Below are 63,255 nucleotides of genomic sequence, written 5' to 3'. Positions count from 1 at the left end.
AAGGATCACTTGTAAAGTCTCAAAGGAGTTGAAACCAATACCATGACCAAAAGCCATTCTCCTGTCTTATTCAACAGTGGGCTTCCCCTTATACGCCCAGGGGCTTGCTATCCAAAACTAAATAGATGTTAACATATTAAAAGAGAAGAATTGTGATGTACTGGCTTTCCTTGTGATCCTGTTACTAACTGGTGCGCCTGGGAAAGCAGCAGAAGTTGGCCCAAGTGCTTGGGCCCCTGCCACCCACATAGGAGACCCTGATGGAATTCCAAGCTCCTGGCCTTGGCCTGGCCCAGCCTCTGCTGTTGTGGTCATCTGGGGAGCAAACCAGCAGATGCTGTCTCTCCTTCTCTCTCTATAATTCTGCCTTTCAAGTGAATAAATTAATCTTTAAAAAAAATATTAAAAGAGAAAGAAAGGCAAGAGAATGATTAGATAAATAGAAAATGAAAATACCCAAATGCAAAAATTGAGCTATAACAAAAAGCAATAGTTAATAATATCTGTTGAATTAATGGATTTACAGCATTAGTTAGTATGGTACATCCTAGAGGGATTGGTCATGTTCTTTCTGTACTTTTCTTTAGATTTATTTATTTATTTGAGAGGCAAAGTTACAGTGGGAGATAGAGACAGAGAGAGAGATCTTCCATTTACTCGTTCACTCCCCAAATGGCCTCAATGGCAGGAGCTGGGCCAATCCGAAGCCAGGAGCCAGGAACCTCTTCCAGGTCTCCCATGTGGGTACAGAAGTCCAAGGATTTGGGCCATCTTATTGCTGCTTTCCCAGGTGCATTAGCAGGGAGCTGGATTGGAAGTGGAGCATCTGGGACTCGAACTGGCATCCATTTGAAATGCTGACACTGCAGGTGGCAGCTTAACCTGCTGTGCCACAGCACCAGCCACCTTCCTGTACATTTGGGGCAGAATATTTGCTTGTCAATGTCCTCAGCAATGAAATCCCCATTACAATACCAGTTGTGCTCTGCCAACTGTGAATAACCACTATGAAGCATTTGTGAAAGCAAGTGCGATATATTCTGCTAAGCCTTTCCCCTGGATTTTTCCCCCTCTGAGGTCCTCTGGTTGATTCCATCTAGGAGACTCTTGGTTCATCAAGTATTTCTGTGAGTAACCCACCATTGTACATTGACTTCAATCGCAAGCCACATGCAGCTGAGTAATATGTCTGAGTATCCATTCCCTTGTCCCTGAACTTGTGAAAGTTAGGAAACTTCCCAAGCATTCTAAAATTGTTGACAGAGGCAGGTATTGTGGTGTAGTTGGGTAAACTGCTACTTAAGATTGGATAGAGGGCTTGAGTTAAAGATTTATTTATTTTATTTAAAAGGCAGAGAGAGAGAGAGAAAGGGAGAGAGAGAGAGAGGTATTCCATTGTCAGACCCTCTCCAGCAAGGGTCCAACGCAGTCACGACACGGTCACTGTTCATCGGTTCTCAAGGAACTTTTACTTGTGGGGGCAGAAGGAAAGTGGGGAGAGGAGAAAAGAAGAGGAGGGGCGGTGGCAGCGGCTGCCAGTGCCGGCGGCAGCGCCGGCCCGCCCAGATCCCAATGTCCCTTTATGCTGATATCGTCCAATCAGATGAAAGGACGCGTATAGCCTCAGGTCGAAAGTTCACCTGTTTCACCTGGTTCTTCCTAGTTGTTTATGCAGAGTCCATTCTGTTTCATCTGTTTCACCTGGTTGTTTTCATAGGCCTTGTGGTCGACCGATTGCTGCAAACCGTGTAGAGGAGGTTTCCACAGGTGGCCAGCCTGCGGTTCCCCACATTCCATCCACTGCTGGTTCACTCCCCAAATGGCTGTAACGATTGGAGCTGTGCCGATCCGAAGCCAGGAGCCAGGAGCTTCCTCTGCGTCTCCCACGTGGGTGCAGGGACCCAAGGACTTGGGCCATCTTCTACTGCTTTCCCAGGCCATAGCAGAGAGCTGGATCGGAAGCAGAACAGCCGGGACTTGAACCAGTGCCCCTATGGGATGCTGGCACCGCAGGCGGCAGACCCTGGGAGGTAGCGATGATAACTCAAATACTTGGGTCCCTGTCATCCACATGAGAACCTCAGATAGAGTTCCAGCTTCTGAGCTACAGTCTGGTCCAGTATCAGCTGTTACGGGTATTTAGGGAATAAAGGAGCAGATGAATGATTCTCATCCATATCCTCCCCACCCCCTTCCTTAATGTGCCTTTCAACTACATAGAACTAAGTTTTTGAAGATGAAATAGTTGGGAACTTGGTGAGCCTGGTGCAGCAAGGGGCCACTAGGGGGAGGTGTGATCCTCCAGGTAAGTTTAACACAGGTTTCTGACTAAAGCAAGACTTAGTCTAAATTGTGGTTCAATGGCCAAGATTCCCAGGAGGTGACCAGTACAAGAACTTGAGCTATTTTTACATTTCAAAAATGTTTCAAAAATGCTCACGGTGGTGGTAAGGGCAGGTCTTGGGGAGCAGTGAGTAAAGCCATTACTTGTGATGCCAATATCTCATGCTGAGTCCCAGCTACTCAACTTCTGACACAGATTCCTGCTATGAGGCACTGTAGGGGGCAGCAGGTGCGTCCTGGACCACCCATGCAGGAGACCTGGATGGAATTCTGGGCTCCTGGCTTCAGCCTGGCCCAGCACCTGCTATTGCAGGCATTTGGGGGAGTGAACTAACAAATGGAAGAATTTCTCTATCCCTCTCTCTGTTACTCTGCTTTTTCATAAAAATAAATGTCTTTAAAAATAAAATTAAAATGTTCATGGAAATGTGACTTTTACTGGCAATTATTTATCTTATTTATCTCCATAGAGACTATCCTTGTTCTTCCCAAAAAGAAATATTTATTATTTTTGTCTGATAATACAAGTATATGCTCTTAAAGACTTAAAAAACAGAAAGTGAAAATCCCTCATAATTTTACTTCCCAGAGATACTAATTCTCGGTACATGCTTTACTTATGTCTGTACATGACATAAATGGAATTACTTTTACCTATAAAATAACCTATCGTTCTTACTTTAATAAATGATAGAATTTCCCCATACATTCAAATCCTCTTTTATTTTCTATCACTGTATACATACTACAATATATTAATATATAAGGATATATTTAAGCAAAGTCTTTTTGATGGACATCTCATTAAAAAATTTTAAGGATTTTAAGCATGCTACTTAGGGCCAGCACTGTAGCACAGCGGGTTAACGCCCTGGCCTGAAGTGCTGGCATCCCATATATGGGTGTCGGTTCAAGACCCAGCTGCTCCACTTCTGATCCAGCTCTCTGCTATGGCCTGGGAAAGCAGTAGAAGACGGCCCAAGTCCTTGGGCACCTGCACGCGCGTGGGAGACCTGGAAGAAGCTCCTGGCTCCTGGCTTCGGATTGGCACAGCTCAGGCCATTGCGGCCAATTGAGGAGTGAACCAGCGGATGGAAGACCTCTCTCTCTCTCTCTGCCTCTCCTCTCTCTGTGTAACTCTTGACTTTCAAATAAATAATCTTTTTAAAAAAAAAAAAAGAATGCTACAGTGAGTATCTTTGTATAGTTGTCTGAATAATGCTTTAGCATGCATTCCTGGGGTGGATCCACGCATCTGATATTTTTGCCTATATTCAATGAACTAGAAAAAGCATGCAAACAGATGATTATCTTATTAAATTATGTTTAAATTATTTATTTGTTTGTTTGTTTGTTTCCACTTTATTTGAAAGTCAGGGGGAGACAGGCAGACAGATCTTCTATCTATGGGTCACTCCCCAGGTCTGGCCCAGGCTGAAGCCTCCCACATGGGTGGCAGGGACCAGGTACTTAGGCCATCATTTGCTGCCTCCCAGGATGCAAATTAGTGGGAAGTTGGATCAGAAGCAGAGTAGCCAGGACTTGAAGCAGGCACTCCAGTATGGGATGCGGGAGTCCCAAGTTGAAACTAAGCTGCTATGCCAAACACCATGATTACCTTATTGAATTTGTACAGAACCAACTTTAAACAGGTTCACTTATTATCACCACTCGCATACTTAGCCCCAGAAGGCTACAAAATAACTCACCCAAAATCGCAAATGGTGGGGCTGGGATTTAAATGTGGGCATTTTCCGCCTCCAGAGAACCTGGTGCTCCTTTGATCTGACTATATTTCAGATCATAGACTTGACCTCTTTAGCCAAGGGCTCTCCATCCACAGACTCAGCCAGCTGCAGGTCCTGTACAAAGTAGTTAAACCTTGGATGTTGCAGATGTACTTAATGTGTGCAGACTTTTTTTCCCTTGTCACTGTTTACTATGTCACTAAACAATATAATAAGCAATTTACATAGTATTTACATTGTATTAGGTATCATAAGTCATATAGAGATGACTTAATGTACAGAGGAGGATGGTATAAGTTATATGCAAATACCATTCCTTCTTAAAAAACATTTATTTAGAGAGACAAAGAGAGCTCCCACTAACTACTACTGTAAATACCTACAATGCCCCAGGCAGATCATCCATCATGGAAGCCAGAAACTCAATTCAGGTCTCTCCTGTGGGTGGCAGGAACCCAATCATTTGAGCTGTCACAGCTGTCTGCCAGAGCACGAAGTTAGGAGCAGGATCTGCGTATGGAACCCAGGCAACCTGATAGGGGACGTGGGTGTCTTAACTGTTAGACCAAATGCCTACCCCATAGTTCCACATCCACCGGGGAAGGAGCGAGGATAGGGAGAAGGGCTGAAACCAATGTTCTCAAGATCAAGGGAATAGTGTGCCAATTTACCGTTCCTCCAAGCTTATATAAGAGTGCTCATTTATGGGCTGTTGTCGTGGCTCACTTGGCTAATCCTCCGCCTATGGTGCCAGAATCCCATATGGGCGCTGGGTTCTAGTCCTGGTTGCCCCTCTTCCAGTCCAGCTCTCTGCTGTGGCCCGGGAAGGCAGTGGAAGATGGTCCAAGTGCTTGGGCCCTGCACCCCATGGGAGACCAGGAGAAGCACCTGGCTCCTGCCATCGAATCAGCACGGTGTGCCGGCAGCAGCGCGCCGGCCACGGCGGCCATTGGAGGGTGAACCAACGGCAAAGGAAGACCTTTCTCTCTGTCTCTCTCACTGTCCACTCTGCCTGTCAAAAATTAAAAAAATAAAGAGTGCTCATTTATACACAGCTTCATCAGCCCTAACCATTGCTTACGTCTTTGATATGACTTTGACACTGAGAAACCTGCCTTCCGTTTCACGAGTTTGCTTCTTGGCTTGCAAAGATTATGCAGATAGTTCCTCTCATATCTTTATCATTAGTTTTTCAGTATTTGTATCATTATTGCATTTTATGTCTTTTGGTGTCACATGTAACTATAGGGAGTTTGGAGAACCATAATTTCAGAAGCACAGCATTATTTACAGATGAATTATTTGAATATAGGAATGTGGTTTATGGAAAATATAATCTGAAGGCTTGTAGGAAGCAGAGCAGCCTAAACTCAAACCATCTCTAATATGAGATGCCAGCTTTGCAGGTGGAGACTTCACCTGCTGCCTCACAAGGCTGGCCTCCTCCTTTAATGATTGGAATGTTAATGGTTTGATAGACTATAAAGTTTCTATTAACCTTTTTTTTAATTTTTTTTTTTTATTTTTGATGGGCAGAGTGGACAGTGAGAGAGAGAGAGACAAAGAGAAAGGTCTTCCTTTGCCATTGGTTCACCCTCCAATGGCCGCTGCGGCCGGCGCATTGCGCTGATCCGAAGCCAGGAGCCAGGTGCTTCTCCTGGTCTTCCATGGGGTGCAGGGCCCAAGCACCTGGGCCATCCTCCACTGCCCTCCCTGGCCACAGCAGAGAGCTGGCCTGGAAGAGGGGCAACCAGGACACAATCCGGCGCCCCGACTGGGACTAGAACCCAGTGTGCCGGCGCCGCAAGGCAGAGGATTAGCCTATTGAGCCACAGCGCCAGCCAAGTTTCTATTAACCTTACGACATTCTCCTGGAGTGATGCACCAGTTCCACACTTCAGGTGACACAGATCATGAAGCAGGACTCTACATTCCCCCAACAGCAAATCAGTTGTTTCTAAGTCCTAAATACTTCACTCTTTGGAAATGCAAACTTTGAATATATTATCTCATCTTCCAAGAAAAAGTTTTGTGTACATGTGGCGTGTCTTTTTAAACACAAATGGATTGGCCGGTGCCGTGGCTTAACAGGCTAATCCTCCACCTTGCGGTGCCAGCACACCGGGTTCTAGTCCCGGTTGGGGTGCCGGATTCTATCCCGGTTGCCCCTCTTCCAGACCAGCTCTCTGCTATGGCCCGGGAAGGCAGTGGAGGATGGCCCAAGTCCTTGGGCCCTGCACCCGCATGGGAGACCAGGAGAAGTACCTGGCTCCTGGCTTCAGATCAGCATGATGTGCCGGCCACAGCGGCCATTGGAGGGTGAACCAACGGCAAAAAGGAAGACCTTTCTCTCTGTCTCTCTCTCTCTCACTATCCACTCTGCCTGTCAAAAAACAAAAAAACAAAAAAAACACAAATGGAAAGTCATTCACTGGGGAAAGATGTTGACAGGTATATAGGATAAAGCTGATTAGATTAGTGAGCTGGAAGACCACGCCTTGACCACACCCCTGTGTGATCCCATCTCCCTACCTGACCCCACCTGGATGCCCACCTGCCAATCAGGCAACATAACCTTTGGAACTGGATTAAAGGCCTGGAGTATAGTGGGCCTGGCCTTCTTTTTTCCCTCTCTGCCCTTGATCCCCTAGCTGCCCTGTGCCTCAGGGTGCGTGGCCTTTGGGCCACCTGCTCCATGCTTTCCGGCCTGCATGCTTTTCCACATGGCTGGCTCCTGGCCTGTTTTTTTTTCCCCCACTAATACTATAGGATAGTGATCTAAACTAAAATAAACTTAATCAAATATGCTGTTGCTATACTCCTATTTAGTAGTGTTTCTGCATCTTCTACCTTATAAAATTGATTTAGTTGTGGTGCTTGGTCAGCAGGTATATTGTCTAGTAGGGCATGCTGGTTTTCCATTCACATTCGATTGACTTAACCTCTTGTGAAGGCCATCTCTTTTGATTAGGAGGTGAGTCGTGATTGATCTAAAGCATCTCATCTGCTTGGCCACATTGTTAGTTTAATCATGGACTTAAATAAGTGATGGACAATACAAGAAGTGTCTGCCGAAAGGCTTCTTAGATTGTTCTGCCTTTTTGTCTGCACATAAAGACTGTAACCAGCCTTAACAGTAAGTATCGCCAGTGATCACTTGTAGTCGCTGGATATCTATCAGATTTGCAGATGAAGACAAACATTCCAGAAACAGGTCAGCATGAATGGACACTCCAAGCAGGCAGATACAAAGTCTCAGTAAATCCATGGAAAGTATGTACAGGGCAAAAAAATACACGTGGCTTTTGAAATTTCTTACACTAAAATAAATATCTTGTTTTTTTAACTGAAAGATTTATTTATTTGAAAGGCAGAGTGACAAAGAGAGGTCTCCCACTTGCTGGTTCACTCCTCAAATGCCCTTAACAACTGGCCAAAGCAAGGAGCCAGGAGCTCCATCAGGGTCTCCCAGTTGGGTGGCAGAGAACAAAGTACGTGGGCCATCATCTGCTGCTTCCCAGGCGTCTCAGCGGGAAGCTGAATTGGAAGAGGAGGAGCTGAGACTCAAACAGGAGCTCCATCATGGGCTGTGGGCATCCCAAGCAGGGGCTTAACCCATTGTGCTGCAGCACCCACCCCAAATTTATCTTTTGATTCCATTTTTTGTGTGTGTGTGAACTTTTATAAATGTCTGGAGCCTAAGCACTACAGTAGACTCTGAAACTGCAGGTACAGAATTGGGGCCAATTAGCCTAGAGGTATGGGAAGTGCTAGTGAAAAAACAGAACAAAGCCCAGAGAATGAAAGAAAGAAAAAAAAAGCAGCCAGGTTTGATGACAGCATCCTGGGGAACACCACTGGTGTGAGAGCCCACGGAAAGGCTCCGAGTACAGATGGGAGAAGCACTTACACGCCTAGGGAACGGAAGATTGCTGCCGGCGCCGAAGCTCACTAGGCTAATCCACCGCCTGCGGCGCCAGCACCCCAGGTTCTAGTCCCGGTCGGGGCACTGGATTCTGTCCCAATTGCTCCTCTTCCAGGCCAGCTCTCTGCTGTGACCTGGCTCCTGGCTTCAGATTGGCGCAGCACGCCGGCTGTAGCAGCCATTTGGGGGGTGAACCAACAGAAGGAAAACCTTTCTCTCTGTCTCTCTTTCTCACTGTCTAACTCTGTCTGTCAAAAAAAAAAAAAAAAAAAAGATTGTTTTTTAAAAGGGTGTTCTGTAACTAGAAATGAATGTATATGCCATATGCCCAAAATGGAGTTGTCGGTCACCTCAAGTGTAACACGTGGTATATGGAAGTAGAGCTAGGATTACTGGCTCTGGAATCAGCTCTTCTGAGGTGTGTGCCTGCGGGTGTTACTGCAAGCTCGCTCCTTGCCCTCGGTGGCAAATCAAAACAACGAGGACAAGGTTTTGGGGTGAAGGAAAGAGAACATTGAATTTGTTGGTAGCAGGGCCAGCGCTGTGGTGCAGCAGGTTAACGCCCTGGCTTGAAGTGCTGGCATCCCATATGGGCACCGGTTCTAGTCCTGGCTGCTCCACTTCTGATCCAGCTCTCTGCTGTGGCCTGGGAAAGCAGTAGAAGATGGCCCAAGTGCTTGGGCCCCTGCACCCATGTGGGAGACCCGGAAAAAGCTCCTGGCTTTGGAATGGCACAGCTCCAGCTGTTGCGGCCAATTGGGGAGTGAACCAGCGGATGGAAGACCTCTCTCTCTCTCTCTGCCTCTCCTCTCTCTGTGTAACTCTGACTTTTGAATAAATAAAGAAATCTTTAAAAGAAATTTGTTGGTAGCAGACTTCCTGGTCTCAGGACTGCCGCTCTGCATGATGGGGGTGTTTGGGGGCTTACACAGGGGTTACAAGGAAGGGGGTGCTGGTGTGGCGAAAGCACGAGAAGGAGCTGTGGGTCTCTGGTGTCGGGGCCAAGGCCTGCCGCCGGATCGCTGACAGTGCATCACTCCTCTGTTTCATCACGGCGGGCCTTGAAAAGGTGCTGAGATGAGATCCAGCCTGACCAGGTCCTTTTGTGCCAAAGTCCAGACAAGGAACAAAGCCATCTGTGCCTTAGGACATGGGCAAGCGGGAAGCCAGCAGTCCAACCCTGAAGCATGAGCTTCCCGGCATTACAAAGTAATTACTTCCTTATGTTATTTTATATCTGATTACACTGAGAAGTTATTATGCACGCTCTAACACTCCCAGCCTAGAATCAGATATCTTATTTAATGAAAATTAAAAGATATAATGCTGAGGTCAGCTCTGTGGCGTAGTGGGCAAAGCCTCTGCCTGCAGAGCCGACATCCCATATGTGCACCGGTTCAAGTCTCGGCTGCTCCACTTCCGATCCAGCTCTCTGCTATGGCCTAGAAAAGCTGTAGAAGATGGCCCAAGTCCCTGGGCCCCTGCACCCACGTGGGAGAGAGGTTATCCATCTGCCTGTTTACTCTGCAACTGGCCACAATGGCTGGAGCTGAGCTGAAGCCAGGAGCCAGGAGCCAGGCGCCAGGCGCTTCTTCTGGGTCTCCCACGTGGTGCAGGGGCCCAAGGACTTGAGCCATCTTCTACTGCTTTCCCAGACCACAATAAGAGAGCTGGATTAGAAGTGGAGCAGCTGAGACTTGAACTTGTGCCCCAAAGGGATGCCGGTACTGCAGACGGCAGCTTTACCCTCTAACCCACAGGGCCGGCCCCAGTAAATGTATTCTGGCAGCGGCGGCGGCGGCGGCGGCGGCGGCGGTGGGAAGTAGGGATTCTCTTTCTCATTATTGTTTTGCAAGGTGCAATGATATCTGAGAAGGCAGAGTAAGGAGCCACATTTCTTTTCTCCTGACAGAGACTGAAGTGGCAGAGATACTTAAAGACACCCCCCCCCCCCATAGCAGGTGGTCCCAGGGGATGCAAGGAACCCTACTGATTGACCTAAGGAGATAGGAACTGATCAGGGACCCAGGAGATAGCAGGCCTGTGTAAGGTTTTGTGGGCCACAGAGAAGGAACCTGCACAGCCTGTTGTAGCTTGGGGCAGGTTGAGGATGACCCTAGGGTTACTGAGAAGCCAAGGAAGGAAATGAGACTCCTGGGACCAAGGAGCCTTAGACTGTGAGCTACAGAAAGACCTGGAGCCTTTAGTTAAAAGTTAGAGAGGGAAGACAAGAGAGGAAAAGGGAAAGAAAGATTGAAAAAGAAAATGAGGAGACACTGATTTCTACTTTTCAGTGTTCTATTCGCTTTGGGAAACTATGGAAGTGGCATTTGTTTCCTGCACCTAAGACTGCAGTGAAGGCGAAGGACAGAGACTAATCCAGTCAGCAAGGAACCAAAGAAAGTCTGGAGTTTTTTTTTTTTTTTTTTTAAAGGATTGGGCAGTTTGCAAAACTAAAAGAAATTTGCTACCAAAAAATTAAGCAATAGAGAGATAAATAATGAGGTTAATCTGATAATCACATCAATTCACACATACAGATATGCTACGGGTTGTTTGTATCTGATTTGTTATTGATATCAATTGTAATAGAATCATACTACACATTATCTTGTAAAAGCATTTTTTTTACTTACCATTACTCCTTCAACCTCTTCACACATCAGAAATTTGAAATATCTATTTGCAATAATCTTGGAAATTCAGGATAGCAGTTACATTCAAACAGTAAGATTTATTTTCCTTGAATATATTAGCCAAAGTTGAGACCTTTTCCTTCCTGAATATTCTGTATCAAAACATTTCTGTTATGAAAAAAAGACAAAAAGAGATTCAGGTAAATGATGGGGAGAGATTAAGTTTTTGGGTTCTAAAACTACTGTCTCTGTGTGACTTTGTCATTCAAGGAAAAAAAAAAACTATACATAGAACATTAAAACAAGGTATCCTCACATAAAGTTCAAAGAGACAGTCACTGTTAACTTTGATGTTATCTTTGTTTTTCTATTCAAATGAGATTACATCACTTGCTCTGCCACTTGCTTTTCTACCTGATGTATCATACATAATCTTTTGCCATCAGCAAATTTAGATGTGACTCATTCATTTTACTGACTGTGTAATATCACACATTACATGTGTATCACAATTTGGCTTTTTCTGTTTCTGGTTTGGTTACTTGCCACTGCAGATAATGCTGCCATAAACATCTGACATTCATTTAAGTTAGATAAGCTATTTATTTAAGTCAGATAACTGATGTTTTAAGAAATGGAACAATCCATAAACAGAATAGAAAACTGGCTTGAAATGGCACACTATTTTTGGGTTGGCCAATTCTTTCATTCCTGCTGATTTCACTTTTTTTTTAAAGTTATAGCTTTAATGATGTTTCAGTCTTTTTTTTTTTTTTTAAAGATTTATTTATTGGGGCCAGCACTGTAGTGCAGCGGGTTAAAGCCGTGGCCTGCGGCGCCGGCATCCCCTATGGATGCCAGTTCAAGTCCCACTGCTCCACTTTCATTCCTGCTCTCTGCTATGGCCTGGGAAAGCAGTGGGGGATGGCTCACGCCATGTGAGAGACCCAGAAGACACTCCTGGCTCCTAGCTTCAAATCGCCTCCGCTCCAGACTTTGCGGCCATTTGAGGAGTGAGCCAGTGGATGGAAGACCTCTCTCTCTCTGTAACTCTTTCAAATAAATAAAATAAATCTTTTAAAAAAAGGATTTATTTATTTACTTGAAAGGCAGTTACAGAGAGAGAGATTTTCCATCTACTGACTCACTCCCTTGATAGCTGCAATGGCTAGGGCTGGCCAGGCTGACTACATCTCACAGGCCATTAGCAAGGGAGCTGGATTGAAAGTGGAGCAACCAGGATTCTATGCCAGCATCGCAGGTGGCGGCTTTACCTGCTATGTCACAACACCAACCTCTGCCCCTGCTCATTTCATGGCTAAATGTGAATTCATTACTGGCTACTTTATAAAAGCACTAGTAGGGAACTGACTTAAAAAGACAAATAGTCTTTTTGTTTTGTTTTTGACAGGCAGAGTGGACAGTGAGAGAAAGACAGAGAGAAAGGTCTTCCTTTTGCCGTTAGTTCACCCTCCAATGGCCGCCGCAGTTGGCGCGCTGCGGCCGGCGCACCGCGCTGATCCGATGGCAGGAGCCAGGTGCTTCTCCTGGTCTCCCATGCGGGTGCAGGGCCCAAGTACTTGGGCCATCCTCCACTGCACTCCCAGGCCACAGCAGAGAGCTGGCCTGCAAGAGGGGCAACCGGGACAGGATCGGTGCCCCGACCGACCGGGACTAGAACCCGGTGTGCCGGCGCCGCAATGCGGAGGATTAGCCTAGTGAGCCACGGTGCCGGCCCAAATAGTCTTTATGTTCCAAAGACTTTATAGGTAATACTTAAAAACGACACTCTTTGAGAGGAAAGCTAATACATGTGAAGGCAGCATCTACTCTCTGTATGACTTAAGACGGGAAAATGGCCAAAATCAGGGAAATGGTGCAAATTTAAGGTTTTCTGGCTCATTCTTCTTCTTCTTCTTCTTTTTTTTTTTTTTTTTGGTCACAGGACTACTAAGAATGTAAGCTAACATAATAGATTAGGCAAAAAGAAAATTACAAATTCACCTGTCAGCCTCCTGATGGTTTCATATCCTTTTCCTTAGGGAATCTCCTCACGGGAGGACTTTACTTCCAGAATCACCTACTATATTTTTGTTTTTAAAATCCAGTGTCTGGATCTTTCAGCTTGCATTTCCATACCCATTCCAGTTGTCCCCGCAGGGGGAAAAGCCCGCCAGGTGGCGTGGGCTGGGGTTCCCCAACACAGACACAGCGCTCGGAAGTGGGAGGAGTGCAGGCCTCCCTCAGGGTCCCGGCACTGGGGTAAAGGCCAAGGTTCAAACTGTTGTGAATAATCCTGCTATTCAGAAAACCTGGCGTCTGTCTGCAGGAGAGAAAAAAAAAAAAAAACAGGCCAGGGCTGCATCCCCAAAGGTGAGAGCAGAGGACGGCCAGACAGGCAGAAGAACGCGGGAGGGCCCTTGGTAAACACTGCAGGCCTCCTGGGGCCCAGGGCTTCGCCTCCAGCGGGAGGTCAAGGGAATTTGCTAAAGAAAGAAGTCAATCGGCTCAGACAAAAGCTCCTGGCACAGGAAGTGAGGAGACCCAAAGGTAGGCATTTGAATAGGTTACTCGGCGTGAGGCTGGAGGCCAGAGTCTCTCCGGAAGCCGTGGCCGTTGTCTGCGTGGCTGATCCTGGAAGGGCCCTTGAGAATCTGTTAAAAGTTCAGCAGCTGAAAAATTGCTTCTTCGGTGCAACAGGAGCTCACCTCCTAGTGTACTAGACAATTAGACAAACGGGTTAATGTAAAAAAAAAAAAAAAAAAAAGAGCTCAGATCAAGAATCTTGTTCGGGGACAAGATAGGGCACGTGTGGGGGAGAAAGGTGGCAGTCACCGTTCTGTGCTCCGTCTCTCTGCACCAGCCCCCTCTCCACTGGTGTGGTCTCGGCTAGGAAGGTCTGCGGGTGAGAGGCGAGGGTGGAATCGGAGCCGGGGCTGTGCAGAAGGAAAGTGTCTGGCGCATCCTACGTGAACGTGCTCTCCAGGAGACACCGCGCGGGGGAACGCCCGGCCACGGGCAAGCTAAGCTCTTCGCCCGATGTACAGCTGTGCGATTTGCTCGCTGTCCTTTACTCGGCTGGAATGAGTGTCCAGCAGCTGAGCTTAATCCAAGCTAAAGACAAGCAACAACCGGGACAGTAAGGTGCACACTGAGAGCTACATCTGGGGTCTGTTTCTCCCAAAGCATCCAGGCGCTGGCTCACCACCTCCCATTTACAATCTCCTCTGATTTACTGGCGCTTCACTATATGCTATGTTTAAGACAGAAACAAACAAAAACAAATCTTCCCTTCGTTTATATGTTTAAAAGTCACATTGTGCAAGTATTCCATGTTAATCTAAAATGTTTAACTAAAAAAAAGGTGTCCTACATATTGCATACAGGTATTGAAATATCCCACATTAACTGTGCATACTACAAACACATGGGAGGGGCCAGTACTGTGACACACAGGGCTTTGCCACCACTTGTAATGCTTTTATTCCAAATTGGAGTGCTGGTTTGAGTCCCAGGTGCTCTGCTTCTGAGAAGGCAGCAGATGTCAAGTATCTGGACCTCTGCCACCCATCTGAGGATTGATGGAGTTCCTGGCTCCTGGCTTTGTCTGGCCCAGCCCTGCGTGTTTCGATCTTGTGGGAAGTTAACAGGCAGATGGCAGATCTGTCTTTCCCTCTCTCTGATGCTCTAGGCCTTCCAAATAAGTAAACAAACCTTTTATTAAAAGTACTTTATCACATCCTGGGTACCTGGGTTTGCGTCTTGACTGCACTCTCCATTCTAACCCCTGCTAATGCTCATCCTGGGAGGTAGCAGGTGATGGCTGAAAAGTTGGGATCTTCACCCCCCCACCCGGGAGACTGCATGGGGTTCCTGGTCTGGGGAGTGAACCAGAGGGTGCAAGATGTCTCTCTCTTTCTGTATCTTCCATAAATTTACAATATGTGAAAAAGCCGAGTGACAGACAGCAGTAGAATCCTGTCCCACTTGACTGTGCTTGACTTTGGGGCCAGCACAGTGGATTAAGCTGCCTCTTCAGACTCCAGAATGCCATGTCGAAGTCCAGGTACTCCGCTTCCAAAGAAACTCCCTGCTAATGTACCTGGTAAAGCAGCAAAGATCCAAGTGCTTGGGCCCCAGGCATTTAAGTGGGACAGGAAGATGGAGTTCTGGGTTCTAGGCTTTGGCCTGGTCATTGAAGCCATTTGGGGAGGGCCCTTGGTAAATACTGCAGGCCTCCTGGGGCCCAGGGCTTCGCCTCCAGCGGGAGGTCAAGGGAATTTGAGACAACTGAAGTTCACATGATTCTTTTATTTGTTTGTTCCTAAAGCAGCCAAACTGTTAGTGATATTATCATGTTGTATCCAAATACAAAACATATTTCTACAAATACTAGAGTAATGAGCAGACTAACAAATTAGAGTTTGTCGAAAAATACAGAGGCAGAAACAGAGAAAATTAATGAAGCACACTCTAGCTGAACTTGGATGATTGAAGCTTTTAACGAAGTCTCCCAAACCCCAGAAAATAGTAATTCTTCATTATATATCTTTACTTCCTACTCGAGGTTAGAGTCTAGATCCCAAAGCTATCCGAACTAGAATTGTAGCTACTCATCCATACAGAGACATCCTGTCATCTGCAGCAACCAAGGTTATTGAACTGTCTTTGTTCAGACTCCCATCATGCCGCATCCCTGAGCTGACCTAAGAGACACAATGAGAACCAGGTTATTAAGGCAGATTCACACACAGCTGTAAAATAGCAACAACCCCAAAAGAAAAGGCAGTGACACAGGCAGCCCCTGCCCAGGCTGATGCAGGACAATACAGCTATCTTCACACATCTTCAGGCTGCATGTTCACAGAATAATTTAGGAGCAAATCTAGGGCTTGTGAGGCATTGAAATGCTTGGTGTTTTGCTGTGCTGTGTTCTGGCTTTCCCCAACAGTTTCCAAGATGCTCTCCAAGTCACTGACAGGACAATTCTGCTGGAGCTGCATACAGGACTGTAGCACTTCGTCTCCGCAGTTAAGGAAGGGACTGTTCCAGGCCTGATTGTTCCAGGCTTGGGAGTACCAGGACTGACTGTCCCAGGAATGGCTGCTCCAGGACTGGCTGTTCCAGGTTGAGTTGTTCCAAGCTGAGTTGTTCCAAGACGAGTTGCTCCAAGCTGGGTTGTTCCAAGTCTGGTTGTTCCACATGGGAAGGTTTCCAGGTGTGTTCACCAGGCACCCCTGGTGGTAAGCAGGGTAGAAGCCTGGGTATTCTGCAGGGGCTGAGCCCTTTGGAAAGAGAAGGGTGGATTAACAAAAAAGGCTTCAAGGACAGTTGGAACTGCCTGTGGTTGGAGTGCTGTGGTTTGAGGATAGACAAAACTAAAAGGACATGGAAAAGAGCAGAAAGCTCAAGTGTCTGGGGCTGGCGTTGCTGCCTGCAAGGGCACCATCCCATATCAGAGCACAGGTTCAAGTCTGGCTCAGGTTCAATGCCTTGCTTCCAGTCCAGGTCCCTGCTAATGTGCCTGGGAAAGCAGTGGAAGATGGCCCATGTACTTGTACTATAACACCTACATGGGAGACCCAAATGGAGTTCCCAGCTCCTGAATTTGGCCTGGCCCAGCCCCCAAGCTATTGTAACCACTTGGGGAGCGAACCAGTAGATGGAAGATCTCTCTGTTACTCTGCCTGTCAAATAAGTAAATAAATCTTTAAGAAAAAAAAAAAATCAAGCTAAAGTGTCCCATTACCTGAGTCACACTGTTGCAAATATTTGGCCAATTGTTTCTCTGCCACCTCTTACATTTCATTCTTTGGTTCTGGAACCAGGTTTTAACCTGTAGGGAGAAGTGAAAAACATCATAAAATACTAGTAATGCTGACATGCTTTCGGTCAAAGAATTCTGTTAACTTCTGTTCCTGACAGCTACTGCTGTGGAATGCTCAAGAACTAAATCTGAGGCCGGCGCCGTGGCTCACTAGGCTAATCCTCCGCCTGCGGCACCGGCACACCGGGTTCTAGTCCCGGTTGGGGCGCCAGATTCTGTCCCAGTTGCTCCTCTTCCAGTCCAGCTCTCTGCTGTGGCCTGGGAGTGCAGTGGAGGATGGCCCAGGTCCTTGGGCCCTGCACCCGCGTGGGAGACCAGGAGGAAGCACCTGGCTCCTGATTGGTACAGTGTGCCAGCCACAACGCACTGGCTGTAGCGGCCACTTGGGGGGTGAACCAACGGAAAGGAAGACCTTTCTCTCTGTCTCTCTCTCTCACTGTCTAACTCTGCCTGTCAAAAAAGAAAAAAAGAACTAAATCTGAATTTTAATGCATGCTTTCTCAATCTTTAACCAAGTGAGCTGGCTGCTTGTTTAATAATCTAGCTGGTAGGGTGGGCATTCGGTGCTAAGATGCTTGGGGCTGCTGCTTCCCATGTAAGGGTGCCTGGGTTTGAGTCCCGGCTCGCTCTCTATTCCAGCTTCCGGCTAGGGAGCACCCTGGGAGGCAGCAGGTGATGGATCAAGTACTTGAGTCCCTGACCCCCTGTGGGAGACTCAGAAGAATTTTGGGCTCCTAGCTTCAGTCTGGCCAACCCCCAACCAATGTGGGCACTTGGGGAGTGAATCAGATGTTGGAAGATCTGTCTCTCAAGTAAATAAAACAAATCTTAAAAGATTGCTCAAAAATAAATCTATCCAGTTGTAACTGCAAATCTACTAACCACGAAGTTTACAGTTAAATGTTAACTCATTTAACTTCTCGTAGGGCTTATCCCAAGCCATTGAAGGTAATCTGTTTGCAGTTTAACACCCACCCCCATACAAGAACAATTATATTTAGTGTGATAACAATGGTATCTCAATTCATTAACTGTGGAATATACCATTGGAACAACTATTTAGAAAATATCGAGTTATATGTTTCTAGATATGATAAACTAACATTTCCAGAAGATTTTTTTTTAAATTTTATTTATTTATTTATTTTATTTTTTGACAGGCAGAGTGGACAGTGAGAGAGAGAGACAGAGAGAAAGGTCTTCCTTTGCCGTTGGTTCACCCTCCGATGGCCGCCGCAGTTGGCGCGCTGCGGCCGGCGCACCATGCTGATCCGATGGCAGGAGCCAGGTGCTTCTCCTGGTCTCCCATGGAGTGCAGGGCCCAAGCACCTGGGCCATCCTCCACTGCACTCCCTGGCCACAGCAGAGAGCGGGCCTGGAAGAGGGGCAACCGGGACAGAATCCGGTGCCCCGACCGGGACTAGAACCCAGTGTGCCGGCGCCGCAAGGCGGAGGATTAGCCTAGAGAGCCACGGCGCCGGCCAAAGATTTATACTAGTTATTATTTATTTGAGAGATAGTTACAGACAGAAAGAGGGAGAGACAGAGAAAGGTCTTCCACCCTTTGGTTCACTCACCAAATGGCCACAACGGCCAGAGCTGGGCCAATCCTAAGCCAGGAAGCTGGAGCTTCTGGGTCTCTCACATAGGTGCAAGGCCCCAGGGACTTGAGCCATCATCCATTGCTATCTCAGGCCATTAGCAGGAAACTGGATTGGAACAGGAGTAGGTGGGATACTAACCGGCACCCATATGGGATGCCAGCACTGATGGTGACAGCTTTACTCGCCACAGCACTGGCCCCACCCCTATAAATTTTTTAGCTAGAAAATAGAGACCATAAGACCAGAGATAGAGGTGTTTGTATCTATTAAAAAAAAAATAATGAAGGGGCTGGTGCTGCATCTTGTATGGGCTTATGTCACGGCCTCTTCTAACTCTCTGCTTATGGCCTGGAAAAGCAGTGGAAGTGTTTGGCCCCTGCACCCACGTGAGAGACCCAGAAGAAGCTCCTGACTTTGGATCAGCTCAGCTCAGGCGGATGGGGCCATCTGGGGAGTGATCCAGCAGATGGAAGAAGACCTTTCTCAACGTCTCTCCCTCATTCTGTTTTTAACTCTGCCTCTCAAATAAATAAATAACCTTTTTAAAAAAACCACGGAATAGAGAATTTTTTTCTTTTCTTTTTTTGAAAATTCAGAGTTAGAAGGAAAGAGAAATCTTCTATTTGCTGATTAACTCCCCAAATGGCTACAATGACCGTGGCTGGGCCAGGCCAAAGCCAGGATCCAGGAGCTTCATCTGGATCTCCCACAAGAGTGTCAGGGGCCCAAGGACTTGGGCTATCCTCCACTGCTTCCCAAGGCACATTAGAATGGAGCTGGATCAGAAGTGGAGCAGCTGGGATTCGAACCTATATCCATATGGGATGCTGGTGCTGTAGGCAGCATCTTAACCTGCTGTGCCACAGCAGTGGCCCCAAGAGAATTTTCCAAATATGATACCAGACATAGAAAAGCAGCATAAAAAAATTATACTTTTTTGATGTAAGGATACCAAGCTTTTTTTTTTTTTAAAGATTTATTTATTTATTTGAAAGTCAGAGTTACACAGAGAGAGGAGAGGCAGAGAGAGAGAGAGAGGTCTTCCATCCGCTAGTTCACTCCCCAATTGGCTGCAACAGCCAGAGCTGCGCCGATCTGAAGCCAGGAGCCAGGAGCTCCTTCCTGCGGGTGCAGGGGCCCAAGGAGTTGGGACTTCTACTGCTTTCCCAGGCCATAGCAGAGAGCTGGATCAGAAGTGGAGCAGCCGGGACTAAAACTGGTGCCCATATGGGATACCGGCACTTCAGGCCAGGGCATTAACCCGCTGGGCCACAGTGCCGGCCCTGGGGTGGGGGGGCTTTTTAAATCTATTTCTAAGAACTGAATGTTTGTATGGGAAACAGAGATTAGGAGAGAATAAGGCAGGTGCTGGTGTTGTGGAGCCTTGGGTTAAGTTGCCGCTTGCTGCTTGCAACAGAGGCATCCCTTATCACAGAGCTGGGTCAGGTCCTTGATTTTCCACTTCTGATCCAGCTCCCTACTAATACACCTGGGAAAGCTGTGGATGACTGCCCAAGGACTTTAGGCCCCTGTTACTCACAAGGGAGGCCCAGAGAGAGTTCCAGGCTTCTGGAGTTGGTCATTATGACCATTTGGGAAGAACACAAGCTGATGGAAGATTTCTTTCTGTCTCTCCTCTCTCTCCCTGTCACTCTGCCTTACAAAAAATAAATATTTATTTTTAAAATTTAGGACAGGCATTGTGGCCAGCATCCCACAAGTGCAGATTTAAGTCTGGGCTCCAATCCAGCTCCCTGTTAATGTAATGTGTCTGGGAAAGCAGAAGAAGATGGCCCAACTGCTTGGAGCCCTTCACTCATGTGGGAAACCCAGATGAAGCTCCTGGTTCCTGGCCCCAGCCCAGCCTAGTATCAGCCATTGTGGTCTTTCAGGGAGTAACCAGCAGTAGATGGAGGATCTCTACCGCACCTCTCTCTGTAATTTTTTTTTAGACAGGCAGAGTGGACAGTGAGAGAGAGAGACAGAAAGGTTGGTTCACCCCCCCCCCCAAATGGCCGCCGCGGCTGGTGCGCTGCAGCTGGTGCACCACGCTGATCCGAAGCCAGGAGCCAGGTGCTTCTCCTGGTCTCCCATGCGGGTGCATGGGGTGCAGGGCCCAAGCACTTGGGCCATCCTCTACTGCACTCCCGGACCAGAGCAGAGAGCTGGCCTGGAAGAGGGGCAACCGGGACAGAATCCGGCGCCCTGACCGGGACTAGAACCCGGGGTGCCCGCACCGCAGGCGGAGGATTAGCCTATTGAGCTGCGGCGCCGGCCTGTAATTCTTTTTGAATAAATAAATCTTTATTTTAAAAAAAGTATAAGGCAACTGACAAAAGAAAATGCCTAATATATGAAAATGCTTGTCCTTAATAGTAAGCAAAAGCACACACATAAACAAAAGATGCACCTGTAACTTTAATGTGACCCAGTGCTTGTTAGGGGCTCTTTTAACCTGGAAGGTGGGTGGGACAACTTGGTAACATTTTTAGTTTTGATTTCTGCCAAGGCTCAGTAGCTGACTAAATTAATTCACACAATAGCATAATGGAGCTGGCGCTGTGGCATAGAGGGTAAAGCCACCACCTGCAGCACTAGCATCCCATATGGGCACCGATTCTAGACCCGGCTGCTCCACTTCCTATCCAGCTCTCTGCTATGGCCTGGGAAAGCAGTAGAAGATGGCCCAAGTCCTTTCCTTGGGCCCCTGCGCCCTCGTGGGAGACCCGGAAGAAGCTCCTGGCTCCTGACTTCCGATTGGCTCAGTTCCAGCCATTGTAGCCACTTGGGGAGTGAATTATTAGATGGAAGACCCCTCTCTCTCTTTTTGTCTCTAGTTCTCTCTGTAGCTCTCTCAATAAAATAAAATAAATCTTTAAAAAAATAGAATATGTAATGAAAAGGGGGTGGTAAAGAAGCAAGTCTTATAAGGGATTCCACATGCAAGTTAAAATGAAGTTATTTGTAGACGGGTGCACAGGATACACAGGTGCAAGCCGAGGTTACCCGGTTCTTCTGCAAACCAGCCTTGCTTTGTTTCTGATCGTAATGCAGCAACCAAATGGCCGTACCTGTTTGTAGCTAAGGTTCAGGAGGTTGGAGAGTTCTTGCATCTGCTGAAGACTCAGGTATTTCTGTCTCTGAAATCTGTCATTGAGCACACACAGCTGGGTCTGGGAGAATACGGTCCTGATCTTCTGTTTCTTCACCTTCTCTTCCTTCTTTGTGCTCTTCTCTACAGAGTCGGGAGTTTTCACTACTCTGGGACTGGTGGAAGAATCGGGGCTCTCCTGAATGGGCAAGTCCATGGAGGAAGGAAGAGGAGAGGCTGTTGGGGAAAAAAACAACCACAACAATTCTAAAACTTTTCTCCAAGTATTAAAATATTCTACTTAAAATGCATTGTTTTCAAAGTGCATTTATAAACCTCACACCCCTAGACCTACGTGGCCATTGTCTTTATTAACAAACCCTGAACACTTTGCCAATCTTTGTACAATAGCAATATCTGCATCTTACATAGAATCGCCTTTCTGTAAATAGTGATTCCTGTTTCAGACCTGCATAATTTTGCGATTACAAAGTCAGATTCTGGGTGCTATAAAGCCAGCAGCTCACTGTCCAATCCCAAATCCTAGAACCAGCAGGAATTGTGAATTGATTCACATTCCTTGCTTTGACTAACTCTGTAATCTCATCTCCAAAAATTATTCCCCCAATGGCTGACATGAGGTAGCTGATTAAAAGGGTGTAGCACAGGACCTGGCGTATGTTGACTTGGTAACTAAAAGGTAGGCTCATGGTGTCAAGACTTAGAAGCCACTGCAGCGTTCCCAGGGTTCAATTCCAACTCCGCTGTGTAGTCACGGAATAAACCGACCGGCTTTAAAAAGCAGAAATCCACCATCTCCTGCGTCTCCCACGTAGATGTGATAAAGGAAATCAAGTCCTCATCTAAGGACTAGACGTGGGAGGAGTCTTTAAAATCACCTGCCACTCAAATGTGCACTAGGCGCGCTAAGGACACGCCTCCTTGTGCGTTTCTCAAGTGCGTGCTCAGAAGCCAGGGCTTTACTTCTCAGCATTTGGAATTACAAATGCACAAACTTTACAGAGTTCACAAAAGCAGGGTAACGTTAATGTTGACAGCTCAAACAGGCCAGTCAATAATAATTGTGTTTCTTTGTTCCCTTTCCACAACATATTTTCTAGTGTAGTCATAAGGCAAATGCAGCTTTTAAACTTTTTTTTATGCTACAAATGTGGAAAACAGTAAAAATTGGCCAGTTTTTGAACCTTTAACTATTGATAAATTGATTTCCAAAGGGGTGGCATTGGCTTTCCAAGTATTCCAAGCGTCCCCCGCCCTGCAGCTCACGGGAGGACTAGCACTGGTTTTGAAGCCAAAACAGATTTCAGATCCAAATCCTATCAACCTTCTGCTTGACTGTCAGCCGATTAAACTTTCTGGAATAATCTTTACCGTAACATTGGGTCAACACTTCCCTGGGATGTAAAAGTGCCTATTAAAAGTTGGCTCACAAAGTTAAGCTGCCCAATAACACCCACGTACCCCGAGAGAAGAACCAAGTGCTACGGTGGTAGAAGGAACGCATTTACAGAAAACTATGTATTACTTAGGTAAATCTCACCTTGATTTGCCGTGACATTTTTGGCCACCTTGCACGGTATAATGGTGGTGGTTCTTCTGGCAAATTAGCAGCGATATTTATTTTAACTTAGGTCTTAAGACTTAAGAAATCAACTCATTTAATCATCACAATTCAATTTGTTTCCAAAATGCCTGCACACACAGGTTCTTCAACACACAGCACCATGGCCCAGCTGCCGGTTCCTTGTCCCTCACCTCAGTCCACAGCTCCTGAGACCTGGGACATTATTAAAAGGGCGCATGCCATCAAGTTATGATGGAAAAAAGGGCCTCTGGACATTTGTAGATTACACCCGCCTACAGAATGGGATATCGTTGTTCAAGGAGATGACTCATCATCTCCTTTCCTTCTCTTTCCCCCCTCAAGAACGGCTCGTTGTTAGGCATTGCATTTTTCCTTACCGGTGTCCGTAAGAGGCACCTGGGCAGATGGCAGTTGCAAGGTTGGATGTTTCCCTTCAGGTTCGGGCACCACGGGCATCATTGAAGAGTCCTGATCATCAAGTCCTTCTGAGGCTGGTAGACTTGCTGGACAAGCTGGATCCACACTCATGTTATTGAGAAGGGGGGTAAAAGCAATTCAAGGAGCTGACTGTGAACAAGACTGACTTTAAGAATTAAATAAGCAGGCGAAAGGTCTTGGAGAAAATGGAAGTTTTCCAGAGGTCAAATGATCAGAAAAGGCCAGAACAAAGTACAGGATCCCCCGTCAATAACACAAGGCAGCCAGTCCAACCTGGCAATAGCGTGAAGCTTCAGAGTCTCTAGATTTATATGGAAGGCTCTATCACACCCTGGACCCACCCCTCCAGGCAGCCTCACTCCCACAACCCCCCGGCCCCCCCCCCACCCTCGTGAGTCTTCTGTTAATCTCGTCTGCCAGTCTCACCTAGGCCATTGTGATGCAAAAGGACCGCCCCGACTGGGTGGGGAAGTAGAAAACCGGAGACAAAATAAACCTCGAGACTGCATCCTTGTAGGTCTACCACGTTGCCACGTTTAAACTCAGGAAGCACCCCTGACTTGGGAGAAATTTCAGCTACTTCCTCTTTCCTCCTCTGTTCACCCCAAGGTCATGGGGCTAAGACATCATTGATAAAAAGGCATCCATTTTCCACTCCACCTTAGTTTCTTCGAGCTCTGTAGTTTCCAGACAGAGAAGCCTTTCCAAAAGGACTGCTGGTTTTTAACAAAAGCCAGAGGGAAGGGCCTGCGACCGCTGACCTGAAATCCTCGGGGAACCCTGATGGTACCTTGTGCCTCTATCATTCCATAAATATGGGAGATTTTAAATTAGTGTTTGTGTAACATTACTGCATAGACTCTTGGTACAGCTACTTTAGTAAGTCCCAGTTCCTTTATCCATAAGTAGAGACACAAGTAACTTCTCTGAATTGCTGTAAGAATTTAAAAAGATAGAAATTCTGTCGGGATTCTGTGCCCCAAACCAACCACACCACCAAGTTTGAAGCTACTAATTTTTGTGTAACCTCATCCAGAGAACAATCAGATAGAGCACTTTCTTAGTTCGTGAGGGGCATTCCTGGTTGTAAAACAATGGAATTGATTGGCCTCTAAACCAGCCCAGCTGGAAGAGGGAAGTAGAGAGGAGCACCTCTCTGCAGGTGAAATTCTGAGAAGATGGGCCTGCGCGTCTGAGACTCATTCCCCATCCGGGGCTCATTGCCCGTCCAGATCGGTGCTTGGTCTCTGGTCTGTCCCTCTTCCCCAGGCAGTCAACCTCTTTTGGCTCTTTTCCCTCTGGTTCTTTCTTTAACGAACGCTTCCTTCTCGGGCCTGGCAGTGTTGTCATGGCCCTTAATTTCACCTCATCCCCACTCCACTGACCTGGGGACATGGGGAGTGGCGAGTGTGCCTTTAAGAGCTGGCTCCAGCATTTTCCTCCCCATTCCCTAGTCCAACATTCAAGAAACCCAAGATTTCTTCCTCTTTCCCAATATCTCACTGCTAACAGGAATCCCTGAACAAATCATAATTATGTATTTTGCGTCCTACCTTACATTCTGCTACCCAAGTGTCCACCTAACTAAACTCCCACACCAGCTGGCCTTTGTGTGCTACGCAAAGGAGCTGCCAACCTGTGAGAGGGGTGTATGTCTGGGTCCAAAGCAAAGAGCTCTTGAGGGCAAGAGTAAGAATAGGGAGTGAGGGGAGAGAGTGAGTGGAACTGAATCCGCCAGCTTCAAGGAGATAATCACTATCTGGTTAGAAATAGGATGAGATTCTTGAAAAGGGGGAGAAACTTGACTTCTGGCTTCAGCCAGCCGCCCGGTCAGTGGGGGCTGCCAAAGCCACCAAATAACCCAGTGCTCTCTAAACAGCAGGCCCCAGGAGTTTTGTCCTTTGCTGAAGGGGATCTCTGCATAAGTCTGGGATGGCTTCCCCCATCCCCCCCCCTAGAGAAAGGACCAAAGGGAAGGGGGCTGGTAGCTAGCAGGCAGACTGACTACATTCTTTGCCCAGGAAAGCAATTTGAATAAGGCTGAGAGTGTTTTGGAAGCTGCTGGAGACTTTGGGTTTGTTGGAACCGGCTGCAGGAGTGGAGGAAGGGTATGTGGAAATGAACTCTACTAGACATAGTAGAGTCGCTCAAACCAGACCAAAAATGACAATTTCTACGTTGTGTAATAAGGATGAAAGGGTGAAAAAAAGGAGTTGTGCATTGGATGCTAAGTGGACCCAAGCCAGGAGAGGGTGGGCTGGGGGAGGGGTAGTTAGGTTGCACAGAGAAGGAAAAATGTGGAAAGAATAGGCAAGGAAATACGAAACATTAACAGTTTGGGCAAAGGAACGTCAAGGCACCAGAGAAAATTACGGTTTCCTGAAGCAGCGTTACGTGCAATGGGCTAAGCTTTGCCCTGCCAAGCCAGTATCCTATATGGAGCCCCAGCTATTTCACTATCAGTCCGGCTCCCTGCTAAAGCACCTAGGAATTAGGAGGAGGATGGCCCAAGTGCTTGGACCCCTGCCACCACAGAAGGAGCTTCAGGATCTGGCCTCCGGCCTGGCCCAGCCCCAGCCTTTGTGCCCATTAGGGGAGGGAGCCAGCAGGTGGAAGATCTCTTTATACCTCTCCCTCCTTCTCTCTATAACTCTACCTTTCAAATACACAAAATAAGTCTTTAACAACAACAACAACAATTACGGCTTCCTTTACTGTGGCTTAACAAGGCTTGGTGGCAAAAGAGCAATAGGGGAGAGCAGTGGGCGCTCACACAGCTCCTAAGAGTTAGCTCTCCCTAACACCAGGCACTAGCCTATCCATTTGGGGAGTCACATTCGTTATCATCTAGCCGAGTGCCTGATACTTGTACAGGTGAACCTTGAACATCACAAGGGTAAAGGCCGCCTCCGTGCAATCAAAACTCTGCGTATAACTTTTGGCTTCCACAAAACTTAACTAGCCTGCTGTTGCCTGGAAGCTTTATCGACAACAGAAGCATATTCCATAGGTAGCATGCATCATTTACAGTGGAAAATGACAGCTATGATAGATCACCATCTAGTGTGCTATGTAATTTATTGCATAGAGGAACTGTTTCCATGGAGATGATGGGAGTCACAGGGAGTTTAAAGTGAATAATAGAGACACGTGGGCTCTGATGATAGCAACTGAGGTGACTGCAAAATGATTTCAGTAGTGCAGTGCGTACTGCAGTCCGTTCTATGCAGTTAGTTGGGATGTAGTACTGCAGCTTGATTTTTTTTGGATTCTCTTGACTGTGCCTGGTATCCTGTATTGTATATATTTTCTTATACATTTTGATGAATTTTAATTTTTGTATGATAAATTTGTATTATAGAGTATGGTAATAAAGCATAAAATAGACTGTCATCTACAGATAATTTATGTATTCATGACATAACTTCTTAATTTTTTGATATGTTTGCAAATTTTCAATATCACCTGCAGTTTTTTTTTGAATGGTCACAAATCTCAAAAAAAGAAAATCCACATTTAAATTTACCCACACAGTTCAAACCCATACTCTTCAAGGGTCACCCGCATATGTATACTTGTATAAAACCAAAATTTTTGACACCAAAAGTTTTACTCCATTTCCATGAATTTTTGAAATACCCTTGAAAATTAGATAATTGGAATCTTCATTAAAAAAATAAATAGAGGTATCAGAGAAGTCACTGGGAATTAGGGTCCAGGGTCCTGAGAACTAATGATACGATGGGTAGTAAAAGTACTAAGCTTTGAATTAAATCTCTCCTTATTAGGTCACGCCCCCCTGATACTGTTATTCCTACTCTCCTATTAGTCCCCAAAGCTTAGTTTTCAAACTTTATACTCATTCTGCTGATCCTCTCCTGCCTTAATGAAGGTAAGTACCATCACAGGCTTTTAATTCTCAGACGAATATCTCTGTCCCTGACTTATTTCCCAAACTCAAGTCTCCTTTATCCAATCACCACTGTAGTAGCATTTCTGTCCGGATTTCTGTAGGCAAAGGATGGAACAGAATTCAGATCTCTCACTTGGGTGGCAGGGACCCAGCCATCACCTGCTGCCTCCATGAGTGCACATTAGCTGGAAGGTGGAAATGGGTGTAAGGATCCTGAGTAGAACCCAGGCACTCTGAAATGGGGCAAAATTACCCAAGTCCCAAGTGGTATTTTTTTTTTTTTTTAGAAGATTTATTTATTTACTTCAAAGTCAGAGTTACACAGAGAGAGGAGAGGCAGAGGGAGAGGTCTTCCATCTACTGGTTCACTCTCCAATTGGCTGCAACAGCTGGAACTGCGCCGATCCGAAGCCAGGAGCTTTTTCAGGGTCTTCCCATGTGGATGCAAGGGCCCAAGTAGTTGGGCCATCTCCCACTGCTTTCCCAGGCCATAGCAGAGAGTTGGATCAGAAGCAGAGCAGCCGGGACTCAAACCAGTGGCCAATACGGGATGCCAGCACTGCAGGCAGCAGCTTTACCTGCTATGCCACAGCGCCGGCACCCCCAAGTGGTGTTTTAACTGCTTTGCTAAGCGCTTGGCCCTCGAATAAGTTTCTGATCATCACGTGGTAAATCAACAAACAGTCAGAATGGTTACTCTTTTAAAGGACATGCACTTCTTTCTTTTGCTATTGCCCTGTCCCAGGAGAGCTGACAGTTTGAGATGACCTGTGACTCCTGGGAAAGAGGAAATTCACATGTGGTGCATGTGCCAACCCGAGCTGCACTTGAGGGTTTAAATATCTCCAAGGCCACCACCATGTCCAAACACCTTTTATGATTTGGATTTTTGCAGTAGTTTCCCTGCTGTTCTCCTGTTTGTGCCTTCTTATAATCTAGTCCCATGTATTGACCAGAATGATTTCTGAAAATATGTCACCCAAGTCTTTTGCTCAAAATCTTTCTTTGGTTTTCTCATTCAGAGTAAAAGTCAACTTGTTGAATCACAGAAGCCCTCCCTTGGCCTTGTACTTTAGCTGTCTTCCCCCACCCGCCTGGAGCTGGCCTCCTGGCTGAGCCTGGAGCAAGCCAGGGAAGCTCCAGCCCCAGGGCTTCTGCCTTCTGTCTCTCTCTGTGGTCTGTTCTTTCCTCCAGAATTCTCACCTCCTCTCAGCCTTTAACATTGCCTTTTCGGTGGTGACTCCCACTCCGTACCCCTCTGCCCTCTGTGACAGCACTTCTCTCCATCTCACATAACACATTCCGCCTAATCATCTCCCTCCTGCCGTTAGCATATAAGCTCTGTGAAGGGAATTATTTGGTTTTTCCTGCTTAATGTCTTATCACCACTAGCCCATGTTCTGGGGTCATCATTGTGACCCAACAGCTAGTTAGATACACAGCTGGTAGCTTTCACCATGTTATTGAATGGGAGCCTTTGCTCCCAATCTGTTTTCAAAGTTCTTTGGGTGACTTTCTTTGCATGCTAATGTTTGATTCTAGTCTAAATCTACATACAATAGCTGAAATGTTTGCGGGTATCACATTTTGGTTTAAATATCATTAAATGTTAAGTTGATGGTTCCATGAGCCTTGAGCTAAGAATCTTTACAACAGTCAGTCCTTCCTCTGGGAGACAGGTTAGGTGACCTGAGCTGTGAAGAGGAGCCTTGCAAACTGCTGGTTCAGAGATTACAGGTGGAACTACAGGATAGGCTCTCACCCATTGGCCTGGTATGCCACGAGAGCACAGCACACTTATTTTCTCCCTAAGATGATCTTTATCAGGAAGAGTGTCAAGCTTATGTGTTGAACAATATGATCTTCCTTCACATGTGTATTATCCGCTTGTTTTTTAATCTTTTTGCAGTCTAGAGGTCTTTATTCTGTTTACAGCCATGCTGTGAATTCACAGGGAATGGATTCCAACAGCCCAGACTCCTTCCCATGCGTTCTGACAAAGTGGAATTCGCTGGGTAGAGCAGACTGGGGTTTGAGCTGGACCCAGGTACTTTTCTCTGGGGCTTCCTTCTTTTCCTGACCATTTTCCTTTACGGGTTTTGGGAAGCTATCTTGACTCTTAAGAGTGCTTAACATGCTCAATATGCACGCTGATTCTGCCCTTAACTAGCTGAAAACAGTGCTAACAGTCCACACTGTAGACTCTTCCAGTTCAGCCATGGTAACATTTATGGGGCATTCCTCTTTGAGCAGCACCCATTCCTTTTTTGTAGATACTCACATATATGGCCAAAGGAACAACTCCATGTTTTCTTTTCTTTTTAAGATTAATTTATTTATTTGAAAGTCAGAGTTACACAGAGAGAGAAGGAGGGACACAGAGAGAGAGAGGTCTTCCATCTGCTGGTTCACTCCCCAGATGGCTGCAATGGCTGGAGGTGTGCTGATCCGAAGCCAGGAGCCAGGAGCTTCCTCTGGATGTCCCATGCAGGTGCAGGGGCCTGAGGACTTGGGCAATCTTCCACTGCTTCCCAGGCCGTAACAGAGAGCTGGATCCGCTGGTTCACCCCTCAATGGCCGCTGCGGCTGCCGCTGCAGCTGGCACACCACACTGATCCGAAGCCAGGAGGCAGTTGCCTCTCCTGGTCTCCCATGCGGGTGCAGGGCCCAAGGACTTGGGTCATCCTCCACTGCCCTCCCGGGCCACAGCAGAGAGCTGGACTGGAAGAGGAGCATCCGGGGCAGAATCCAGTGCCCTGACTGGGACTAGAACCTGGGGTGCCGGCGCCGCAGGCGGAGGATTAGCCAAGTGAGCCACGGCGCCGGCCACAATTCCATGTTTTCTAAAAGGCCCAGAGGACATGGATCCATGCCTCTCCTCTCTCCTTTTATGTTTGTCATCTTGGCACATCACTGCACAGTGGTGGTTCTGACCAACTGGATAGGCAGTTCTGGCCCAAAAGGCAGTTTAAGTGGCCAGTATTTTTCTCTTACCATGAGAATAAATCCAATCAAGGATACTCACCCAACAGGCAAACATGAAACACCATTGAATCCTTTTTCTATTATCCCATCCTTTATTTAGTTATTCAATAACCATGAAAAGGTACGTCAAAGACTTTGTGGCAAAATAGAAAAAAGGTAAGTTTAGCCGGCGCCGCGGCTCAATGGGCTAATCCTCCACCTTGCGGCACCGGCACACCGGGTTCTAGTCCCGGTCGGGGCACCGATCCTGTCCCGGTTGCCCCTCTTCCAGGCCAGCTCTCTGCTGTGGCCCGGGAGTGCAGTGGAGGATGGCCCAAGTGCTTGGGCCCTGCACCCCATGGGAGACCAGGAGAAGCACCTGGCTCCTGGCTTCGGATCAGCGCGGTGTGTCGGCTGCAGCGCGCCTACCGCGGCGGCCATTGGAGGGTGAATCAACGGCAAAAAGGAAGACCTGTCTCTCTGTCTCTCTCTACTGTCCACTCTGCCTGTCAAAAAAAAAAATAATAAATAATAAATAAACAAAAAGAAAAAAGGTAAGTTTAGTTTTGGTGCAAAATTTTTTTGAGGGGCCAGCACTGTGGCGTAGTAGGTAAGGCTGCCGCCTGCAGTGCCGGCATCCCATATGGGCTCCAGTTCGAGTCCCGGCTGCTTCACTTCTGATCCAGTTGTTTGCTGTGACCTGGAAAAGCAGTAGAAGATGGCCCAAGTCCTTGGGCCCCTGCATCTGCGTCAGAGACCCAGAGGAACCTGCTGGCTCCCGGCTTTGGATCAGTGCAGCTCCGGCTGTTGTGGCCAATTGGGGAGTGAACCAGTGGATGGAAGACCTCTCTCTCTCTCTGCCTCTTCTCTTTCTGTATAACTCTGACTTTCAAATAAATAAATAAATCTTAATTTTTTTTGAAATTCATGCAGTTCTTTCATAATGCACATTTTCAATGAACTTTTGGAAGACTTCACATCTTGAGAACTTGATTTCCTAGAGCTGCTCCAGTCTGCCCCTTGAATGTTCAACCTTGTTCTCTTTACCCTAGCTCAGGAATCATCTCTCTTTTTAAAAATGTGTATTTATTAATTTATTTGAAAGGCAGTGACAGAACGAGAGGAAGAGGGAAAGAGAGAGAAAACCATCTGCTGGTTTACTCCCCAAATGGTTACAACAGTCAGGTCTGGGCAATCCAAAACCAGGAGCCAGGAACTCCCTCCCTGGTCTCCCACATGGGTGGCAGGGGCCCAGGTACTTAGGCCATCTGTTGCTTTCCCAGGTGAGTAAGCAGAAACTGGCTTAGAAATGGAGCAAGGGCTGGTGGTGTGCCATAAAGAGATAAGCTATTGCCTGTAGGCATCCCAAATGGATGCCTGTGTGAGTCCCAGCTGCTCCACTTCTGATCCAGCTCCCTGCTAATGTGCCTGGGAAAGCAGGAAGATGGCCCAGTCCTTGGGCCCTTGCACTCACATGGGAGACCTGGATGAAGCTCCTGGTTCCTGGCTTCAGCTTGGCCCAACCCCAGTGTTTGTGGCCACCTGGGGGAGTGAACCAGCAGACAGAAGTGCTCTCTCCATGATCTGCTGTCTGCCTGTCTCTCAAGTCAATTCCAAGCCTTGACAGATTGTTTGACCCAAGCCATCCCTTCTGTCCTGAATGCCTTTCTCTTTTACCCCGTGGTTTGTTTCTCTTTATGGATCAAGGCACAGATGAGGAGTTCTCCCAGGGACTTAGGTGTCCTTCTATGCTGTGTTAGCACCCAGTGCCTAACCATTCCTACAGTGCTTGCCACTTTACACTTTAGTGTGAGTGTGTGTATTCCTGGGTAAAACAACCCTTTGAAGACCTCCTATTACTATAACCTAATGCAATACTATTCAGAGGACAGTCCCACTTCCCAGCATTACATGGCATTAGCATCGCCTGGGAGCTTGATAGAAATGCAAATTTTTGGGCTGGGTTTATTCCAGACCTACTGAATCAGAATCTCTGGCTTTGGGGCTCAGAAATTTGTCTTAAGGATCTCTGATTTTCATACATACTAAAATTTAAGAGTCTCTACTCAAGAAAACAGTGCACAACCGTAGAAAAATTTTCAGCATATATTTACTGAATTAATGAATCAACTCCAGTAGCTAGAACACTGTCTTTCATAAAATTGAAGAATTATAAGAAGTCACAATTGAACAGAATAAAAAAAAATTTAAAAACCTGGGTTTCAGACTTGTGGTTCAGTTTTTGATCTGTCAGAACTTACTCTAATAAAAGGCTTTTACTAGTCAGTGATTGACTTATTAAGTGTACTAAACTCTAAGGTCTCCTTGTGGGGTGTTGAGAAGGGAAAACCATCAAACAGGATGGTCAAAAATAGTCCTGTCCCAAGCGCAGTGCTGTTCCCAGGTTACTTACTGTTCCTCCCTCCCACCCTACCCTCAGGGGATCTCTGACCCGGTGAAAAGGGGATTTTTCAGTCAGTTCTAGCCCCCAGGGAAGGGAGGAACACAAAGCAATGCCTGCCTCCTGCAGCCGAGCAAATGTAAAGTTGCCTGGAACAGGGTGGTATCATTGGCCCAGAGAATAGTCCTCTTCACTTCTCTGCTGGTGTTAGAGGAGGAGGATCAGAGGTTTGGCCTTCTAATAAGGAGCTGAGTGAGGAGAAGAGATGCTGGTGGTGGTGTTGGGGAGAGTAAGGGAGAGAGTGTAGCACCTGTTATAATTCTTGTCTTGACCTATTCCGCTAATAAAGTTGTTGACCCTAACAAGACTGCATCTAACTTCTCCCATCAATAAACCCTTTCCCTTTAAAAAAAAAAAAAAAAGTGCATCTAAATAGTATACCTACAGTAGTTCAGGACAGCTGAGCACTGCAGTAAGTTTGGGAAGTTCTGAGACAGGAATTGGAGGTCCCTTGCCCCCAGAAGTAAATGAAAAAAGTTCAACAATGTGGAAGAGCAACCCACCAAGGAACTTAGCTTGTAACGTCAGCTCAACATAGAGGCACTGGGAAAAAACAAGAAGAGAAAATACAAACAAACAAAGTTCCAGATAGAGGGAACTAGGGCTCGTGGTGTTGTGGTGCAGTGGGCTAAGCCACCACCTGCAGGGCTGGCATCCCATATGGGGACTGGTTTGCGTCCCTGCTGCTCCACTTCTGATCTGGCTTCCTGCTAATGCACCTGGGAAAAGCAGTGGAGGATGGCCTAAGTGCTTGGGCCCCTGCTACCCAAGGAACACCCAGAAGCAGCTCCTGGCTCCTGGCTTTGGCCTGGCCCACTCCCAGCATTTTTGGCCATTTGAGGAGTAAACCAGTGGTTGAAAGATCTCTCTCTGCCTCTGCCTCTCTGTAACCGACTTTCAAATGAATAAATAAATATTTCAAATTTTTAAATTTCTTATTCTTTTTTTAAAATTTGACATGGCAGGGGCTGGCGCTGTGGCACAGTAGATAAAGCCGCCTCCTGCAGTGTCAGCATCCCATATAGCTGCCGTTTCAAGTCCCAGCTGCTCCACTTCCGATCCAGCTCTCTGCTGTAGCCTGGGATAGCAGTAGAAGATGGTCCAAGTCCTTGGGCCCCTGCACCCTTGTGGGAGACACAGAAGAAGCTCCTGGCTCTGGCTTTGGATCAGTGCAGCTCCAGCCATTGCGACCAATTGGAGAGTGAACTAGTGGATGGAAGACCTCTCTCTCCCTCTGCTTCTCCTTCTCTCTTCGACATGGCAAAACATTTTTTTAATCTGCAGATTTTTTTTTTTTTTTTTTTTGGAAGGCAGGGTTACAGAGAGGCAGAGGCCGAGAGAGAGAGAGAGAGAGAAGAGAAAATCTTTCATCCGCTGGTTCACTCCCCAAATGGCTGCAAGGCCATAGCTAAGCCGATCTGAAGCCAGAAGCCAGGAGCTTCTTCCAGTCGCGCATGTGGGTGCAGGGGCCCAAGCACTTGGGCCATCTGCCACTGCTTTCCCAGGCCACAGCAGAGAGCTGAATTGGAAGTGGAGCAGCCTGGGCTTGAATTGGCACCCATATAGGATGCTGGCACTACAAGTGGCAGCTTTACCCACTACACCACAGTGCTGTCTCCTTGTATTTATTTTTGATCCTGCAAGTTTGCCAATTTTAAAATTAATTCTAGGGGTGGCTGTTTGCCTAATTGTTAAGATTCCTGTGTCCTGTTTCAGAGTGTCTGAGTTCAATAACAGGTTCTGGTTCCTGAAATAAATACCTGGCTCCCAGGTTGGACCTGGCTCATTTCTCACTGTTTCAGGCATTTGAAGAGTGAACCAGTTAATGGGAGTTCTCTCTCATCTGTCTGTATCTCTGCCTTTCAAATAAATTTTATAAATTTTAAATTAATTTGATTTATCTATAGATTATATTTGTGTATATTGTTATCATAATGATAAATGGCTCTTCCATTCAAAAATTCTTTTTTTCTTTAAGATTTATTTATTTATTTAAAAGGCAGAGTTATAGAGAGGCAGAGACTAAGAGAGAGAGAGGGAGAGGGAGGGAGAAAGAGGTCTTCCATCCACTGGTTCACTCTCCAATTGGCCGCAACGGCCAGAAATGCACCGATATAAAGCCAGGAGCCAGAAGCTTCTTCTGGGTCTCCCAAGCAGGTGTAGGGGCTCAAAGGACTTGGGCCATCTTCTACTGCTTTCCTAGGCCATAGCACAGAGCTGGATTGGAAGCGGAGCAGGGGGGGAACTTGAACCAGCACCCATATGGGATGCCAGCACTGCAGGCTATGGTTTTACCCGTTGCACCACAGCACCGGCCCCTCAAAAATTCTTAGACTCTGTATTTCTTGCATTATCGCACTTCCTAGGATCTTCAGCACAATGTTAAACAGAAGTGGGGATGATGGATAGCTGTGACTTCCTCACAATTTGAAAAAATAAAGCTTTTAATACCAGTAAGTATAGTCTGTCGACCTTTTGTTGACATTCTTTAACAGAGTGAACTCCTTTCTGTTTCTTTTATGGCATGTGCAGTAATAACTGTTAGTAAAATGGCGTCGTCTTATCTGTGGCACCATCTACGCCCCGGATGCCATCTTAGGCTCCGGCTCTTGTAGCCATGTTGCACAGTAGGCTCTGGTCCTAAGCCCCATGGTCCAATCACTGGCGTCCACTCCATCCCTGCCCTAATGGGATTTGCTGCTCCTACTTCCCTGCCCGCCCCAGGCAAAGGTTTCACAGGCCCTGTTCCTGAACAGGCTCTCTCTTGATCTCTCTCTATCACTTTCCTCCTCTCTCTTACCCTCTGCCCTCTAACCTGGGCCGGTGGGCTTCCCCCACCTGACAATACATTTTCCTCTAACTCTGGTGTTTGGTGTGTTTTGTGGCGGCCTACAATAACAATAATGTATGGATCTTGAACTCTTCCTGAAAACTTCTAAAGTTTCCTTTATAAAAATTTTTCATATTGGGGCTGGCGCTGTGGCTCACTTGGTTAATCTTCCGCATGCAGCGCCGGCATCCCGTATGGGTGCTGGGTTCTAGTCCCGGTTGCTCCTCTTCCAGTCCAGCTCTCTGCTGTGGCCCGGGAGGGCAGTGGAGGATGGCCCTGCACCCGCATGGGAGAGTCCATGGGCCATGCACCCACATGGGAGACCAAGAGGAAGCACCTGGCTCCTGGCTTCAGATCGGTGCAGCGCTGGCCGTGGAGGCCATTTGGGGGGTGAACCAATGGAAGGAAGACCTTTCTCTCTGTCTCTCTCACTATCTATATCTTTACCTGTTAAATAAAAAATTTTCATATTTATTTTTTGCACATATGCAAGAGTTTTTTGTTAGGTTTACTTTTTTTTTTTTTTTTTTTTTTGACAGGCAGAGTGGATAGTGAGAGAGAGGGAGAGAGAGAAAGGTCTTCCTTTTTGCCGTTGGTTCACTGCGGCCGGCGCATCACGCTGATCCGAAGGCAGGAGCCAGGTGCTTCTCCTGGTCTCCCATGCGGGTGCAGGGCCCAAGCACTTGGGCCATCCTCCACTGCACTCCCAGCCACAGCAGAGAGCTGGCCTGGAAGAGGGGCAACCGGGACAGGATCGGGACTAGAACCCGGTGTGCCGGCGCCGCAAGGCGGAGGATTAGCCTGTTAAGCCACGGCGCCGGCCTAGGTTTACTTATTAAGCATTTTATTACTTCTTATGTCTTTGAAAATTTTTAAATTAATTTATTATAAATTTATCAGCAAGAGAGAGAGGTCCTATCTATGGCCTCATTCCTCAATTGCTCGGGAGTGAACCAGTGGATGGAAGATCTCTCCCTCTGCGTCTGCCTCTCTGTAACTCTGCCTTTCAAATAAAGAAATAAATCTTAAAAGAAAACTCTATTTATGTGAGTACAAGTATGCTAACAATTGGAGGTAACAGAAAGAAATGAAGTGATTGGGCTCTGGCTTTGCCTCTGTATCATGTGTCTTGCTTGCTGAGTATGGGCAGATGTTCCTTAGTTTGTACAAGCAGCTTTCTTTGAAGTGGAGAAGATAGCACATCAACCCACTTAAATGTTCCAGTAACGTGATGCTTCCAGTCTGTCTTTTCCCTAGAAAATAAGTTCTGTAGTTGCTTCCAAATTAAAAAAAAAAAAAGTTCAAGAATGACGGTAAACTCAGGTGTTAGGTGAGTTAAGTCTGATGGAGGGGCTGACGCTGTGGCATAGTGGGTTAAACCACTGGCATCCCATATGGGAGCTTGTTTGAGTCCTGGCTACTCCACTTTTGATCCAGCTCCTTGATAATGCACCTGGGAAAACAGTGGAGGATGGCCCAGGTACTTGGGTCCCTGCCACCCATGTGGGAGACCTGGAAGAAGCTCCTGGCTCTTGGCTTTGGCCTGGCCCAGCCCTGGCTGTTGTGACCATTTGGGTACTGCATCAGTAGATGGAAGATCTCTCTCTGTAACTCTGCCTTTCAAATCAATAAACAAATCTTTAAAAACAAGAAAATAAATCTGTGATGGAATCTGGGGTGTGCAGAGTAGTGACAGGACTATGATAAGCAGTTTTTTTCCTTATCCTAGTTGTCTTCTAATGTATCATACCTGTCATTCTCATAGCTGTTGATGCCATCCTCTCATTTTTTAAAAAAGAGATTTACTTTATTTATTTGACAGGCAGAGTTACAGAGAGAGAGAGGGAAGGAGAGACAGAGAGAGATCTTTTATCTGTTGGTTCACTCTCCAACTGCCAGAGCTGGGCTGATCTGAAGCCAGAAGCCAGGAACTTCTTTCAGGTCTCCCACATGGTTACAGGGCTCCAAGCACTTGGGCCATCTTTTGCTGCTTTTCCAGGTGCGTCAGCAGGGAGCTGGATCAGAAGTGGAGCAACTGGGACATGAACCAGTGCCCATATGGGATACTGGCATTACAGGCGGTGGCTTTACCTGCTATACCACAAATCCAGCTCCCATCTTCTCATTAAAATAAATTAATTTTAATCTAGCTTTTAACAGATTCAGTACAGTTTGTATATAAAATTCTAAGAATATAATGATATTCCTTCAACTTCCTGCCCCGGCCCGCAGGGTAATCAACTAGGACACGAGGAGGGCAGACCTGAATGGAGAGACAAACCAGACACAAGAAGGGAGACCAAGACAGTATTCTGATCAAGGTCTCACTTTATTGGAAAAGGCGGCAGCTTATATAATACAAGGCAAGGATTGTAACAGTCGAGGGTAAGCAGGGGTCATCTTACAACATAGTTCAAAGGAATAATTTCACAGGAATCAGTACCAATTTGACAAAGGGGGTTACAGTGAGGTCTTACAGCTACTAGACGTGCTTATCAAGGTACAAGAAAGAGAGCACTGAAGCCAGATGGCCAAGTGCTAACCACATCAGTGAGCTGTACAAATGGACTTTTCTAGTGACTCCTCCTTACAGGAACACAGTTGAAGGTTAGTCTAAACAAAGGCCTATACAGGGGAACCAGCACAGTGGCTCACAACACTTCCTATCCAGCCTCTCTTTTATTAAAAAACTGTTGCCTTAATTGTTTTCATCAACTTGGAAGGCAGAATAAGAGGAGAGATCCTCCACCCACAGGTTTATTTTCCAAATGCCTGCAGTAATGAGAGACAGCCTAAGCTAGGAGCCCAGAACTCAACTCAAGTCCACCACATGGGTGGCAGGGGCTCAATTACTGGGCCATCATATACTGCCTCCCAGAATGCTTTAACAGGAAGCTGGATCAGGAGCAGAGCAGCAGGGACCCAAACTAGGCACTTTGGCTTGGCTGTGGGTATCCTAAGAGGTGCCGTCACCTGTTTTGCACCACAGTTCCTGCCCAATCTTGTGTTCAGTTCTCTCCATCGCATGCACAAAATTGATCTTGTAAAAAACACTGAATTACTTTGTTCTTCTTCAATCACAGACATGAGACAAAAATCACACTTCTAGCAGCATAAGCAGGTTTGTAGAGAGAAGACTGGGCTGGGGGTGGGGATTAGAGGGCAGGACAGGCGGCATTTCAAGATAACTCACCAAATTGCAGAATGTACTAAAACCATTGGATTCTGCAGTGGATTTCCCAATGGGCTCTTAATATTCCTGGGGTCAGCAATTTTTAAAATTGACTTTAAAAGATAAATAAATAAAATCAGTAAACACATTGTTATAAAAACTTCAAATAGGGGCAGGTCTTGTGGCACAGCAGGTTAAGCTGCTGCTTGTGATATGGGTGCAGGTTCAAATTCTGGCTGCTCCACTTCTGATCCAACTCCCTGCTAATGCACCCAGGAAAACAGTGAAGATGGTTCAAGTACTTGGGCCCTTGCCACTCGTGTGGAAGACCTGGATAGAGACCCCTGCTCCTGGCTATGGCCTGACCCAGTCCTAGCTGTTGCAGCCATTTGGGGAGTGAACCAGTAGGTAGAAGATCTCTTTCTGTCTCTCCCACTCTGTCACTCTGCCTTTCAAATAAACAAAAAAAAAAATTTTTTTTAAAAGATTTGATTTATTTGAAAGACAGAGTTACAGAGAGAGGCATAGACAGAGAGAGAGAGGTCTTCCATCTGCTGGTTCATTCCCCAGATGACTGCAATGGCCAGAGCTACGCCGACCCAAAGCCAGGAGCCAGGAGCTTCTTCCAGGTCTCCCACATGTGTGCAGGGGCCCAAGGACTTGGGCCATTCTCCACTGCTTTCCCAGGCCATAGCAGAGAGCTGGATTGGAAGAGGAGCAGCCGGGGCTAGAACCGGCACCCATACGGGATGCCGGCGCCTCAGGCCAGGGCTTTAGCCTGCTGTGTCACAGCACCGGCCCCAACACATAAATCTTAAAAACAAAACTTCATATAGAGAGTATGCTAAAAATAAAATGTTTAGATACTCCTTGGAACACCCTTAATCTAGTTCTACACTCCACAGAATTTAAACTATTTTGTCTTAAAAGATTTATTTATTTGAAAGGCATAATTGCAGAGAGATATTACAGAGTTTTTTGTTTGTTTGTTTGTTTTCTTAAGATTTATTTATTTGAAAGGCAGAGCTACAGAGAGGCAGAGGCAGAGAGAGAGATCGATCTTCCATCCTCTGGTTCACTCCCCAAATGGCCACAACGGCCAGAGCTAAGCTGATCCGAAGCCAGGAGCCAGGAGCTTCTTCCAGGTCTCCCATGCAGGTGCAGGGGCCCAAGGACTTGGGCCATCTTCTGCTTTCCCAGGCCATAGCAGAGAGCTGGATTGGAAGTGGAGCAGCCAGTCTCGAACCGGCACCCATATGGGAGGCCAGCACTGCACGAAGTAGCTTTACCTGCTATGCCACAGTGCCAGCCCTGAGAGATTTTTCAACCATTAGTTCACTCCCCAAATGGCTGCAAAGTCCAGGGCAAAAGCCTGGAACCCCATCTGGGTCTCCCACACAGGTGGTAGGACCCAAACACTTGGGATATCTTCCGGTGCTTTCCCAAGCACATTAACAGGGAGCAGGATCAGAAGTAGAGCAGCTGGGACTTGAACAGTGCTCACACAGGTTGCTGGCATTATATGGAGTGGCTTAATCTGCTGCACCACATGTTGGCACTAAGGGTTGGTTTTTATGCTTTTGGTTTCTTTTTTAAGATTTATGCATTTATTTGAAAGGCAGAGTTACAGAGAGAGACAAGAGATCTTCTATCCGCTGGTTCACTCCCCAAATAGCTACAACAGCCAGGGCTGTGCCAGGCCGAAGCCAGGAGCCTGGAGCTTCTTCCAGGTCTCCCACATGGGTGCAGGGGCCCAGGCCCGTGGGCCATCTTCCACTGCTTTCCCAGGAACATTAGCAAGGAGCTTGATCAGAAGTGGAGCAGCCGGGACTGCAACCAGTGCCCATATGGGATGCCAGCACTTCAGGCCGCAGTTTACCCACTGATCTACAGCACCACCCCAACAGTTGGTTTTTTTTTTTAAAAATTATTTATTGATTGATTGATTTATATGAGAAGCAGAGAGAGAGCACGCGAGTGATCGAGCAGGCTGAACCCAGGAGCCAGGAACTCCATCATCAGGTCTCCCACGTGGATGGCAGGGACCCAAGTACTTGGGCCCACTTCTGTTGTCTTCTTGGGCACATTAGCAGAAGCTGGGTCAAAGTGTTGTAGCAGGGACTTGAGCCAGCGCTCCACCAAATGGGACGACAGCATCATAGGTAGCAGCTTAACTCGCTTCTTCCCAACACCAGCCCCAGAATTAACAATTGTTAATTTTTTTGTTTATCTCTAAGAATTCCATTTATACACAAGAATGGTGTCATATCAAATGTTTCAGAACATAGTCCTTATAGTTAACATATTAATATAACTCAATCTGGAACAATTTCCATTGAAATGCAGGATGATCTTCCTAAAACCCATTTAAAATTGTCAAAGAGGTTAGGGAATTATAGAAGTGGAAAAGGTGCAAGAACATTAGAATTACTATCACATCGGCATTTAAATGCAGTATATAACCATTGTACCAATAACAGTATATGAACACTGTGAAAGAAATGCAAGTTCATAGAACCTAGAATATTTCCCAGGGTCACCCTGTGCTATCAGTTTGTGTTTCATGTCTTTCATGTGGCACCTGGGCAACCTCACTGGGCAACCTGTTATACTTTCCTCAGCAGGGATAGGACAGATGTCTCTGCTGCAACACCAGAGGAGTGCATGTAGCTAATGTTCCTGAGTTGGCTGCTGGCAGCAACCTGTTGGCCATTGACTGCTGCAGTCTCTTCTCTTTGTAGGTAAAGCCGTTGCTCCCTCCAGTACTCAACTGAGTTGTGATTTGCATGAATCTCATCCCAAGATGCAATGGGGGGAAATGCCTGGATCTCTGTTCCTGGGTTTTGCCGTGTTCCTTGACATTGCTGTCTTCCTGGTAGAGTGCTCCTCAGGGACTGGGACCGATGCTCATTCTTCTGCTTGCTTCGCATTGACACTGGTTTTCTGCATGACAGTAATCAAGGGAGATAATACGTAAATATCTGTACATAAATGATATAAAAATGTTTTTATGGTCTAGTACCATTAAAAATGTTGATAAGGGGCAGGCATTTAACCTAGCAATTAAGATGTCACACTGGAGTGCAAAGGTTCAATTCCAAGCTCCTGACTCCAGGTTCCTGCTAATGCAGACCCTGGGAGGCAGAAGTGATGGCTCAAGTGATTGGGTTCCTACAAATCGTGGGAGATCTGGATTGAGTTCTTGTTTCTTAGCTTTAACCTATGGGCATTTGGGGAGTGAGCCAATGAAAAGACAGGCTTTCTCTCTCTCTTGGTCCCTCTGCTTCTCAAATAAATGATTACATTTTTAAATGATGCTATTGGAGTGGATGTTAGCACAGCAATTAAGTCACCACTTGGAATGCCTGCATCCCATATTGGAGTGTCTGGATCAAGGCCTGGCTACTCTGCTTCTGATCCAGCTTCCTGCTAATGAGCACCCTGAAGGCTGCTGGTGATAACTCAAGTGCTTGGGTCCCTGCCACTCACATGGGAGACCCAGATTTTTTAGTTCTTGGCTGCTGACTTTGGCCTGGCACAGCCCTGGTCATTGTAGCCAGTTGGGGAGTGAATCAGCGGATAGAAGGTCTCTGTCTGTCTCTGTCTCTTCACCTTTCAAACAGAATGAAAAAATAAAAAATAAAAAACTTTAAAAAGCTGCTTTTGTCCTTAATTAAAAAAAAAAAGATATATTAATTTGGAAGGTGGAGTTAGAGAGAGAAAGATCTTCCATTTGCTGGTTCACTCCCTAGATGGCCCCACTGGCCCGGGCTGGGCCAGGCCCAAGCAGGAGCCAGGAGCCAGATCTCCCACATGGGTGCAGGGGACCAAGCACTTGGGCCATCTTCTGCTGCTTTCCCAGGCCATTAGCAGGGAGCTGGATCAGAAGTAGAGCAGCTGGGACTTGAACCAGCTCCCATAGGTATGCTGGTATTGCAGGCAGTGGCTTAATCCATTACGCCACAATGATGGCCCCTTTATCTTATTTCTTTCCAAAATCATATGAGGTTCTGCTAGCAACTAGAGAGGAAAGACAATCATCAGATATATGTAGCATCTAAGGTCCAAAAAAATTTATTAATTCTACATTGCAACTAATAAAAATCTAGTGTCTGGAAAAAATTAAAAACAAAAAGAAGAGAGAAAAGAAACTAACGTCTGTACATATACATTTTGGAATATACCTACATGTTAAACTGTGGCATTCAAATGTATGTAAATATTTTTTTCTGTTTTGAATAGAGTGGAAAATTAGGCAGTAAATGGTTTTGTGCCACTGGTTGGAACATAAAAAAGTCTATGGGATATCTAATAAATATGGGAATAGCAACTATCTCCAAAAGCCAATATATTCCTTTTATTTCCTTCCAACTTACAAGAATGTTTTATATGCAGAATACTTTTTTACCTCTTAAGTTTTTTGATATGCTTCTGCTTGATCATTTCTTTGTATTTCTTCCTCTTTTCACAAAACCATTTAATTATCTGCAAAAAAAAAAAAAAAAAAAAAAAAAAAGATGTGGAGAGGAATAAGGAACTTGGTCTGTATGAGTGAGAGTCCCCAGGTGACTGTGAAGAAGGGGAAGCGGTCATACCTGCTTATCCGTCATGTTAAATTGGAATGACAGGGACAGAATATCTTGTACTGTGGGGTGCTTGTTTACTTTAAACTTCTCCCAGAGACTGGTCATGAGGGATTTGCTGACGAATCTTGATTTTGGACCTGGTGCCTTATTTTCCCTTTTCTCATCTTTTTCCAGCTCCTCTTGCTCCTTTTCCGCTTTCTCCACTTCTTCCTCTCCGTTTCCTTCTCCTCCTCCTTCCTGGCTCTGTGCTCTCTGACTTTCTTCTTCACGGTGATTCTTGTTTGATTGCTCTGGATTTTGATCCCAAGACGCAACTGGTTGTTTTTGCATGACAGGATCTATAGGATAAAATAAAATAGAAGCAAAATTTGACTTTCTTTAAAAAAAAAAAAAAAAGACTTATTTTATTTACTTGAAAGGCAGAGTTACACAGAGAGAGGGAGAGAGAGAGGTCTTCCATCTGCTGGTTGACTTCCCAACAGCCAGGGCTGTTGCTAGGAGCTAGAAGCTTTTTCTGGGTCTCCCACACAGGTGCGGGGGCCCAAGGACTTGGGCCATCTTCTGCTGCTTTCCCAGGCACATTAGCAGGGAGCTCGATTGGAAGTGGAGCAGTGGGAACTCAAACCAGCAACCTTGTGGGATGCAGGTGCTGCAGGCAGTGCCATAATGCCAGCCCAAATTTGACTTTCAGATCATAGCAAACATTCTTCAGTGGGAGAAAACATTTGACTTTCATAAGATAGCCCTGTTGTACGCTGGTGGAAAGCAGAGAGGAAAAGCCAGGGGATAAAGAAAAATAAAGTTATTGAAATTGATGATTTTCATGAAAGGGACAGATCAAAAATAATTTATTTTTGGATTTAAATATATACTGAGAAAGGAAAAGAGCTATCTATTGAGATAAATAGATCTCATTGTAACATTAACTAGTCAAAAATAAATACCAGAGTATGTGTTGTGCATAGCAAGTTAAGCAGCCACTTGCAATGCCCACATCCCATATTGGAAGGCAGCTTCCTGCTAATGCACCCAGGAAGGCAGCAAATGATGGCCAAAGTACTTGGGTCCGTGCCAACCATGTGGGAGACCCTGATGGAGTTAAAGGTTCTTGGCTTCTGCCTGGCCCAGACCTGGCTGTTATAGGCATTTAGGAAGAGAACCAGTGGATATCAGATCTCTCTCTCTCTTCCTCTGTCACTCTGTCTTTCAGATAAATCAATAATAAAACTTTAAGAAAGTTACATAAAATGTAACCAATATACAATAAAATCTAGACTAAGATGAAATCACCAAAAACAAAAGTTGGTTCTTAGAATAAAATTAGTAAATCATCTGAAAACATTGACCAAGTGAGAACGCACACATAAATATTAGCTATGATGAAGGAATTTAAATTCGTGTTACTTTAAAAAGAAATATTGTAAATGCCTTTGCAGCCATTTATGTGGATCATTTTATTTCTTTGAAAGGTAGAGTTACAGAGAAAGAGAGGGAGAGGCAGAGAGAAAGAGATCCTCCATCTGCCGGTTCACTCTCCAAATGGCTGTAACCCCCGGTGCTGGGCTAGTCCGTAGCCAGGACTCAGGAACTTTATCAGGGTCCCCAGGTTGGTGGCAGGTGTCCAAGCAGTTGGGTCATCCTCTGCTGCTTTTCCAGTCCATTAGCAGGGAGACAGATCAGAAGTGGAGCAGCCAGGACTTGAACCTGCTCCCGTACAGGATACTGGCATCACAGGCAGTGGTTTAACTCACTATACGATAGCGCAGGCCTCGTAAAAATAGGGAGGGAGGGAGGATATAACCAGACCCATGGGGCCAGCACTTAGCGTAATGGTTAAGAGATTGCTGCGATGCCTGCATCCCGTATCAGAGTGCTTGACTCAAGTCCTTGCTCCTCGGCTTCTGACCCAGCTTCCTGCCAATGTGCAACCTCAGAGGCAGCAGATGATGAGGACTCATGTTCTGTGTCCCTGTCACCCACTTGGGAGACCTGAATGGAGTTTCAGGCTCCTGGCTTTAGTCTGGGCCAGCCCGGCTGTTGCCATCATGTGTAGAGTGAGCCAGCGGATGGAAGATCTCTCTGTTTATCATTGCTTCTCTCTTTTTCAAATGAAAGAAAATACAAATTTTAAAAAGAATGAGGTTCCATTTTTATATCCTTTGATTAGTAGAAAATGAGAAGTCTGATAATACCAAGTGTTATTTAGACACTGGTGGGTTGCTAAGAACATATATGTGTGTGTGTGTGTGTATTTGACAGGCAGAGAGAGAGAGAGAGAGGGAGAGACTCTTCCAACCTGTTTCACTCCCCAAATAACTGCAACGAAAAGGCTGAGCTAGGAAGAAGCCAGGAGCCAGGAACTCCACACTGGTTTCCCATATAATTGGCAGGGCCCAAACACTTGTGTCATCTTCTGCTGCCTTCCGTAGCGCATTAACAACAAACTGGATTGCAGTGGAGCAACCGGACAGAAACCAGCGCTCCAATATGCATGCCAGTGCTGGAAATAGTGGCTTAACCTACTGTGCCACAACACCAGCCCCCAAATGCTTAGTTTTAGACATAATTTTAACTATAAAGAACAAGTCTTAGGAATGCAAAATGATGTCATTTTACTAAAGCTCAAAATTCATATATTATTGAAAGAGCTATCAATATGAAACTGTTTCAAAAGTTCACAGAATATGCATATTATGAAAAAATTTGCACATGGATTTCAGATTTCTTTGCAACAAAATAAGCTCATCTACCAATTCCATTTTCCATAAACTTAAAACAATTTTATTATATTTTAAAATTTTAACTGAGAGGCAGACAGCAAAACAGAGACAGACAAAAAAGTCTACTGACTGAGTCATTCCTCAAACACCTGTAAGTGTCTGTCATGGCTGGAGCTGTGCCCAGGGCTGGAGCCAGGATCTGGGAATTCAATTCAGGTCTCCCATGGTGGCCGGAGCAACCCAGGGAGCTTGTAACTGCTGACTCCGGGGGAATTCAGAAAGCTAGAGTCAAAAGCTGGAAACGGAACTGAAGGCAGGTTACACACCTGCCACCTGCTGTTTTTTTAAACTAATGCTCATCAGTTAAAGAATGCTTAACACTTGTTTTATGAAATACTGTGCGAATTACAAAATATTTTAGTGTAATCTCATGTATGTAAAAATTCTGTGCAAGCATGGTCAATCCAGGAATGAGGGCAGTTTGAATAACACTGTATACTCTAAAAGAGGTTACAAAGGGAGGCTGAAATAGCATGGGCTATTAATGAGAAATTTTGACTTTTATGCTGTAGTTTTCCATACTACTTGACGCTTGTGCAATGGCAGTGCATTTACTGTTAGATAAAATGGTGAGAATGCCCATGCTGATTAACTCCACAGCATACCTGAACGCTGAGTAGGATTTGAGTTTTCAAGAAAGCCTTTTCCATGGGCCTCTGTACCCTGGGGTTGCTGCAGAGAGTCCATATACTGGGCATCTTGGGCTAAAAATCGCAGGATGCAACTCATGGTTTCTTCAAAGCTCATGTTACCAATGACATCTTCCAAAGGTGTATTCACATATTGGTTCAGGCCAATCCAGTTATTCCATGCACCAGATGTGCCTGTGTGACCTAAAATTAAAAACTCATTTAGTGTTAGATTTCTATGATTTGACATTTTTAATATTTAAACTTAAATTTTCTTAAGCAATTTATTTATTTATTTGACTGGCAGAGTGACAGAGAGAGATCTTCAAAGCTGGTTCACTCCCCAGATGGAAGGTCTGGGCCAGTCCAGGTCTTCTACATGAGTGGCAGGAGCCCAAGAACTTGGGCCACCTTCTGCTGCTTTCCCAGGCGTATTGGTAGGAAGTTGGACGGGAAGTGGAGCAGCTGGGACTCCAGCATTCTGTCATGGGATGCTGGCAATGCAAGCAGAGAGAGGCTCATCCAATGCTGGCTCCTGATTTGGCATTTGGATGAAGCCCTGAGTTTCAAAAGAATTTGTGATAAAACCCCAAAGGATAGTAAGGAATGGTTATGGATATAAGAATGATTAAGAATAGAGTAAAGGAGGCAATAAATTTGCTTATTACTTGATTTCTAATTAATTGTCACTTAACTCCAACATTTTAATTTTGTGAAGTTATCAGCTTCTAGGCCTTGTTGATATTGGTCATGATGCTTTGCTCTGAGTGTTCTTTTTTATAAAGATTTATTTATTTGAAAGGCAGAGTGAAAGAGAGAGACAAGGAGAGAAAGATCTTCCATCTACCTATATTCACTCCCAAAGTGTCCACAATGGCCAGGGCTGGGACAGGCCAAAGCCAGGAGCCCACGGCTCCCTCAGGGTCTCCCAGATGGGTGGCAGGGGCCCAAGTACTTGGGCCATCTTTCACTGCTTTCCCAGGTGCATTAATAGGGAGGTGGATGGGGAAGTAGAGCAGCTGGGATTCAAACCAGCGCTCTGGTAGGAGATAGCGAAATCAAAACCCACTGTGCCCCAACATCGTCCCTGAGTCTTCTCCAAAGGCTGAGATTTTTAGAGATTAAAACATTCTCAGGGGAGGGCACCATGGTTAAGCTGTGGCTTAGGATGGCCACAAGCCATGTAGGAGTGCCTGCGATAGAGTCCTGCTTCTCCACCCCCCACCCCCCCACCCCCAGGCAGAGTGGACAGTGAGAGAGAGAGACAGAGAGAAAGGTCTTCCTTTTGCCATTGGTTCACCCTCCAATGGCCGCCACGGCCGGCATGCTGCGGCCGGCGCACCGTGCCAATCCGATGGCAGGAGCCAGGTGCCTATCCTGGTCTCCCATGGGGTGCAGGGCCCAAGGACCTGGGCCATCCTCCACTGCACTCCCTGGCCACAGCAGAGAGCTGGCCTGGAAGAGGGGCAACCGGGACAGAATCCGACACCCCGACCGGGACTAGAACCCGGTGTGCCGGCACCGCAAGGCGGAGGATTAGCCTGTTAAGGCACGGCGCCGGCCAACGTCCTGCTTCTTCTTCCAATCTAGCTTCGTACAAACGTGCCTGAGATGCCTCAGAAGACGGCCCAAGTACTTAGGCCCCTGCAACCTACATAGAAGACCTGGATGGAGTTCCTGGCTCTTGCTTTGGGCCTGGCCATTCCTGGCTGTAGTGAGCATTTGGGGAATGAGCCAACAGATGGAAGATTTCTCTGTTTCTCTGCCTTTCAATTAAATCTCTCTCCCTCTCCTTTTGAAGATGTATTTATTTACTTGAAAGGCAGAGTTAGAGAGAGAGGGAGAGATAGAAAGGTCTTCCATCCACTGGTTCACTCCCCAAATGACCACATCTTTTTTTAAAAGATTGATTGATTGATTTGAAAGTCAGAGCTAGAGAGAGAGAGAGAGAAAGAGATCTTCTATTGATTGGTTCACTCCCAATATGGCCACAATGGCCAGGGCTGAGCCAGCCCAAAGCCAGGAACCAGGAGCTTCATCTGGGTCTGCCGAGTGGGTGCAGGGGCCCAAGCACTTGGGCAATCCTCTGCTGCTTTCCTAGGTGCAATAGCAGGGAGAAGAACTGGAGAAGCCAGGATTTGAACTGGCACCCACATGGGATGCTAGCATCACAAGCTGAAGCTTTTCCTGTTATGCCACAATGCTGGCCTCATGGAAACACTGTTTTTTTTAAAGGCGCTTCAATTATAAATATGGAAGGAGAATATCACTGCATCAATCTAGTAATTAACAAAAAAAATTCTGTGAGAATAAGAAATACAAAATATAGTCAGTTCTTAGCTGCTTGAATCCCACAGTAATTGCAAGTGTACCTAAAAGATGCCAACTTGGGGCGGGCACTGTGGTGTAGCAGGTAAAGCTGCTGCCGCCTGCAGTGCCGGCATCCCATATGGGTGCCAGTTCGAGTCCTGGATGCTCCTCTTCCGATCCAGCTCTCTGCTATGGCCTGGGAAAGCAGCAGAAGATGGCCCAAGTGCTTGGGCCGGGCACCCGCATGGGAGACCTGGAAGAAGGTCCTGGCTCTTGGCTTCGGATCGGTGCAGCTCCAAACTTTGCGGCCAATTAGGGAGTGAACCAGCAGATGGAAGACCTCTCTCTCTCTCTCTCTGCCTCTGCCTCTCTGCAACTTTCCCATTCAAATAAATAAGTATTTTTTTTTTTTTTTTAAAAAGATGGCAACTCTTAAAAGTAAGAGAAAGAGAAAAGCCTCCCTTAACTGATGGCAGGAAGCCTTAATTGGATCATTGACAATCTTGTTTACTTAACTGATATGAATTTTAATTAAATCTTAAGAGATTTAGCAGTACCTCCGTTGAGTCTGATTGAGGAACTAGGATCTACCTAGCTTCCCTGAAGTGCCATCAAATGGAACAGACTCTGATAGGAAAAACCATAATATCATCTGGACAGAGGCAGAAACAGCTGTTTCTTTAGAAGTTAACTGGGGAGTTACCATGGGACCCTCCAAGTACCCTCTCAGGTGTTACACCTCCGAGAAATGACGACATGTGTCCACATAAAAGATCGCATGTTCATGTTCATAGCAGCATTACTTACAACAGCCAAAGAGTGGAAACAGCTCTAATGTCCATCAATGGATGGACGGATAAATGAAATGTGGTCTGTCCATAAGTTGATATTATTTAGCCACAAAAAGAGAATATAAGACTGTTCATGCTCCACCTGGATGAATTGTGAAAGTGCTCAGTGGGAGAAGCCAGACAGAATGTATAATACGCTGCATGATTTATTTCATGTATATGAAATGTTCGGGAGAAGCAGATCTATGGAGCAGGGTCAATCAGTGGTCCTCAGGGAGTAGGGTAGGGTGGGACTGGGAGTGTCTGCTGACTGATGAGTTCTGGATTAACTGGTGGTCATGTCCCACACCATTGAGAATACACTAAAAATCACTGACTTGTACGGCTTCAATGGGTGAATTTTAGGACAATAAATCTTATCTAAATTTTGAAAATGCTTACATAGCCCAGGGTTATAGATCATATTATTTAAAAAATGTTGGGGCTGGCACTGTGGTGAAGCGGGTAAAGTCACTGCCTGCAGTGTCGGCATCCCACATGGGCATAGGTTTGAGTCCCGGCTGCTCCACTTACGATCCAGCTCTCTGCTATGGCCTTGGAAGGCAGTAGAAGATGGCCCAATTCCTTGGGCCCCTGCACCCATGTGGGAGACCCAGAAGAAGCTCCTGGCTCCTGGCTTCGGATTGGCGTAGCTCTAGCTGTTGCGGCTACTTGGGGGAGTGAACCAGTAGATGGAAGATTTTCTCTCTCTGCCTCTCCTCTCTATGTGTAACTCTGACTTTCAAATAAATAAATAAATCTTTAAAAAAAAATGTTTAAGTTCAAATACACTGGGGACCAGCATTGTGGCACAGCAGGTTAAGCCAATGCCTGCGATACTGGAATTCTATATTGGAGCACCAGTTTGAATCTCAGGTGCTCCCCTCCCAATCAAGCTCCCTGGTAATGCGCCTGGGAAAGCAGCTGAAGATGACCCAATTGCTTGGGTCCCTGCACTACGTGGAAGACCCAGAGGAAGCTCCTGGCTCCTGACTTCTGCCTGGCCCAGCACTGGCTGTTTCAGCCATCTGGGGCGTGAACTAGCAAATGGAAGTTCTCTCTCCCTTTCTGATTTTCAAAATAAAATAAATCTTGAAAAGTAGATAAATAGATTCAAATATGCTTATTTTTAAAATGTGTAGGCTTCAAATTTCTGGGATCCAAGTCGTTAGTTACATCAGAGATTTCCTGCTCGCTATTTTACTCATCAGCAGTACAAACATCTGTAGTTATTACCATGCAAAAAAAAACAACCAGGACTGACTCTGGCGTAGTGGGTAAAGCTGCTGCCTGCAGTGCCCGCATCCCAGTCAGGCACCGGTTCCAGTCCCGGCTGCTCCCTGCTAAGGACCTGGAAAACAGTGGAGGATGACCCCTGCCACTCATGTGGAGACCTGGAAGAAGTTCCTGGCTCCCGGCTTCCGCCTGATTCAGTCCCGGCCATTGCAGCCATTTGGGGTGTGAACCAGCAGATGGAAGATTCTCTCTCTGCCTTTCCCTCTCTCTCTCTTTCTGTAACTCTGCCTTTCTTTTTTTTTTTTTTAAAATTTATTTATTTTTGACAGGCAGAGTGGATAGTGAGAGAGAGAGACAGAGAGAAAGGTCTTCCTTTTTGCCGTTGGTTCACCTTCCAATGGCCACTGCGGCCGGCGCATCGCGCTGATCCGAAGCCAGGAGCCAGGTGCTTCTCCTGGTCTCCCATGCGGGTGCAGGGCCCAAGGACCTGGGCCATCCTCCACTGCCTTCCCGGGCCATAGCAGAGAGCTGGCCTGGAAGAGGGGCAACCGGGACAGAATCCGGCGCCCCAACCGGGACTAGAACCCGGTGTGCTGGCGCCGCAAGGCGGAAGATTAGCCTGTTAAGCCACGGCGCCAGCCCTGCCTTTCAAATAAATAAATATTTAAAAAAACAAAAAAAAAAAAAAACAAAAAAACCCTCCTTTTCATGAGTTCCTCCCCTGCTGCCCACCCCTCTCCTCATCTTCTTCAAAGAGCTCGCTCCCCAAATGCTGTGTTTGTCAGGCAGTTAAGATGTCACATCCCCTCTCACAGGGTGGGATCCAGGTTGAGTCCTTTTTTTTTTTTTTTTTAAGATTTATTTGTTTATTTGAAAGTCAGAGTTACACAGAGAGAGGAGAGGCAGAGAGAGACAGAGACAGAGACAGAGACAGAGAGGTCTTCCATCCGCTGGTTCACTCCCCAACCGGCCACAATGGCCGGAGCTGCGCCAATCCAAAGCTAGGAGCCAGGAGCCTCTTCCAGGTTTCCCACACGGGTGCAGGAGCCTAAGGACTCGGGCCATCTTCTACTGCCTTCCCAGGCCATAGCAGAGAGCTGGGTTGGAAGAGGAGCAGCTGCGACTCGAACCTGTGTTCACATGGGATGCCGGCACTTCAGGCCAGGGTGTCAATCCACTGTGCCACAGCGCCCCCTTTTTTTGTTTGTTTGTTTGTTTTAAAGATAAGTCTTTAAGTCTTGATTCCACGTTTCATTCAGGCTTTAATGCATATTCATGATTGCAGCAGATAAAAGTTCAAGTACTTGGGTCCCTGCCATCCTTGTGGGCTACAGGGACTGAGTTCCCGGTTCCTGGCTTTGGCCAGTCCTAGCCTTGGCTGTTGTGGGCATTTGGGGGGTGAAATAGTGGACAGGAGCTCTCGCTCCCTTTGTCTCTCTGCTTCTCAAGTGCTTAAATCGAAGCAACAACAACAAAGCGACTTCTCTGTGGCTGCTGTTTGCCTGTTGGGATTTTTCTCCCCTCATACACTCTTGAATTTGCTCCACATTAACCTCCACACTCTTGTCCAAGACACAGATCAGCCACCTTAACACACGCAAAAGTTGAACACAGAATTCCCAGTCCTCACGCCACTTACCTGCATTCCCAGGGGCTTTGCGAGCCTCAGGAGCTCTCTCCATTTTGAAAAAATGGTTTCTCATGGACGCCATGACCCCCGCTCCTCCCCTGTGGATGGCGGCACTGTCAAAGGTTTCTCAGCTCCTTCCTCCTTCCCCGGCCTCTCCTGACCTCTGGCGTTTTTTGATGACTCCAGGCTAACCTTTTATCTCCTCCCATCCAGTTCCACCCTAGATAATCCAATCGCAAGGCTTTAAATTGCTATGACTTCCAGATTGGTTTATTCCACACCCAATTCACGGCAACCGCTCAGATGTCTAACAGGTTACTGAAGTCTCACTGAGTCCTGATTCGCTCTCATGTCAATAATTTTCATTTTCATGTTAGTAATGCCAACCCCATTTTGGAGTGCTTGGGTTTGAGTCCTGGCTCTGCTCCTGATTCTGATTTCCTGCTAAAAAGTACCCTAAGAGGCAGCAGGCTGTGGCTCAAGCCACATATCGTATACGTATATTAAAATATCACACCGTGCTTCATAATAGTTACATGTCAGTCAAGAATAAAATTACATATAGTTTTTAAGGGTATATATATATATTTTAAAAGACACTTCAAATTGGAGAGTACTTTAAATTAGATTTTCTTTTTTTAAAGATAGAGTTTTTTTTTTTTTAAGATTTATTTATTTATTTGAAAGTCAGAGTTACACACAGAGAGAAGGAGAGGCAGAGAGAGAGAGAGAGAGAGAGAGAGAGAAAGGTCTTCCATCTGTTGGGTCACTCCCCAATTAGCTGCACTGGCTGGAGCTGCACCAATTCAAAGCCAAGAGCCAGGAGCTTCTTCCAGGTTTCCCTCTCAGGTACAGGGGTCCAAAGATTGGGCCATCTTCTACTGCTTTCCCAGGCCATAGCAGAGAGCTGGATTGAAAGTAGAGCAGCTGGGACTTGAACCATTGCCCATATGGGATGCCAGCACTGCAGACGGTGGCTTTACCTGCTTTGCCACAGCGTCGGCCCCGTTCCTTTACTATTAAAAGTCAAATCAGGGCTGGCATTGTGGCATAGTGGTTAAAGCTGCCACCTGCAACGCCAGCATCCTTTATGGGTGCTCTTCCAGTCACTGCAGTCCCACTTCCAATCCAACTCCCTGCTAATGTGCCTGGGAAGGCAGATGGCCCCAATTCCTTGGGCCCCTGCCACCCACATGGGAGACCCGGAAGAAGGTCCTGGCTCCTGGTTTTGGACCAGCCCAGCTCTGGCCACTGCGGACATTTGGGGAGTGAACCAGGTCTCATAAGACAGGTTTAAACTTTGCACCAGGTGGTCCTGCCATCCTTCCTTAATCACCTCCTAATGACTCAGCTTCAAACACTTTGTTGATTTTTATAGTCAATTTCCTCCCTTTCATCAATACTCTCCCTAACCTTTTATTAAACACGGAACTAGGAAGCAGCTGCTGGTGTCCCATGTGGCGCTCCGGTTTCTCCACTTCCAATTCAGATTCCTGCTAATGTGTCTGTTAAGTCAGTGGATGATGGCTCAAGTACTTGGGCCTCTGCACCCATGTGGGGGACCCGGATTGAGTTCTTGGTTCATTTCTCTGGTTTGGCTAAGCCCTGGCTGTTGTGGGCATTTTGGGAATGAACCGGTGGATGGAAAATCTCTCTTTTTTCTCTCTGTTTTTATTCCTCTGCCTTCTCTCTCTCTCTTCCACCCCTCTGATGCTCTATCTTTCCAAAAAAAAAAAAAAAAGTCTTAAAAAAAAAAAGCACCAAATTTTAGATGGAACAATTTTTGATGGCCTTCATTTTTTTTTTTTAAAGATTTATTTATTTATTTGAAAGGCAGAGTTACAGAGAAGCAGAGGCAGAGGGAGAGAGAGAGAGAGAGAGAGAGAGACTTCCATCACTCCCCAATTGGCCACAACGGCCGGAGCTGGGCCCAACTGAAACCAGGAGCCAGGAGTTTCCTCTGGGTCTCCCACATGGGTGCAAGGGCCCAAGGACTTGGGCCATCCTCCACTGCTTTCCCAGGCCATAGCAGAGAGCTGGATTGGAAGTAGAGCAGCTGGGATGCCCGCACTGCAGGTGGTGGCTTTACCTGCTAGCCATATCTCGGCCTCAATGGCCCACATTTTATAATGTAATCCAGCATACAGTACAATAAATTCGTAAAAATCTCAAAGAATTCATTTGCCCTAGGATATTTACATTGCTTTTGCCTCACCCAACACCTTTGAAAATAAACTTCAGATCTTTTTGGCCCACTCCAGAGATTTTATTTCACACATGAAGACAAGGATCTACCAAGCTTTGGCTATAACAACTTCGGTCTTCTAAATTATATCCTTTACGCTCTGCCCTGTCAATACAAGAGAGAAGCACAAAGTCACTATTTTAGAATTTGCTGGGGAACCGTGTTATATGGTATGCTGAAGCACAAGATATGGTACTGCCAAAATTCACGCAGTTCCAACACTTGGCTTCCTGTGTGGCTCCAATGAGTGTGAGTGATTACTTTCTCCTGCAGGGGTGGGGAAGCAACTCAATATGATTTCCAGGGATTTAACTGATGCATATTCAGCTGTAATTCTGCAGGCTCGCATTTGACATATCCAATCAGCACCTTTGTTGGAGAAAAATCACCTCCACTTGTGTGTGTAGTGTGCTCTGGCCTGTTCCCCCCTCGGGTGGAGAGAAAGACACAAACAGGACCTCTAACCACTGGGTCATTTCCCAAAAGCCTGCAAAAGCCAGGGGAGCCAGGAAATGCAGAATCCAGGCCTCCCATGTGGGTGGCAAGCAGCCAAGTACTTGAGCCATCGCCTGCTGCCTTCCAGGGTGTACCTTAGCAGGAAGCTGGGATCAGGAGCGGAGCCGAGACTCGAACCGAGGTACCTGACATTGGATATGGACGTCCCGAGTGGCATCTTAACTGCTCCACCAAATGCCTGCCCCGGATTGCTCTCTTTGTTGTGAAATTTGGGAAGGCTGCGGATCCCTGGGCTGGAAGCCGGGCTGGTTGTCCCTGTCCTTCCCCTGTTCCCCCGGGGCCACTCTCTTGAGCTGCACAGAGCTCCCCATCCCCAGGCCAGGCTGCACAGGCATCTCTTGGGGAACTCTCAGCTGGGGCCGGCTCTGAGCTGCATGCCCCAGAGGTGAGGGCATCTGCCAGCTGCCTTGCAACTGACCTTGTCTCCGGAGTCCCCGGCCAGGCACAGCCGATCTCTCACCTGCTCCCTAATCGCCTCCCCCGACTCCCCTCAGTGTCTTGGCTTCAAACACTTCCTGGACAGTGGCAGAGTCCCCACTTTGAATAATACTCTGCTTAACCTTTTACTAAAGAACGACCTGGGGTACAACCCCCGCCCCCATCACTGCCAGCTGTGAGGTCACCGAGGACTTCATTGCAAGCCCAGAGCTCAAACTGGCCTACCCCCGGACCCCACCTCTGGTTTCCCTCACAACGTGGTTTAAAATATTGGCAAAAGCTAAACAGAAGACCATACTCTGCCCCCCCCCCCTGCTTTACATCCATCTGCTGGTTCACTCCCCAGATGGACTCAACAGCCAGAGCTGCGCTGATCCGAAGCCAGGAGCCAGGAGCCTCCTCCTGGTCTCCCATGCGGGTGCAGGGGCCCAAGGACTTGGGCCATCTTCTACTGCTTTCCCAGGCCATAGCAGAGAGCTGGATCAGAAGAGGAGCAGCCGGGACTAGAACAGGCACCCATGTGGGATGCCGGCACTTCAGGCCAGGGCATTAACCTGCTGTGCCACAGTGCCAGTCCCGACCATATACTCTCAATTTACAATCTACAAAGCATAATTTTATTTATTTGTTCATTTATTAAAGATTTATTTATTTGAGGAGTCAGTGCTGTGGTGTAGGATGCTTAGTAAGTGGGGAACCGGGACTTGAACCTGCGTACATATGGAATGCTGGTGTCACAGGGCAGTGACTGGATGGTTTAATCCCCTCTGCCACAATGCCAGCCCCACAGAAATTGTTTTAGTTCAATGCAATTTTTATTTATTCCCTTAAATTTAGCATCTAGAATATATATATATATATATATATATATATATATATATATTTCTGCTTAGTATACACAATGTCAAAACTTTAACTATATGACTTTTCGTACACACACACACAAACACATTTGGTCAAAAACTTGTTTATGGGGGTGGGAGTCTTGCCTGGCTGTAAGATGCCAGCTAAGACACACACGTCCCACACGGGAGTGCTTGGATTGGATTCCTGGCTCTGGCTTCTGATTCTAGCTGCCAATTAAGGCAGACCCTGGGAACCAGCACGTGGTGAAGTAGTTAGGTCCTGGGGCTGGCACTGTGGCGTAGTGGGTAAAGCCACTGCCTGCAGTGCTGGCATCCCATATGGGTGCCAGTTCCAGTCCTGGCTGCTCCACTTCTGATCCAGCTCTCTGCAAAGGCCTGGGAAAGCAGTAGAAGATGGCCCAAGTCCTTGGGCCCCTGCACTCGTGTGGGAGATCTGGAGGAAGCTCCTGGCTCCTGGCTTTGGATCAGCACAGCTCTGGCCATTGTGGCCATCTGGGGAGTAAACCAGTGGATGGAAGACTTCTCTCTCTGGTTCTGCCACTCTGTGACTCTGCCTTTCTAATACAATAAATACATCTTTAAAAAAATCAAAAAGTAGTTGGGTTCCTGCCTGCACATGGGAGACCTGGATGGCGTTCCCAGCTGCCCTGCCACTGCAGACCGTTGGGGAGTGAACCAGTGCATCTGAGCTTTCTCTCTCTCTCTGATTCCCTCCGTCTTTCTGCCTTTCGAATAAAATAACAAAATAAACATTTATGAACTGGTCTCTATATCTTGTTATACATAAACTATCTGATCTTGTTTATTTCCTATGACCAGACATGAAATATGTTTTCATGTTTTAGACATGTTTTCATGGTAAAAGCAGACTGTTTCATACCCCGTATTCTTTGAAGACAAACTCGCTCAGACATGCTGCTTTTGGGCACCTGTCAGAGTCTGTTTCCTTCTTCATCAGGAGCCTTGACAGAGGCCACCAGCTTGTGCCCACTCACAGTGACTTGGGAAGTCGGCAGGTGCACGCGCTCTTGGCATGGGCTGAACACAGACGGCTTCCCTGGCAAGTACTGCTTACTACCGACTGCTGCTTTTTTTTTTTTTAATAGTCAGAAAACTGTCCTGTTTTTATTAAATTTAAGACCTGATGATTAGGAGTGTTCTTCCCAGAAAGGCCATTAACAGAAATAAGAAGTCATGTATCTGAGAAGTGGACTCAAAGCAGATCGATATGTGGCTGTTAATTAGTTCCCGGCCACAGGCCTCCTCGCCCCAGCTGGGGGTCTGGGTTCGCCCAGCGGCTCTGAACAGTGTCCAGGACAGTCCTGTTGGCTGAGGCCCACCGTCTGCTTTTTCTCAAGAGCTTGCTGTCAGCTCATGGGAGCTGTAAGAGTTCACTTGGTTTTTAATAATTATTCCAGTTACTGTTCCTAACAATAAATATTAGGCTTTTAAGAGTCTGAAAAAAATGAGAAATCAGACCACTACTACCCGATCTTGAAGAGGCTGCTGACTTGCACCCATTAGAGCTTGGTCTAGCAGCTCTGCCATCCAACCTGGTATGCGCTCTTTAGGCATTGAATTGATTTGCCTCACTTTTTAAATTTCTTTTAATCTATAACAGTCTTTTTTTTTTTTTTTTTAATGGCATTGACATGCCTAGGAGATCAGATCTGTAGATGTCTTATTTTAAAAAACTTTTCTGATTACTCTCCTAATATCAGTTAACTTGTTCTTCTGTTCCCTGTGCTTTTATATAAATTGGAAATCAAATTATCTTGGTAATGACGTATGTGGATGTTTACTTTAGTGGTTACGACACCAGTTAGGATGTTCATATCCCACATCGGCAGTTTCTAGGCTCAGTTCCTGGCTCCAGCTCCAGATTCCATGTTTTTGCTTAATCCAGACCCCAGGCAGCAGCAGGTGATGGCTGAAGTGGTTGGATCCCTGCCACCCGTGTGAGTGACCTGGATGGAATTCCTGACTTCTGTCTTTGGCCCCAGCCATGGGCTGTTGTGGGCATCTGGGAGTGGACCAGTGGATGGGACCTCTCCTTGTTTCTCTCTCTGCCTCTCAAATAAATTAAATAAGTTAGCTCACTGTGTTTCCAGCAACAGGGGCCAGACAACGCTGACTACCATCAGTGGCTGTCACTTTGTGCTTAACTTTCATCAGTAGTGTAATCAGATTCCATACCAGGATTCTGTCAACATGAATGAAGTGACAAGGCGCTTTATAAAAAGAAAACAGAGGCTGGCACTGTGGTATAGCAGATTAAACGGCCAACTGTGACACCAGCATCCTATATGGGTGCTGCTTTGATCCCTGGCTGCTCCAGTTCTGATCAACTCCCTGCTAATGATCTGGGAAAACAGCAGAAGATGGCCCAAGTCTTTGGGTCTCTGCACCTATGTGGGAGGGAGACCTGGAAGAAGCTCCTGGCTGCAGCCTGGCCCAGTCCTGGCCATTGTGGCCTTTTAGGGTGTGAACCAGTGAATGGAAGATCTCTCACTCTCTGTATCTCCCTCTCTCTCTCTGTAACTCTGCCTTTCAAATAAAACAAATAAGTCTTTAAAAAAAGAAAGAAAATAAAATCAATACAAAATCTGATGTGTCTATAGGAAGCACATATCTTGAATTGTTACCCAACTCAAACAGCAATATGATTTTCCTCTTCTTTTCTTTTTTTAAGATTTACTTTCTTCATTTGAAAGGCAGAGTTAAAGACAGAAGGGGAGAAACAGAGAGAAAAGATTTATCCATTGGTTCATTCCCCAAATGGCCACAATGGCCAGGCCTGGGGCCAGGTTGAAGCTAGGATCCTGGAACTCCATCCTGGTCTCCCATGTTTGTGGCAGGGGCCCAAGCACTTGGGCCATCACCTACTGCTTTCCCGGGTGCATTAGCAGGGAGCTGGACAGGAAGTGGAGCAGCTGGGACCTCCTCTCTGTGAACAGCCCCCGGAGGTTCAGGGCCGCCCTCTTTCTGCAGAAGCGAGGCTCTGAGGAGGCTCTCAGCAGCAGGTGCGTGTCCCTGGGCACGTCCCCAGAACACGGAACCCACAGTGTACGTGATATCCAGAAAGGAAAGCAAAGCTGCTGTTCTGTTAGAGCCGGGAGCCATGTGTGTGTCTGAGCCATCATCCGTCTACTGGCTGTGTAACAAGCAGACTGAGCCGGGGAGCACTCGAGCGGGTCCGTGAGCCCCAGGATGGCGACGTTTCAATTCCGCCTCATCTGCTTGCTTCCAGTTGGTTTGCAGACAGAGCCTTCACTTTCTCTGGTTTCAGTGCAGTTTCAGGCTGGGTCCTGCCCTTGCAGCTGCCACGTGATTCCAGTTTATATTGTTGTTGCTGAATCCTGCTGGCTACTTCTGTCTTTGCAGAGTCAGGACACAGGCATTGAAGATGTCTCCCGGGAGCATCTCTTGCAACCTGAAGCAGCTCTGGCAGTCCTGCTGGGAGCGAATGGCGACTGGAGGACTTGGCTCTGCAAACAGAGCAGCCCCTGCACTGGGGCCCATCTCTGCCTTGTGGAAACCCAAACCAAGCCCCCTTTCTTTAGGGCAGCTCTTCCAAAGGCAGCCGCTCCACGCGCTATTGGGCTCCCGAGGCCGACTTCCCTCCGTAAAGCTGAAATTGAATTGTCTTCCGTGCAATGCAGGCCTCGTCCCAAGGATGGTTTGCAGAGCCAGGGCAGTGGCACTGGCACACAAGGGAGCATTTCTCTTTTAATAAAAATCATCATTTTCACTTGGCCACAGGAGCCTCTTTTTTGACTTCCGTGGAGCCCAGGCGTGGGGCTCCCTGGAAAGCATCATCCCACTTCTCGTGGGTAGGACACAGATGTCACAGGCCCACCTAAGCTTTCGCTGCTTACCTTTGAGAGCTCAGGAGTGCTCTTACCACAATTCAAAATTCTCATCAGGTTACAGTCAAGAACTCTGCTGATTTAAAAAATGCACGACTCCTTGCATTCCTCCTGTCCACTGTCAGTACAATCTCTAGCTGATCAACATGCACCTGGTGCGAACCCCCAGCTGGTTGTAGTGTGCCAAGAGTGCCCTCTGCTGTCAAGAAGAAGAACAGCAAGGAGCAAAAAAGTTCTGGCAGGAAATACCTCCCTCCTTTTTCCTGCTGTTTTACCACAAAGGCCCTCGACACTGGACTCCCAGGGACCAGGACTGTGAGGCAGTAAATTTCTGTTCCCTTGTGGCTCGGCATTTGTTTATATTTTAAGTCTGCAGCTGCTGTTACATTGACAATGTGCCAACTCATTTTTTGCCCTTTGTGATAGGAGTCAATTAAAAATGTACACGTAACTCAGATCATATGGATATGTTGTGGTTTCCCAGGAATTTTTTAATTTTTAAAAACATTTGTGGGGCCGGCTAATCCTCTGCCTGCGGCGCCGGCACCCTGGGTTCTAGTCCCTGCTGGGGCACTGGGTACTAGTCCCGGTTGCTCCTCTTCCAGTCCAGCTCTCTGCTGTGGCCCGGGAGAGCAGTAGAGGATGGTCCAAGTACTTGGGTCCCTGCACCCTCATGGGAGACCAGGAAGAAGCTCCTGGCTCCTGGCTTCGGATCTGCGCAGCGCCAGCCGTAGCAGCCATTAGGGGAGTGAACCAATGGAAGGAAGACCTTTCTCTCTGTCTCTCTCTCTCACTGTCTATAACTCTACCTGTCAAATAAAAACAAAGAAACAAACAAACATTGGTGGGGCCGGTGCTGTGGCTCAGTGGGTTAAAGCTGTTGCCTGCAGTGCCGGCATCCCATATGGGCACTGGTTGGAGTCCTGGTTGCTCCACTTTTTTTTTTTTTTTTAAGACTTATTTGTTTATTTGAAAGGCAGACTTACAGAGAGGCAGAGGCAGAGAGAGAGAGAGAGAGAGAGAAAGAGGACTTCCATCCACTGATTCACTCCACAAATGGCTACAACAGCCTGAATTGTGCTGATCCAAAGCCAGGAGCCAGGAGCTTCCTCCGGGTCTTCCACTTGGGTGCAGGGGCCCAAGGACTTAGGCCATCTTCTACTGCTTTCCCAGGCCATAGCAGAGAGCTGGATCGGAAGTGGAGCAGCTGGGACCCGAACTGGCGTCCATATGGGATGCTGGCACTGCAGGCAGTGGCTTTACCCACTACAACACAGCACCTGCCCCTGCTCCACTTCTGACCCAGCTCCCTGTTAATGCACCTGGGAGAGCAGCAGAGGATGGCCCAAGCCCTTGGGCCCTTCCCACAGGAGACCCTGAGGAAGCGCTTGGCTCCTGACTTTGGCCTGGCCCAGCCTTAGTCGTTGTGGCCATTTGGGGGATAAGCCAGTAGATGGAAGATCTCTCTCTCTCTCTCTCTCTCTGTCTCTCTCTGTAAATGTGCCTCTCAAATAAACAAATAAATCTTAAAAAGAAAACAAAGCAAAAATATTTATTGTTTAAGAGAGAGGGAGAGAGAAGGGGAGGGAGAGCTACTATCTGCTGGATTACTCCCACAAATCCTGAAACAATCCTGAGCCAGGGGCCAAAGCCAGAGCTGGAGCCAGGAACTCTATCTATGCTGGTCTCCCTCGTGGGCGGCAGGAACCTAATCACTCAAGCAGAAAGCTGGAATCAGAACCTAGACCCAGGGATTGAACCCAGGAACTCTGATTTGGGACCTGGGCACCCTAAGCAGTGTCTTAACTGCTAAATACCTGCGGCCAAACAATACCTGTGGCCAAGTTTAAATTCTTCTTCTTTTTTAAAGATTTATTTATTTGAAAGGCAGAGTTACATAGGTAAAGGCAGAGAGACAAAGAGGTCTTCCATCCGCTGGTTCGCTCCCTAAACGGCCACAATAGCTGGAGCTGAGCTGATCTGAAGCCAGGAGGTAGGAGCTTATTCCCATTTGGGTGCAGGGGCCCAAGTACTTGGGCCATCTTCTACTGCTTTCCCAGGCTACAGGAGAGGGCTGGATTGGAAGCGGAGCAGCTGGGTCTTGAACCAGTGCCCATGTGGGATGCTGCCAGTGCAGGCGGTGGCTTTACCCACTATACCATAGTACTAGCCCCCAAACCTAAATTCTTGAAACACTAAAAATTCACAGCAGGGGCAGGTGTTTAACCCCCACAGTTAGAGAGGGGTTCAGGTGCCTGTGTCCCATATTGGCCTGCCTGTGCATGGCACCTGCCTGGGCTCCTGACTCCAGCCTCATGGGAATGCACACCCTGAGAAGAGCAGGTGGTGGCTCACGTGGTTGGGTTCCTACCACCCACAGCAGAGACCATGTTCCAGCTCCTGGCTCCTGGATTCAGCTGACCCAGTCCTGGCTGCCGCAGGCATATGGGGATTGAGCCAGCAGTCGGGAGCTCACTCCCTGTGTCTCTCTCTACTTCTTTAGTAAATAAACATTTTCAAAGGTCTGCATCAGTGATCAGTGTTCCATCACAACTCTGAGAGGCGGTTGTCCCCGAGGTTAGAACTCCGAGGCTTTCATAGTGCAGACAAGCGCCCTGTGGCTCCCGGGGAGCTGAAGGTCACTCCTAAGCAGAATCTGCTAAATAATGCACAACCGCTGCTCCCTGGACGCTCGGCCTGTCCACTCACATAGCCCCGGCTGGGCATGGCAGGGCGCGAAGGAGACTCAAGAAGCACGTGTT

At 46.8% G+C, this 63,255-nt stretch overlaps 1 protein-coding gene across 2 annotated transcripts; it reads right to left on the bottom strand.

The window, feature by feature from the left end:
- Positions 1-15,490: 15,490 nt before the first annotated feature.
- Positions 15,491-23,308, bottom strand: NANOG (Nanog homeobox). Of its 2 annotated transcripts, none has more exons than XM_062195431.1 (4): positions 23,158-23,308; positions 21,155-21,411; positions 16,402-16,488; positions 15,491-15,937 (listed from the first exon to the last, which is right to left on the bottom strand). In XM_062195431.1, the coding sequence occupies exons 1-4, from the start codon at positions 23,306-23,308 to the stop codon at positions 15,491-15,493; spliced, it is 942 nt and encodes a 313-aa protein (XP_062051415.1). The 2 variants fall into 2 exon arrangements, with proteins under 2 accessions (XP_062051415.1, XP_062051416.1); XM_062195432.1 differs by having other exon boundaries at positions 15,491-15,889.
- Positions 23,309-63,255: the final 39,947 nt, after the last annotated feature.

Source organism: Lepus europaeus, chromosome 6, assembly GCF_033115175.1.
Source record: "Lepus europaeus isolate LE1 chromosome 6, mLepTim1.pri, whole genome shotgun sequence".
Classification (NCBI taxonomy): Eukaryota; Metazoa; Chordata; class Mammalia; order Lagomorpha; family Leporidae; genus Lepus; species Lepus europaeus.
This window is presented reverse-complemented; position numbering and strand designations above follow the sequence as displayed.

Excerpts from the sequence above, each read along its gene's own strand:
- NANOG (XM_062195431.1), bottom strand. The coding sequence starts at position 23,308 with ATGAGTGTGGATCCAGCTTGTCCAGCAAGTCTACCAGCCTCAGAAGGA. Across the intron at positions 21,412-23,157 it reads GGTGCCTCTTACGGACACCG|CCTCTCCTCTTCCTTCCTCC; the intron begins GTAAGGAAAAAT and ends TTTCCCCAACAG. Across the intron at positions 15,938-16,401 it reads TTTGCAACAGTGTGACTCAG|GGCTCAGCCCCTGCAGAATA; the intron begins GTAATGGGACAC and ends CTCTTTCCAAAG.